The sequence below is a fragment of the Nelumbo lutea genome, chromosome 1 (assembly GCF_056320005.1).
Source record: "Nelumbo lutea isolate HS-2025 chromosome 1, American lotus-T2T, whole genome shotgun sequence".
Classification (NCBI taxonomy): domain Eukaryota; kingdom Viridiplantae; phylum Streptophyta; class Magnoliopsida; order Proteales; family Nelumbonaceae; genus Nelumbo; species Nelumbo lutea.
In genome coordinates, this window is record NC_142684.1 from 28,012,845 (window position 1) to 28,084,933 (window position 72,089).

At 32.9% G+C, this 72,089-nt stretch overlaps 2 protein-coding genes across 8 annotated transcripts; one reads left to right on the top strand and one right to left on the bottom strand.

The window, feature by feature from the left end:
- The first annotated feature begins 22,783 nt into the window (after positions 1-22,783).
- Positions 22,784-40,751, top strand: SDH6 (succinate dehydrogenase subunit). Its single transcript, XM_088964954.1, has 3 exons — positions 22,784-23,176; positions 26,781-26,883; positions 40,322-40,751. Exons 1-3 carry the CDS (start codon positions 22,970-22,972, stop codon positions 40,468-40,470), a joined length of 459 nt encoding a protein of 152 aa, XP_088821080.1. The 5' UTR covers positions 22,784-22,969; the 3' UTR covers positions 40,471-40,751.
- Positions 40,752-53,411: 12,660 nt separating this feature from the next.
- LOC148874092 (L10-interacting MYB domain-containing protein-like) lies at positions 53,412-63,667 on the bottom strand. Of its 7 annotated transcripts, none has more exons than XM_088940977.1 (6): positions 63,066-63,665; positions 62,607-62,648; positions 55,093-55,433; positions 54,881-55,013; positions 54,237-54,583; positions 53,412-54,151 (listed from the first exon to the last, which is right to left on the bottom strand). In XM_088940977.1, the coding sequence occupies exons 3-6, from the start codon at positions 55,423-55,425 to the stop codon at positions 53,594-53,596; spliced, it is 1,371 nt and encodes a 456-aa protein (XP_088797103.1). In that variant the 5' UTR covers positions 55,426-55,433; positions 62,607-62,648; positions 63,066-63,665; the 3' UTR covers positions 53,412-53,593. The 7 variants fall into 7 exon arrangements, with proteins under 7 accessions (XP_088797103.1, XP_088797137.1, XP_088797096.1 ...); XM_088941011.1 differs by having other exon boundaries at positions 54,237-54,577; positions 62,607-62,645; positions 63,066-63,648; XM_088940970.1 differs by having other exon boundaries at positions 62,607-62,645; positions 63,066-63,648.
- Positions 63,668-72,089: the final 8,422 nt, after the last annotated feature.

Here is a 72,089-nt window from a genome sequence, read left to right on the forward strand (position 1 = left end):
TAGGTTATGTATTGTCTAATAAATTAAAAAATAAAAAATCTAAAGGGATTATGACGAGAAAGAGTTACTATTTTATTAAGATGAACTAAAAACCTTATTGATTTTAATTAAATTATGTTTTATATATCAATTTTAACTAAATAATAATAATTTTTGCTAAGTCTATTAACATTTTTTGTTGTTTTCAATTATGTTAATTTTTTATTAATTATTTAAATTTTAATTTTGTTTAATATAACTTATAAATCAAGTTGATGATAGTTGAATCGATCAAACCAAATTGGTCCAGTTCAGTATGAACTTCTAATGGAAGCTAATTGGTCGAATAGTTTGTAAGTATTCAGATAACTAGATTCATGAACTTCATCTTCTTGATGCATAGTGATTTTTGGGCCCTTCGTTCATTTCTTCTTCTTCAACTTTCTTCTTGTCCTATGAAATTGACAAAGCTAGGGAAACAACCTAATCCATTTGATCCACCACTCAATGCTTCCAACACTTGTATTCACCGTAATGAAGCTATAAGACAAAAGAGATAATTCATGTCACAGAAAATATTTTTTAAAAAAACCAATAGTAAAATTTTCACATAGTTTATAGAAAAAAAAAACTTTTAGTGAATTTTTAATAGATGTTTTTGAAAATATAATAGAAAAATATTTTATTTAAAATTTAATTAATATTGAAATTAATGTTTAAACAAAAACATATTAATTAATAGTGTTTCTAATATTTATTTTCAAGACAAATTGGATCAATCGTAGAGATGGTAATTTAACCCATTAAACTAGGGTCCTGCCCCACCCCACTCCAAATGAGGTGGATTTTCCCTGATCTTAGATGGGGATAGGGAAAACATTTTTGCCCAAGGTTAGTTGGCATATAACTCCTAGAACCCGCTACAAGCTTGGTTGTAAATTATTAAATTACCCCTAGGCTTGTTATCAATTTCTAAAATGTACCTAAGTTTCCCTCAAATTTCCAAATCCTTGGATCCCATAATCCTATCTCTAAAATACCCTTAAATTCTCAGTCTCTTTTCTAAAATATCCTAAAATGTTTATCATCCCATTACTAAAATTTCCCTAAATTTGATGTATTTTTAGGTGGTTACCTTAGGATTAGGAAAATTTGGGGATTCCCCATCCCCAACAAGGAATGGGAGCCCTACCTCGAACTCACCTCCCCACTAGGGATAGGGTAGGGAATTTTATCTATGGGGCTAGGACACGGAGGGGGTGCCCTACCCAAAACCCACACCATTGTCATTCCTAATCAATCAAGATTTCTTCAAATTGGTAATTGAAAATTTATATTTTCTTGACCCATCCTCTTGCTATAGTGTTTGCCAAATTTCAGCATCAATACAAGCAATGATGTGTGGGGTCCAAAGTGTCCCATGGAGAGAGATAAATTTTATAATAACATTAAAATAGTAATTATAATTATGATAAAGTTTTAATTAATTATTAAATTTTATTATTTGTCTTGTTATACTATCTATTTTTTCTCTTATTAGTATTATAGATACTTTTTACTCATCTTATTTCAATATGCAAGTTTTAAATTAAACTATTTTTCAAAAAAAAAGTTTTAACTTAAACATTAATATTTTAATACATTGATGAAAAATAAAATGTATGCACTGAGAAGATGGAGAAAGAGATAAAGACAGAAACAGAGAGAGGAAAGGGGAGGGAAAGAATCTCTACAATTATATGGTATATTAGGAGATTGTTTAGAAGAAAGTTTTAGGTGAGGGAGACAGTTTAGGAGAATTTTAGGAGAAAAGATGATTTAGGTGACTAGGAACCTAAGAGAGATTTTAGGAAGATATATTTTTAATATTTGAATAGTTGAGATGAAGGATGACATAGCCTAATAAGATAGGCTAAACCCCTAATGACATGGCTCAATGGGAGGGTTTGGAGGGGGGGATAGAGGAAAGAGAGAAAGTTAAGGAGAGCAGGTAAGAGGTTTGGAGAAAGGAGAGGCATGCTGACCTGGTCTGCTTTACTTTATATATAATATATATGTTATTATATATATAGAGTGGCATGCTGACTTAATAAATGAGACATTGAATCTTCTTGTCCTTGTCCATTATAGTCAATAGCAGACCCTATTCCCTTGGAGGGCATCATCACAACTTGTCACACAACCATCAACAACGTCGACCAATCTGGTTGCATCAAAGAATTCTAAATTTAGGTATTGACAAGTATCTTTGAGAACCAAGACTACCTTTCTATAATTGATTTGACATTGTAGATGCAAATTTTACAACAAAAAAAAATAGATCTAAGAGAAAGAGATACCAAGAGAGAGGACTTTGTAAGGGAAAAGGTAAGAATATAAGAGGGAATGCCTGTGAGTAATGTGATTTAATCAAATGTTGAATATGGGCTTCAAAACAAAATATGTATTCATATATGGTTTCTGGGAGGGAAGCAAAACCAATCCAATGAGGTTTGGTAGAAGAGCACTATGAATGATGGTGACGATGGCAGTGGTGATGTCACTGATGATATCAAGTCATGACACCTATGGCTTTAATTAGAGATATAACCAAAGTAGAATCAAATCTTAGAGCTCTAAAACAATGTGGATTAAGAATCTTATGTAACTTACGGAAAATTTGTTAAAAGGGGACAAGTTGATGTAAAAGATCGATCCATCACACTCCTATGAGAACACCAAGGGTTGTACCTTCATTATAATGCTTCCCTAAAAATCAAAACTTCAAGTACAAATTCTAATGTAAGCCAATGGATTTGGCATTCATGGTCCAAGTCTGAAAGTTTGAGGAAGATGGCGGTAGAGGTATGTTGGTGGTTATAAAGAGGGAATTCAAAGAGATAAATGGGTATGTTGGAGCCCCTACTTATAGTATTCTCTCACAAATGTCCTAGAATTTTCATATTAATGATCTTTCTAGAATTTTGAGAATTAGGTTAAGTAAACATTAGTGTCTAACTATTGAGCCACTGGTCAAGGTTTAGTCTGTGATTCTATGTTGGACCAATTTAGCTCAATTTGAGTTCAAGTTGGGTCAACCATGTTATTTGCCTTTTATAAATGCATTGCCTTAATCCATGAATGCTTAAAAATTTATCAATTAACTCACTAATGGATGGATTACTTATTCAACACATTTGAGACTTTTAAGCCATCAACAATTAAAGATATCATAGATGGACTCTCTACATCTAATGCCATATAGTGATACCATCTAAAATTTTCTCATTAATGATCTTTCTAGAATTTTAAGAATTAGGTTAAATAAACATAAGTGTCTAACTATTGAGCCATTGATCAATGTTTAGTTTGTGATTCTGTGTTGGACCAATTTAGCTCAGTTTGGGTTCAAATTGGGTCAACCATGTTTATTGTCTTTTACAAATCCATTGCTTAAACCATAAATACTTAAAATTTTATCAATTAATTCACTAATAGATGGACTATTTATTCAACACGTTTGAGTCCCTTAAACCATCAACTATTAAAGACATCATAAAAAGGGCTCTCTACATCTGGTTCTCTTACATAGTGATATCATCTATTTTTTGCATTGGGTCATTATTATCTAAACCTCATTACAAAACAATGAGGTTAAAACTGGGTTTAATCAGATGTATTTTGATACAATCTAGTTTACTAGGTGACTATATCTAATTAATTATATTTACTTAAGCATTAATTAAATATTAAAATAACTAAGTATATAAATTCATTAATAATTAACTAGCGAGGGGAACCCGCGCTAAGCACGGGCGAATAATACTGAATAATTAGGAGAGTAAAAATGAAGAAAATTGATAGCAATTACATTAGTCGTCCCAGTTCTTGATTTTTCATAATAGAAACAATATAGAATAAAGAAAAAATTAGTTTATATATAAAGATGTGTTCCTTTAATAAGATCAATACAAATTTCTAAAGGATAAAGAAGATTATTCATTGGAAAAAGAAAGAATAGTAGCCTAATATTTCCATTTGTGTAGGTCTCATCTTCACCCCTATGACATTGAAACAACTGCAACCTAAAATTTCCAGAAAAGAAGATATTAACTATATAACTTACAAAAATTCCAAAATGGTTCTCAAAGAGGGTAAAAAACACAACAATCTAAAATATGTTTACTTGTCATTTGAACCTTTCAATCAAATATCCTCATGTTTCCATGATTCAAAAGAGAAGTGAATCTTTATATAATTTCTATAGGACAATGTGCATTTTTTGAGATATGGAATACCAACCATAGTTTCACCAATCAGTTGCTAGCAACAATTGCCTCCTATGTACAAAAAATGGTCCAAATAGTTAAATTAACAAATGGCAACTAAATTCAGAGAACCGATATTCACATAGACACTCATAATATATTTATCAAAAAAAAAAAAAACAGACACTCATAATATATGAATGTATATAAATCACCTATTATTTGAATAAACAATTAGTTATATGGGTGTCGTGGTGTTTATCTGAAGATGGAGTTGATTGTAGGAGGTAACTTAGCCACTGCAGTTTTAAATAGAAGGCTTGGAGAGTATGGCCTATTACAAAGTTTCTTATTGCTATTAAGATCCATAGTTTAAAAACATGTTACCTATATTTATTTTGTATTTGAGTATGCCCAAAAGTCTCTCTCTCTCTCTCTCTCTCTCTCTCTCTCTCTCTCTCTCTCTCTCTCTCTCTCTCTCTCTCTCTCTCTCTCTCTCTCTCTCTCTCTCTATCTATCTATCTATCTATCTATCTATCTATTTATCTATCTGTCTATCTATCTCTCTCATATGCATAGAAGGCATTCCCTATCTCTCTTCCTCAACCCTATTATAAAGATAAAAGTCTTCTTCAAAGGAAACAACATGAGTCTTTTGCAAATAAACTCCCAATACCTAAGAGACAATTTTATTGATACTAGTGAATGCATTTGGTCTCCTCTTTGTTTACCTCATTCAACAAAAGATCCGCTTCATTGATATTGTGCCCGCTTGTCCAAGTTATAGTCATCTAAGTGTCAATTATAAAATATATACATCATTAGCGGTCCATCACATTCTTATCAAATTAATAGGACTCAAAGAAAGAAAAGAAAATGAAACAATGAATAAAAGAAAAAAAAAGTTGTCAATATCAAGGAAAAATAGTCCTATTTTCTCCTTTTATTAGTGGGAGAATTAGCGTAAGTTTATTCAAAAACTTTTATAACAAAAAAAAAATGCCCATGAATGCCATGAGAGAAAATCTAGTTTGTTTATGATTGAATAATCTCAAGTTCAGGTAGTAAATAAGAAATAGGAACTAGCATACTTCGTTCCATGCTTTGCCTTAGGCCAAGCGTGGGTAAACTGGTGCCTTTGAATTTGCAAAAGTTACTACATTTGAAACTGCCAACAACTTCAGTTATTTCATCAACAACAATACATTTAAAAACCAGTTAGAATTGAACCTATTGAGAAAGAAAATGTTACCAAATAATTAGTCTATAGAGGAAGCAAACAAAACTCTTAAATTGATAAATAGAGGAATGCATTGATTTAAGAGGATTGCAACATTATTTTTTGTGTGAGTTTAGATAGTATCATACACAGGAGAATCCACTAGTGAATTGTGCAAAAAAAAAAGTCAAATCTCAGGTTTATCAATTGCAGCTTCAAATCCCTTTCCGATGCCTGTGTACTCTCCATTTGGGTAGTTTGCAAATTGGTACTGCATGCATCATCACATAAAACTATAAAAGTTACAAAAACATCATTCTTATATAATATAGGTTGGCTTATTTTATAGATGAAGGGCTTCATAAACTTGCAAATTTAGGCCCAAGAAAGCTAAGCCTAGCTCGTCAATGAATTATTCTTAAGAACTAGGAGGCCTAGGACCATCTACATGCAACCCAGACAACATGATCTTGAATTGAGCTTAGAAAAGAATGATTGAGCTCAACTCCTTGAAAACCTAAGTTTTGCATTAGAAATGCATGGTAATAGTAAGACAAATCAAGGCATGACCTACCTTAATAGATGCAGTACACAATAATGGAGGAGAAACTCTATTGTTTTTAGTAGGACAAAGAGAGAACTGAAACAATTTAGAATTGCAATACCCTTTTATTAGAATGAGCATTAGAGATAATGAAAGCATAATAATCAAACTATGTAGCACCTTTAAGTCATTAAAAAACATTTTTCATGCCCAATAAAATTAGATTAGTCTTTTTATGTGAAAAATAACTACCATGCAATCTATTCACTTGAAATTTATAGGAGAAAAAACTCAAATCTAGTCATCGTTTGTTGGGCTTGGAGTACCATACTATACAATCACCCATTCTATATTCCCCCCTATAACAAAGGTGAAACACCGCATCAGTCCAAGAAGCTATTATGGATGCTTTACAAGTGAAAGAAAGAAGGAGAGAGAGATGGGAAGAGAGAGAGAGAGAGAGAGAGAGAGAAAGAGAGAGAGAAAGGATTTCAAAGTGAAGATGGGGTGAAGCCCCTCTTCCTCAACCTGCTGCTCTAAAGAGTTTAGTCGAGTTCTTCTTAATAGAAGCTCCTTTGGTTGATTGTTCTTACGCTCAAACCTTAGCCAAATCAAATCGTAGACAAAAAATTGTTGTCATAGATAAAGAAACCCCATGCATTAGAAAACAGTCAATATAACTATTCATTCCCTTCTAACTCCTACTTTTTAGGTGCAAGGTTTCCTTGGCCTGCAGATTTTGCTTCCTCATCTAACTTCACACTTTCTACAAGTCATCCCGTTCGCTTATTGCTAAATTGGAGAGTGAGAGAGGAAAAGAGAAACAAAGAGAGGTGGAAGATGGATAGCAAGAACGGAAAGATAGATAAGGAGAGTGGGAAGAAGGGTCAAAGAAGGAAAAACCAAAAAAGAGAAGTGGTCAAAGGAGAGAGAGATAGACACATGTCTCTGATGCAATGAAAAAACATATATTTTTTTCACTGGAATTGTTTACATGTGCAAGGAATTGATTTAAAGCAAACTTCATTGTAAACAATAGTAAGATTCCAAATAGTGAAAGGGGAAAACACCCCTTTTGCTTTAATATATATATATATATTAAAGATTAGCTAATAACTAATTAATTACAATAATAAATTATTTAATAGTTTCATGAATAATAAAATAAATATTACTAGATAATAAAATAATTATAATAATAATAATTATAATAATAATTATTATTATTATTATTATTATATAGGGTTTTCAAATTATAATATATGTAAAACGAAAAAAGCTTTTGGGGGTAATTTTTTAAAAACAAAAAGCGAAATTAATGGAAAACAAGGGGTGATGTGACATTTAATATTGAAGTAAAAAAAATGATAATAAATGCACTTATTTCCTCTCAAAATGCATGAATACTTTCAATATTCAACATTAAAAGGACAATGAAGAGTAGAGAAGGCCCTTAAAAATTCAAGTTATTATAATAATATAATTAATTAAATTTAATTAATAACATTTGATAAAACATATATAAAATCTCAAAGTACTCATATATTATCTTCATAAAATTGTTTTAAAAGCCTTTAGATTGAGAGCTTTCCTTTAGACATATGGAAATCTATATTTTTACGAAACATTATATAAAAAATAGATTTTTCACTATATAAAAAATATCTACTTTAAAAGATGTTAGACATTAGTCGATATTTCTTATTTAATTTCATAATTCAAATGATTTATTATAAAAAAAATTCAATGGTATGGGTCTCATTTTTTAAATAAATAGATTATCAATTATAAATTAATTTAATTTTTTAAATTAAATTTAATAAATAAATAGTTTATCTTAAACAAAATGATACATATGAATAGTTGTCACATACTTAGTATAACGTCATTTTTTACTTATATAGTATTTTAAAAGACAATTGTTAAATATGCTTTCATAAATTTTATATATCAAAATATAAAAATGGTAAGTCTCTATTTAAATTTAATAAGAAATGAAAAATATAGTATAAATAAATAAATATAATCTACTAATTTGTAAGGAATGTATACTTATATATTTAAAAATCTTTCTAAATATCCGCTCTTATGTAAAATTCAAATATAATATTATTTATTTTTTATATCAAAAGATAGTATTTCCCTTTTCTTTAAAATGATCTTATTAAATAAAATAACTTAATTGAAAATAAAGAATAAAATAACATATCTAAAAAGAGTATAAATCTCTTATAAACAAAAACTTCAAGAATAGAACATCCAGCTACACATTAGGAATATTTCCTATACATATGTATTAAACTTATAAAAAGATATTCATAATGTATAATTATATATTCATACTTTCAAAGTATTCATAGTGTATTTTCTTTTAAAATTTTTTATTACACATTTCATTTATCTTGTAATTATTTTATAATTTATAATATTTTATAAATAAATGATTATTAAAAATTTTATAAAGTAAATATCTTTTGTTTATCTTTTTGCTTTTTTTTAGTAAAAAAAGACCCAATAAAAACATCACAGGAACATTTGAGTCCCTTATCTATAATTTTCCAAAAAAAAAATATTGAGCTAAGTTCACAGGGATGTGAATACTATTTACAAAAGAGTTTTTGAGTCTATTTTGCTTTATTAGATCATGAGTTGGCTTTACTATCTCCCTGTTTACATACAGAACTTTAATAATATCAAAAAAATAAGAGTAATTCATATATGTATTAGCCTGCACATAATGTTTTTCTCAATTCCTTTAAGCTTCTTAAGAACCTTCTTGGCATTTGATGGCAAAAAACCTGCTTTAACACCTATATAAAAAAAAAAAAAAAAAAAAAAAGCTTGTATAAGCCTCTTATTATTGCCTAAAGTTCAACTACTATTGGTGATTCTTTTTGTTTTAATCAAATGTTCTTTTAAATTGTAATTTTATAAATAAATAATGAAATAACAAAAAGTAATTAAAAACAACTTTATAGGAATAAGAGATTATACATTCATTCTTTTTTATATATAACTAGTTATTTATATCACTTCTTATTATTTTATTTATTCTTAAAATATATTATACTTTAAATTTTAAGGTTGAATATAAGGATAAATACACAAGTATACAAAATCTTTTTATTATTTACATATTATGTCATAAATAACAATTATGCATTTATATAGAAGTATAGTTAAATGAGGTAAAAAAATTATTTGTAAACAAAAATATTATATTTTTCATTCTTAAAAAAACATAATTGGTTTGATAATAAAAATCTTTTTACATCAAATTTTTAAATATTATATATTTATATAATATAATGATTATTTCTTAGATAATTGATACATGTGATAGGCTATTGATGCAAAAAAATAAAAGATTAATTTTATTATATTGTAGTAATACACAAGAAAGTATATTATATATTTTTTTCTTTAATAGAAAATTTTATTAAATTGTTGATTTATTTTAATTATATTACTTAATTATAAGCTTTTATCGATATAAAAATTAATAAAGTATTAACATTTTTTAAAATGTTTGTAAAGAATTCTCAAATATAAATAAAAGTATATGTAGTCTTCTTCATAATTCAATACACTTTCATATAATTCTCGATATAGTTAAACTATGAAAATGATAAATTTAAAATATATAATTTTTATTGGTAAGAATAATTTTTATTAATTTACATGAAAATCGATTATTATTAAAAAGTAAGACAACCACCTTTACAAGTTTAATATTCAATATCAACTACCTTATAAACTTCCATCTTTCATTACTATAATGAATGTCATTTTTAAGATCATTATTTTTTTTAAATGATTTAAATTTAAATTTCAATTATAATGCATTCATTAATATAGTACAATGAATCTATTGTGTAAATTAAAGAACAAATAAAAATTATGATAAAGGAAACAAATTTGATAATAATATATGACATTTCATAGTGATGAAAAATGTTTTAAAACAAATAAAAAAAAGTGATAGCATATTTTTTCTCATATTATTATTATTGCACGGTACAACTAATGTATCATGTAAACTGAACAAATGATAAAAATTTTAGAAAATAAAATAAATTTGATGATAAAAAATTACATCCCAATGTGATAAATAAAGTTTTAAATAAAAAAGGGATAACATTTTTTTTCAAATTGTTATATTTATTTTATGTAAAAGCATTTATTAAGTGCATAATATTTTCTTATATATTTCATTGTAACAAGAATAATTATAAATTATCTTTTAAAATAAATTTTGTTTTTAATTAAATGTGATAACAATTTTATAATTTTTATTATTTATATTAACATTTATTTTATATTATGTTTATTAATACAATGAACCAATTTCATTGATATATAAATTTGATAATAAAATATTTTTATACAAACTTTATATAAGGTTGGAGTAAATTATTTTAGTATATTTTTTCATTATGGCCATTTAATTATATTTATTAATTATATTATTTAGTTATTTTTTTAATATTTAATTCTAAATTATTTATTATTTACTAAATAATACTTACCATCACATTCAATCAATCATATCTTTTATGTTTCGCAAAATATATTTTTAAATTTAAAAAAATATATATATTTATCTTTATATTTAATTAATCATGCCTTTTGTAATGCATTATATATATTAAAAGAATTATATAAAGATTTAAACAAATAAAAACAATACTAATGCTGATAAATGGCATTTCAATATGATTAAGGATTCTCTAAAATAAGAAAATTGAATACACAATATTTTTTTATACAATATATAACATTATTATAATAATGATTAAAAAGTATTTGTCATAGCACATTATATTTATTGTTTATACTATATGTTTGATTTTAGTTTTATTTATTACTTATAATACACAAGTATTTTTATATTAAATGTTAATTTTTATATATATATAAAATATTATTTTTAAGTTTTATTTTAACATATTAATAATTATTTACGAGTTGATACATGTATTATTAACAATTTAGTCAATTCTAGTATAAAATAAATTGTATCTGCACATTAAATAAAGAGTTTTCATTTGGGCAATGCGTCTTTCTATACATGAAATAAATGGTATTCGCACATGAATTCTTTTTGTTTCATACGAATAGACCACAAATGAGAGTGTAGTTTCTCATTTAAATGTTTAACTTTTTTGTATCTTTCGTTTACCATTTCAATCTCTATCAATGTGTTTTGTATGGCTTACGTTTATTTGATAAGTGGTGCAAAGACATTGTTGTGTGAGCAATTGTCTCATCATGTTATTTCATATGCCTATTTATCTTATAAATGTTTGTTTACTTGGTTTATGTGCAAACCAATCATTAAGGGAAGCTTCATTTTAATGTTTCCCCTAACATAAAGGTGTTTATTTACTATTTTGCTTATGTGGCACCTAATGGCATCTAATTATCAATAATGTTTATTTAATAAATTGAAGTCATACCAAACATATATTATATCTTTGCAAATATTTGTCAATGAATTTGTGATATTTTGATGTTTAAAACAGAGTAAGAGTAAAAATGTGAGGTGTCACTTTTCTATGGATTTGATCAGATTTTTTTGATCTATAGAAGCTATTCCCTTAGCTATATGTGAATAGTCATCCCAATTCTTGGCATTTTAAAGCAATTTAAAGCAATTTTTTTAATCAGAGTAAGAGTAAATATGTGTCTCTTTAGCATTTTAAAGCAATTTTTTTTATTTTATTATCTCCTTAGCTATATGTGAATAGTCATCCCAATTCTTGGCAATGCTACTTAAAAATAAACACATTAAATGCTTGAAGCATTCTTATTATTCAGTATAGAGTAATAGAATTCAGATAAGTATACTTAAGTTTGATTTATTCTTTGCAATATTCTAAAAATGCTATGATTCTCATTGATATTATTAAGAGTAGACTTTCTACTTTCTTGTGAAATCTTCATACGTTGATGACGGACTTGAGCCTGTATTGGGACCAAAACTTCAATGCAGTAAAAATTCATCTTCACCTTCCTTGGAACGTTATATCTTCTTACTAAAGCTTGTCGTGGCAATCACAATTAAATCAGTCAATGTTTATTTCACCTGATAATGCTAGAATTATAACCAGATGTTAAGTGTTTGATATTTATTCATTTTATTTTTCTTGATCATCAAAAAATTCAAGCAAAATTCTTTAAAATTTTGTAGGTAATGAGATTCTACAAGCAATAGTTTCATATACCCCTTTTGGGATCCTAAATCAAATGGGCTCTTAGCATCAGTGATGATAAACAAGTGGTTATTGTCAATATATGTACAATACTTTAGTTATTACCAACCTAATCTAATTTTCATGCTTTAAAAATATTTCTGATGTTTCTAAAGTAATTAATAAGTTATTTTACTATTTTCAAAAGAAATGGGGATAAAATAATTTTTCTTTATCATTTAGTGTATGACATAATAAAAGAATTATTATGTCAATTTATTCTATGTAAAGCTTTTGGCTACAAGATAAGTTTCTAAAAAATTTCATTTTATTCAATTGACAATTTCTTTTTATGTAAATTTTTATGCTTTCAATAAAGTCTTCGATTTTTTTGTGCAACACTTTCCCTTTAGAAAAATTTGTATGCTACTATAAAAAATGACACGCGCATATACATATGCTCCTACTATTAGTTGGTTGTGCTAACATATTCCAAATCCCACATTGTTCAAGAAATGAAATGAATATCTTGGCTTCATTTATAAAAGAATAGGTACATCAAGCCAAATTAAATCTATTAATTAAATGAGATTCATGCTTTATTTTTTGTTCTATAAGTCTACAACCTAGTGAAGCCCAATTTAACTTTGGTTTATGCAATAATTTTTTACATGCATTACATGTTTTTTAATTTAAAACTTTAAATAATTAAATTACTTATTAAGCCTAAAAGTCAACATAGGCCTAAAATTACAATCTAAGTGGAGGTGTAGACTGGGTTGAATTTAAGCCTAGGTTAAAGACCTTATAATTGGTGCCAAACCTAACCCAAGCTTGGCCCTACTCAACCCCATAATCACCCCTACTTTCAGGTCTAACTTTCTATAAACAACATATGTTTTGTCAATTGTTATTTTCCCTCTTTTAAAAAACTATTTGAATCCTTATTCCTTTTTTTATAATTTTTAATAGGTTTCATATTTTCTTTTCTTTTGGGATTGATCAGTAATTTCCTTAAACGATTTTTTTTCTTTCTCATTTTTTTCACAACTTAAATAATTTTTATAGCATTTATATCTAACTTTTATAACCAAATGTCATTTTTTAAAACTTGTTTCATGCCAAATTTAACTATTTTTCTAATATGTGAATCTATGTTTATAAAATAATTTGTCAAAACATACCATTTTAAACATTTAAAAAGTGGTAATGTTATACAATACATCTAAAAGTATCTAATTGCTATCATATTTGATATTAGTACACTAGGCATGTATAAGTATTTGAGTAATATAAGTTCAAGTAGCCCAAAACAAATTGCACTCCAAAATAAGATAATAATGGATTAGCTGATAATTATTACATAATTACTCTATATTATAGGCCCCATTTGGTGTGTCTTTCCATATAGGCTGTTAGTTGTTTAGAATCTCGATGGTCCACATTTTGGTCTTTTCTTGTTTGGTTGAAAAAAGATCTAGTTGCCAAAAGATGGCGTCTTGAAAAGACGCATAAAACCCATTTTGGGTTATTTTCAGGAATCTCCAAATGAAGATTTTTTACTCTTTTCATTGTGCCTTCGTGCGAAAAGACACGGAAAAACACATCTTAACCAAATAGCCATCGGGCTGCTAAGATCCTAATGCAAAAGCTCACATAATTTTTTGGTTGTTAGATCTGTCAAAAGATTTTTTAAAAAAGACTTGCCAAATGGGACCTATATTTATGAAACCATATTAACACTCTAAACGTAAACAACTACTCAATTTATTGATAAGACAATCTATACATCTAAAATATCTAGTCTTAAACACATACTACATGCAAAATAGTGATTATAAAATTTCAAGTTTTTGCACATGCACTAATTGAAACCTATAGGCAAGAAAGATGATTTCTTACTACTTTTCCACCCATAAAATACCTCTAAAATCAATGCTTTTTGAGTTTCTAATTTATTGATTTAAATAAGTCATGTTAAGGGTTAAAATAAGCTTCCTCCAAATTTTCAAATCAATGAAACATAGCTCTAAATCTAGCTTTTCAACTATATGGTGCCAACTAATTAGTTGATAAGTTCTCCTGCTAATCGTAGCGAAGACTTGGGTTATTCGTTGGCGGATGGGCTATCCCCATTGTGTAGCCTTTCAAGAAAAAAAAACGATCTACCTTTTCAACTACAAACAAATAAGTTAAAATGAATTATAACATGCATACTTATATTTTTATGTGAAAAGAAAAATATATTTAGTATTTTCCTATAATAAAAGGTAAAAGGTGAATAATATAACTTAGAAATACTTAAGCTTATGTATAAGATAATAATATAATAGCAATTCAAGTATTTAATCACTAATTAAATTGATTAATCATCAGCGTTTAATAGAATGTATTGCAACATCAACTATAACTAACGACAAAGTATATGAACCTCAATAAGCTAATACAATATTAGAGAAGGCAATTAATTTAAAAATGATGTTAATTGATAAAGTGACTCAAAGAAGTTGTGAATTTATTTTTCTATAAAATTTCATAGTTGAAGCCCCAGTAAAACATAAACTCTATTGATCATCATATATAACATTCTAGTTCTTATGATGATTATTGGAAAATCAAGTTAAATCAAAGAGATTTTATTAAACAAATCAAGATTGTTGACCATTGGCTTTTAATCATTTGGACTATCTTATTTATTTAGCTCCCCACCTCAAGAAAATGATGTACCTATACTAACATTGGTAGTAAAGTTTGAAAATGGCCTGTGAGATTTTTAACAAATTTTATGAGATGATTAAAACCAATGTTTTGAAATGACACATCAATGCCACGTTGGCATTTTAAGTTTTAAAGATACATTATTTGTTTGGTTGATTTTTTTTTTTTTGGAAAACATTGAAAAAATTACCATGCTTGGAAAATTAGGAAAGCATGGCCTAGGAAAACCTCAAAATGGTGTTTTCTCTTTATCATGCCATTGCTAGCAACGGTTATCTGATATAGCAATGAAATGGCTTAGGTGAAAAAAATAGAACTAAACAAAAACAACACACCATTGCATCACCATTTTCTTAGAAAATAACAATTGAAAAACAACAATGAAAACAAATACTATTTTAGTTAACCCATCAAAGTGAAGGGGGGGGGACACTAAATTACATCAATCGCCAACCGACTTTACAAAGGAGATGCATATACACTTTGCATATTTATTGATTCATATAATCAAAATTTACCTTTATTTTGCTCAATTATAAAACATATTATCTAGACCACTCAAAATAAATAGCAATTTAAATATGGAGTTAGGGATGCATGTGATTTTGAATGAATGTGAAATAATAGGTTTCTTTCTATCAAAAAAAAAATTAATAGGTTCCTCATGCAGATTTCTCCATACTCAATTCCTCATTTAAATTTGATGAGGATAAAGATTCCAACATCACATATATTTATTAACTCCATGACCAAGACATCAAATGGGAGATTGTAAATATTTTCACCATTCTTCTAAAGATTCAATGCAATCCACAACCATTATTTTTCTAACTAAAAATTATGAAAATCCTTCCAAAATATTTTTGCTAAAAATTGAGATCTCCAAATAGTAATAAATTATCTCATAAGGAGTTATGGGTTTTCCTTAGCATTAGTTTCATCAAAGGTAGTATTTATGCTTCAAATAATAACCTTAAGGAAATGTCACTTCACAAACAATCTCATAACAATTGTAATGGACATCTTAACCAACTATAATAAATCTTACTACCTTATGCATGTATAAGTTGGGAAAAAAATCATTTGTTCTGGAATTTTAGTTTAGGCTCTAATAGTAGAGAATTCAAAGAATTTGCAAAGAAGAAAAAGAAAACATGATTGGAAAAAAAGAAAAAGAAGAAAATGTAATGGTCGAAAGGATGAAGAGGTAGGGGAAAGGGAAAATAGGAAAAAGGAAAAAAAAAGAAATTAATAGGAAAAATGTTAATGTGCAAGGGGGTTTGAGCGGGTTAAAAGTAGGAATGGCAATGGGTAGGGTACCTGTAAAAATTGCCCCCTTCCATTCTTGACCTTGTTTAGGTACCCTTGATCCCAAACTTGTTAATTTTTCCTCCTAATTTCTGAAACCTATTGAACCAATCCCAACTTAATTCACAATTATTATTTGATATATCTTATTATTGCTATCATTTTTAAATTTGCAATTCAAATTTAGTTACCTTAATTAATTGCCATTAAACTAACCATGATTGGCTCTATTGAACACTCCATTCATCATAGTTTATTCTATAACCTACCTCATTTGATAACATTAATTAGTTCCATTAATTATATTTATTTCATAATTAACTCAATTAATTCCATTTAAGTATATGTAACTTAAGTTGTTTACTTAAAACATATGTATTCTAGCCACTAAATCACTTAATGATATCTTATTAAACTAGTATTTATAAGCACCATATTATATCCATGAATATTAGAGTAAAGAAAATATGCATTTACAACTACCTTACTCTCAAGCCATAAACAAACCACCTCTGAATGATTTTGCCTTTATAATATCAATTATCCATTTTAAAAGAGGTTTTTTTTTGGATTTCCAATTTAATAAGAAAAGATAGTTTTTATACCGTGACATATTTATTAAAAAATTATTTATTTTAAATTTTATAACCTTTTACATGATCATTAATGAGATTTATCGTATTAGTTTGTCAAACTATACATATGTGTGTATCAATGTTTATTTGGGATATTCCAATAGTTTATGTATCCCATTTTTATGGTGAAATTACATTTCATATAAAGTCATAAATTATTAAAATACGCTTCTTATGTATAGAGTTATTAGAGATGTAGAATATATAAAATTTATATATTTTTAATATATATTTATGTTTCTATGACATATCCATGTTTATCTTAATTTTCCTTCATATCCATGCATATCTAGAATCGAGATACATTTCTTTTAATTGTCCTTTCAATATTCTTTGCATCTTTTGATAATTTGAATCTTGTACTGGATCTTACATCATATAAGTAAAATGTGATGCCCCTCTTAAAAAATGGTGGGATAAGCTAGTGCTAAAAATTTATAATAAAGATGGCCATGTTAGATGCCTCTCCTTTTTCCCCTTTTCCAACCAAGGCTTCTTCTTACTCCTCAAAATACCATTCTTTTCTTAAAACTTTTTTTTTTAATATTTTAAATTAAAACTTAAATTAATATTGAAAAAAGATGAGTAAAAATTATCTAAAATAATAATAAGAGAAAAAATAGATAATATAATAAGACAAATAATAAAAGTAAAGTAAAATTTTAATAAATAATTAAAAATGTTATTAAGTAGATTTAATTACTCTCAAATTACTATTATTATTATTATTATTATTATTATTAATTCAATACTTAAATAATTATAGTTAATTAATTATCAAACTTTTCAATAAAGTAATTTAATATTAAATTACCATATTTAATGAATCACTTAAGTTATAATTATTGTTATTTTAATTACTGTAAAATTATTTTATAGTAATTAAAATAATGATAATGATAATTAATAATTATTGATAGTTACTTAAATTATTAAGTAAAAATGTAACTAATAATTATGGTAAGTATTATTAAAAATTACCATAGTTTATGTAAAATAATGGCCATGTTAGATGTCTCTCCTTTTTCCTCTTATCCATGCAAGGCTTCTTCTTACTCCTCAAAATACCATTCTTTTCTTAAAACTTTTTTTAGAATATTTTAAATTAAAACTTAAATTAATATTGAAAAAAGATGAGTAAAAAATATCTAAAATAATAATAAGATAAAAAATAGATAATATAATAAGACTAATAATAAAAGTAAAGTAAAATTTTAATAATTAATTAAAAATGTTATTAAGTAGATTTAATTACTCTCAAATTATTATTATTATTATTATTATTATTATTATTATTATTAATTCAATACTTAAATAATTTTAGTTAATTAATTATCGAACTTTTCAATAAAGTAATTTAATATTAAATTACCATATTTAATGAATCACTTAAATAATAATTTATAGTAATTAAAATAATGATAATGATAATTACTTAAATTATTAAGTAAAAATATAATTAATAATTATAGTAGTTATTATTAAAAATTACCATATTTTATGTAAAATATGTTACTTAAGTAGTTATTTGAACTATTTAAAAAAGTAATTTAATACTAAATTACCATATATAATGAATTATTCAAGTAAAATATGAATAATTAAAATAATAGAAATTCAATAGTAAATTACTGTTAAATTAGTGAATTTACCATAATTTTGTTAAGTAAAATATCATAGTAATCAAAATACTTTCACATTTATTTACTTAATTAGGTAAAATAATTCCTTAGTAATTAAAATAACAGTAATTAAGATCAACCTAGGTCTAACCCTTAGAATTGGGCTTAAGGCCCAAGTTTGAGGTCAAGTTGGATCTGTCCAAGTTGAGCCTATCTTGCACTAAAATTTGATGCGCTCAGGTTAGGCTTGGGCCTACACCATCGGACTTGGTTTAGTCAACAAGCACATACTAAAATTTAACCTATGTATGTATGTATGTATGCATGCATGCAAATAATGCATCTATATGTGCATGTATTACGTGTATAATTCAGTTGGGCTCAAGTTGGGATAAGTTTGGGTTGGGCTCACATTTCACAAGGGCTAGGCTTGGGCCCAACCCCAAAAATTAAGAAAGCCCAAACATTTACATCCAATCCCAACCTGAAGATCAAAAATCCAAGCTCAACCCATGTAAATTTGGGGGCCAGTTTAATCTTAACTTGGGCTGGGCTTGCCCAAGTTGCACCCTTAGATATGGGTCCTTTTTGAATTTAGACACTATATATGAGTTAATTAGTTTGATGCCAATATGGCTCCATATGTTATACAACAGTTGTAAGTACAAATTATTTGACAAGCCCATGCTTTAAGTTACCTATTTAATTAGCCAACCTATTTGTGTGGTTAAACAACCCTAATTAACTTAATCAAGTAGCATAATTATTAATTGTTATTACTAATAAAACTATAAATGTTATAATTTTAATCCATTTAAATCATATTTAAAAATTATAAACATTTTTAAAACTAATTCAAATTTGTTAATAAAATAACAACAACAACAACAACAACAACAACAATTTTTATTAATTTAAAGTCCAATTAAATTACTAATATTATAAATAAATTAATTTATAATGAAATTAGCTTTATAAATAAAACTAATAAAAAATAATAATCTTATAAAACTAATTTTGCTATGATAAATTTATAAATTTTAAAACTAATTTTGCTATGATAAATTTATAAATTTAAAAACTAATTTTTGTTAATCTAAAATATGTTTAAAATAGTTACATTAATAAAGCTTCATAATAGGCTTATAGCTTAACTTGGCCCATGATCACACCTAATTAAGAATGTCATAGGGATCTTTTTACTTCACTTACATAATGAAAATAGAGCATAGAGGAATAAAGATGTTAACCCAATAATTCATAAACTAATTACCAACTTAAATTAATGACTCTTGAGTTTTCAAAATGTGTTGCAAAAAATATAATTGAAAGACTACAACACGGGTTGAATTGGTATCGGGTTGAACCCTGTAAGGTTGTGTGGATTGGAACGGGTTTGATTCAACCCTTAATTGACCCCCCCATGCATGCTTCCTCTCAAATTTAACCCAATCTGACTCAATACCTGCAATTTCTAAATCTTCCTTGGCTTATTGGGTTCAACTCAATACCGATCTAACTTGTCCCATAGTCTTTCAATTGCATTTTTTTTTTTTTGAAATACTTTTTGAAAACTCAAGAGCCATTAACTTAAGCTATAAAATTGGTTTATGGGTTCCAAGGTATCATTTCTCCAAAGTGAAAGAAAAAAAAAGCAAAAGAAAATAGTGAAATAAATCATATGCTTTAAGGTTAGAGGTCAAAAGGTAGGTCAAATTACAAGAATACCCTTTATATCTATAGGGGTAGTATGACCCGATGGGTGAGACTAGCTAAACCTAAACCTGATTTGCATTAAATAATCAAAATTCTAACCTAACCCTACATTTGATCTAAGTTAAAACATTGATAGAAATCATAAACTTTAAGGTTACAGAAGTCAAACCAAATTACATGAATACCCTTATATTATGACCTAATGGGCCAGGTTAGCCAAACTTACACCCGATTTGAGTTAAATAATGAAAACACTAACTTGAACCTACACCCTAATAAGTTTGATCGCAACCTGACCATGTAGGGGTGAGTCAAGTTGAATTTTCCATTTAACTTAACCCATTGACATCCCTAACAAAGTTTGTGCATCACACAAGTACTAGGTTAATCAGGTATCAAGAATGATTTCTTACATTAAGATATAGAATTTTAATCTAAAATCCCAAATTTGTCTCAAACCCTATTATATGGCTTTGGTAAGCAGGCCCTTAAGGGGTATTATTATGATAAAAATATGCTATATTGGTAAAACGGGATATTTTTTCTTGGTAAAATATAGGGTAAAAGACTTAAACCTCCCTTCATATTTCTTCTAAATACTAAAACCTCCCCTCACTATTTAAATTGGACTACTACTTCCCTTGTCTTAGTTATATCCTATGGAATCATTAAAAAGTCTCTTTTATCGCTAATAAATAATTAAATTTTAAAATAGTGGAATCATTTCAAAAAAATAAAAAAGGAAGCATCCCTTTCACTTCAAATTTCCATCCTAGCAACAATAATTGAAACTAGTTAACTCCACCCACCTACTCACATTGGTTTTAGGTACATATTGTGATATCTTGCACTTTTTTTAGCACTTTCACGGATGGCTTATCTTGGTTACTAAAATTTTGATCTATTTAGATTATTTGTTCATTTATTTGTTTTTTACATTTCAAATAGTGATTGTAAAGAAAGTTTGGCTCCGCCACTTCCTTTATTGAGAAGATAAAGGAAAGGTAATTTACTAGGGTTTTCATTCTTGGTATAATTCAATTTGGCTTTAAACCATTGAGATCAAATTGTCAAATGTACTCTTTCAATTGATTTTCTCAGTCTTTTGACAGATCATGATGGGCTTGGCATTAACAATCTAATATTTGTTTTCTTATATTCATAAAAAATGTTATAATCATATATTGTGCAATGATCTTTACAAGTTTAAAGAACCATTTGTAAAACACCCAAATTTCAGTTTTTGCAAAGTTTCAAAGATTGAATCTTGTTTGTATTGCCAAATCTAGCTTGTGTTTGGAATTGTGGGCATTTATTCACTAAACATTTATATTTGATTTGTTTGCAAAACCCAAAAAAGCAATAATGAATCCATTTATTGGCACTTAAGCGCCACTAGGCGTCACTTCAGCAAAATAGTGAATAAATGCCTACCTGTTGGGAGAAGCGCTAAAATGAACCTTCCCCCAACGGTAGGCGCACACATAAATCAATGGATTGCGCATAATGGGGAAATGCTGAAGTGGTGCCTATGTGGCTAGGAATGGCAATGGGGTGGGATCATATTCCCTGTCCCCACTCCCGATTCTGAAATTAACCCCCATCCCCATCCCCGATCCCCATTAGGGATAAAATTTGTCCTCGATCTTTGACCCGATGGGGATGGGTTCCCTATGGGGACCTGAATCCCCAACGAGTATGGCTTCCTTGCGAGGATCCGAATCCCTGAATTTTTTTTAGATAATAGTACTTTTTTGAAAAATAAATTTACTTAAAATAAATAAAAAAATAAAATTATAAATAATATTTTAAATATGTTTTGATATATATATATATATATATATATATATATATAATATGTTTAATATAAATAACACACACATATATCTGTATATATATGTATGTATGTATGTATATAATCGGGGTCGGGGTGAGGCAAGGACCTCAATTCCCATCCTCACCCCCGACATTAATAAGGGATTCCTATTAATCCCTATCTCTGCCCCGTCAGGGATGGGAAAAACTGCCATCCCTATATGTGGTGGTGTTTATTCAATAAATGCCCATGGTTCCAAGCACATGCCTAATCTTGTAATGGTTTCAACACCCATAGAATTATAGAAATATGAAAAAAATAAATACATCAGATTTGTTTTGATATCTTTTTCTTGCTTCACTATGAAAGGGCAAAAATGATTTTTTGAAAAATATTTACATCACATGTAACCAAATCATAACACAACTTACCATGGTTTTTAAAATTGACCTGGAGACTGAACCAATCAGTGGTCTGATTATCAGGTTGAATGGTCTGACCATTCGAACTGAATGATCGGCCCGTTCTAACAAAAAATAAAAAACAATCAAAATCATTCGAACAATTAATTGCCTGAATCAACTGTTTGCTGACCAAAATTAATGATTTTTGAAGAAAATCTAGTTTTGGGGAAAACTGAAACCGGTCACCTGACTGGTTCTCGATTTTTCCAGTCCGGTCCGATTTTGAAAACCATGCAACTTACAAACCGTAGGTTTTAGTCATTTTTTAGATAGAAGGGAGGTTTTAGTATTTATGCGAAAATTCAAAGGAGGTTTAAGTCTTTTACCTTACCATATTGGCCCCACACGGGTCTTAGACTGTTATGCAGGCTTGTGTACAGCACATCCCCCTCTCGTACAAAAGATCAACATCAGTGACAAGGGTTAGCTCGAGCTGTTGTTCCATTTTCATCAGCATCTGAAAAATAAAAGAGAGAGCGAAGGAAGGAGAGAAAAGCGTTCGATTCGATGGCGGAAAGCATGACTCCATCTGCAGGTTCATCATCGCATTCGTTCTTTCGGAGGCATTGGGAAGGTTGGAAAGAGTATTGGGGTGAGAGATTTGCTTTCCTCGATAACTACAGCCAGTTCGTCAAGCGCGATAAGCCCATACCCTCATGGTCTGACTCGGACGTTGAGGCATTCATCGCTTTGGATCCAGTCCACGGCCCTGTTGTAAATTTCTTCATCGATTCTCTTGATTTGGGTTTTATTCTTTGTCTTCTGCAGCTTTCGTTGAAAATTCTTGGTTTTGTCACTTTCTGCTTCGATTGGTTTATTTTGCTTTTAATCAGAGAATATCTACATGGGATTTTTTTTTTCCTTCTTGTGCTGGAAATGATTTTGTTTGTTTATTTGTTTACTCTTTTAGAGTTACAGGCTTGATCTGGTCTGGGCATCTAAATGGTTATTGTCTTGTTCTCTTGACGTGCTTTTATTGACGTATGGAATTCGATGTTTGAGATGTATGTTTTATCTTGCGCATCTAATCAACAGAGCTTACAGTTAACAAGGCTAATGGTAATCTAAAAGAACTTGATTTGGACTTTCTTGGATTAACTTCCACGACATAGATGGTCGCTATATGTTGACTGAACTGAACTACTGGCGATATAATTTTGGGATTCTTTTATAGGTAATCTAAAAGAACAAAATAACTTCATAATTAGCTTTGTACCTGGGTTCGGTATTTGAGTTCTTGGTTCTTGGGCTTGAATAAGTTTCAAAATGTATTTCAAAATTTTATGCTTTATGACTTTATGTAAAGAAATTATTTTCCTATTCAATGCAGTAAATGTTCAATATGGAAATTCAGAGGGGTTCCCCACAGGGCGCACCCGACAGCACATCCCCTCCGTGTATTGGGAACATCTCCTGTACTTGTCATGAGGAGATGTTTCCAATGTGCGGAGAGGATGTGCTTGTGGGGCGCCCTTGTGGGGAGCCCATCAGAACTCTCAATATGGCCCATTCTATCTTTTCCCTTGGTTTAGTCGTTGGCCTTTTCTGTAATTGTGTAGCGAAGAGTGTATTAATGTATGAAATATCTATGCCTTCGTATATGTATGTAACCTATATTTTTCATCCCTTTGAAACTTGTTATGTTTTACGTTGCATTTTTAACATTTAACCATTTTTTGGGTGATGTTTCCCTCTTCCACTTATTACATATGGAATTAGTAATTACTAATATTTTCTTGATGTTGGTGGCTTCACTTTGTACAGCTTCTACTTGTACTTTTCTCTTTAATGAATTGATGCTTTACTTCTCAAGAAAAAAAAATGTTGGTGGCTTCACTTCCTTTCTATTAGCATGGTTGGAAGGTTAAGTAGGGTTCTTCACTCAAACCCAAATAGAAGTTAAGTTTTGTGGTACAAAATGTTTGTGATACTCTGGTTAATCAACTCAATATTCTTTGTTCTTTCATGGAATACGAAATTCTACAATATAAGTAGCTTCTTGATTATCACAAGATTACTTTTAGTTTTTCTCTTAGAAGACTCTTCAATCATGTCAACTCACACACACTATATGAGCTATCATCTGATACTCAGCATCAAACAATTATGGTTGCTGATTGGCGGGGTTGGGATTGGAGGCTAAGTATATATAGCCATTAATGTAGTTGTAGAAAGAGAAGTATATTTGATAGGTAGTCTCATTATAGTAGAGGGATGTGGATACTGTGCCCTCTCTGCTTTTGATTTGGTGATTTGTGCCCCTAGACTTCGGAGTTATGGATTGAGTTGACTATGGTTCTAGTATTTAGTTTATAATAGACATTTCTGATGTTAAGATTGTATCATTTCTTGTGCACTGTGTTCTATTTTGTTGTTATTTTAACTAAATTTTACTTTTATTATCCAAATAACAAGTTAAATAAGTAAATAAAATCTCAAGGGTTATGGGTTTAGATGGGACTTGAGGGAAGTGGAAATCCCCATGAGTGTTCAACTTCTAGAACTGGTTGAGGAAGTCTTGCTGGATCCTCTAAGGCCTGACTCTAGAGTGTGGTTACCGTGCTCCTCTGGATCTTTCTACTTTGATTCTGTCTACTCTCTGACCCTTCCCCTGGGTTTCTAGTTAACGAAATTTGGAGTGGGCTGGTCCCACCCAAAGTGAGGGCGTTTTCTCACTTTCTGGGAGGTCTTTCATGCTAAAATTAATGCTTGTGAGACCCTTAAAAAGAAGAGACCAAATTGATGCTTATCCCCCCATGTCTGCCTTATCTGCAAAATGCAAGTGGGGAAATTTTTTCCCATCTACTCTAATATCTTGTTCTCTGTGACTAGTATTTGGGAGTGGATTTTTTATCTATTTGGGTGCAGTTGGACTCCTCCACAGGATTTGCAATCTATATTGCTATGGCATTGCTGAAGAGCTGCCTTGTTGTGGACTCATTGGGAGGAAAGAAATGGAAGACTCTTCAAGGAAAAGACTCAAGATAGAAGAGTCCTTATTGATCTTATTATGGTGAGAGTGGCACAATGGGAGAAATCAGTAAGATTTTTCAGTCCTTTCACTACTGATGATATCATTAGATTGGGGGCTAATAGAAAACTCTTCCATTACTAGAGTGACTGTTCAACCATTGTGGGATCTGCCTCCACATCTAATATTGATGATTGCAGAAGAGGCAATCCTGGACCTTTTGGCATTGGGTGAGTCTTTGGAAATGAGAGGACAGTATTCTCAGCTTATATTCAGGTCCTGCTGGCCATGGAAATGTAGTTAGATTAGAGCTGCTTGCAGTTCTGCATGGGTTAAAGTTGACAAAAATAAGTAACTATACTAATATCATTGTTGAAGGGGACTCAAAAGTGGCTGTGGATTGGATCAGAAATGAAGGGAAGTGTCCTTGGCAGTTTAGATACATCTTAAGAGAAATCAAAGAGCTCTAAAGGGACAGAGTAGCAGCAGTCCACTGGGTGTGTATAGATCTGCAAATGGATTGGCAGATGGGTTAGCAAAACAAGGAATTGGAAAGAGAAAATCTGTTTTTTGGGGGGGAGGGGAGGGGGAGGGCAGGGCTTTAGTTTGTTGTATTGTAATTTTGGGAAGGGGCGGTACTCCTTTTAGTGTTTTCTTTTGGGTATTGGTTATCTTAATCGCTGGGATGACTGATTTGTTCATTGGGATGACTAATACTTTCTCCTTCATTCTAATCAAATTTGTTCTGCTATCCATAAAAGAAAAAAGAAAAAAAAAACTCAAAAGGTTTTGGGGTTGATACTGATGAGATGAAATGATATTGGTTGTAGCTTACTCTCTTCTTGAGGATCCCTAGTTTTGATTTCAGATGACATTTTGCTAGTGAAGATAAAAAAAATGTTATTTTGGCAAATAAATTAGTATATAAATAAAAGCTCAACTGATGAGATGAATGATTTTGGTTGTATCTTGCTCTCTTGTTGAGGATCTCTGGTTTTGATTTCAATCAACATTTCACTAGTAAAGATGATTGAATGCTTTCTTGGCAATTCCTAACTTGGAGTGACTGAACAACATATTAATTAGTCAATATTCTTTCTCTCTCTCTCTCTCTCTCTCATCTGTTTGTGTTCTTTTTCTCTTCTTAAATATGCATTTTATTGCTCTATTAGTTAGAAGCTAAAAAGGTTGTGTTGAGCAATTGCAATGATTGGATTGATTAACATTCCTGATATTTAGTTGCCATCAGATGTAATTATACTTGATTCTGCAGATTTGTTTACATCTTATTTATTTGAAATATATTTTAACAGTGAAAGTTATTTGCTTTTCTCTTCTTTTTTTCAGCTGAAGACAGCTAGGGAAGCAGTGAAATTTGCTGCTACAGGAAGCATTATCGGAGCAGTTTCAACAGCAGGTTTTGCTTGGAAATATTCAAGGAGTCCTCATGGTAAAATCGGAGCTTAGCTTTCCATATGATTTTATGGATTCACTTAGGAGTTTTACACTCTCAAAATAGAATGTATTTGGTTGGGCATTCCTAGAAGACTTCTAATTTAAGGTATCTGTTTCAATGGTTTAAATGAGGAAAATACATGATACTATAAAATGTTAAGTGAGGAAATGGAAATGTCGAGGGGAAATATTGTAAAAATTAGAGACATTGTGGAAATATTATGAAATATGTGGAAATATGCAAAGATATTTTGTAAAATGATAAAATAAGCATTAATACATATTTCTAGACTATTATCTTATTCCCAACCATTATATAAAGCTAAGAAACTAAGATCAATAACAAATTAGTAAATGACGACTTACTGATTTATTATGCATTTTGATGTTTTTACAAGGTTATCTGATATTTTCTTTTCTTATTTTTAATTCTGATTTATTATAAATTCTAATATATTTATTTCACACTAGTAAACAGAAATACATTTATTCTGATTTTTTAAATATTAAAGTTATAATACATTATGTTTTATTATAAATTTAATAAACTGATTCTCCTTTTTGTAGTATTAAGATTATGATAAATTCTGATTTCTTATAAAACTTAATGAATTTATTATGATTTTTAATACTAAATTTATAATAAATTATGATTTAGTATAGAATTCATTAAATTTATTCTGATTTTTTATATTCAATGTAGAATATGATTTATTATAAAATTTAATAAACATTTTCTGATTCTGATTTTAAAAAATACTAACTAGTTAATATTTTATTATTTGAAAAATATTTTATGTTTTATATTATAAAGTAATTAATTTATTCTTTTGTTTTTATATTTTGTTAATTATTTTTTATAAATTTTTTATTTGAAATATTAAATAGAAATTATTAATGGAATAATCTATATTAATATACTGTATTATATTAATATAATGTATTATATTAATATAATATACTAATATATTATATTTTTAATGTACATTAGTTGACATCCTGTCGACATCTTGTTGACATAATAGGAAAAACTGTATTTTTTTGGTTATTTGTACCGATTTGGTCGACATTTCTGAAATATAGGAAATGTCGGCCGACATAATGTAATTTTTATATTACCATCCATTTTCATGTCGGTGAGCCTCGACATCGACATATGTCAGGCGACATCAGTGACATTTGGCGACATTTGAAACCATGCTATTAGGCAAATAAACAACAATGGGGAAAATGGGTCCCCATGCCTGATTACCCCTATAACTATGGAACCTTTCTCTAGTCTGCCATTTATCAAAACTGAGAAGCTTGCTGTTGTGACACACACCTTGACCCAATTTCTCCACTTCTTTCCAAAGTTGAACCTCTTCAGCATGTAGTCCATAAAACTCCATTTTGCACGATCATAGGCCTTTTCATGTCAACTCTTAATGACACCCCTGCTTTAGTGCTTCCCCACTTCTCGAGTCAATCAACTCATTAGCCACCAATACCCCATCAAGAATATGCCTCCTATCTACCAAAGCACTCTGAGATTCAGATATTATTTGGCCCATCATCCTTCTTGTTAGAGTTAGCCGAATAAGGGTAGATTAGTCATCTCACCTTGGTTAAGTTGAGCTTATGTGGCAGTCTTATTAGAGGTTCTCTGTCCCATACTTAAGTAGGGGCAGTTTAGTCCTTGTACATTTAATTAGAAGCCTAATCACTATTAAGAGGTCGATTGATAGGGTTTAGCTATCAAGTTTGATATTTCTTTCATCTTCTTCTTCTCCTCTTCTCTTTCTTCTTCTCCTTACTGGTTCGGACTACTGTAGCTACAGTAGCTACAGTAAAAACATGGTATCAGAGCGTGACAACTTCAGTTCGTGACCTGTTTCAGTTCGTGACAACTTCAGTTCGTGCTTCAGTTCTCTCCTTTTCTTCTTTGGGCTGTCAATGGAGAAAAGTGATTCGTCCCAGGCCTGAAACATCACAGTTTTTTTTTTTTTTTTTTTTTTTCTGGTGCACAGAACCTTCTTTCCTAAGAAAACAACTTCAGCAGTGAATGGTTGGCTGAAGCTCTCAAACGAAGGTTGGTTATCTCTCCTCTGTGTGCTGTTGGTATTTCTGGGTTGAAAATCTTCAAGAACTTGAAAGGACTGATCAGAACCTAGAAAACTAAGTTGGTTGTTTCCCTGGTTCTTGAAAAAAAATTCCAAGAACAGGTTGTGTTTACAGTGACCAAATGGTGTAAGGGCTGCTATTGTAGGTGGCCGAATGGTGCAAGGTGTAATGCAATGGTACTAGTTGAGTTTTTTTGTTGGTCTTGTGGTGCCCTCTTAAAAGCGTTAAAGCAGGTCTGTATTGTGTGTGACAGCTATGGCTGTGTGGTGGTGCTTGTAATACACGAACTCTTGATAGCAGTAGTGGTGTGACAGCTAGTTGAGTTTTTTGTTGAGTAGTTGTGGTGGTGCTATGCACAAACTCTTGACAGCAGTAGTGGTGTGACAGCTAGTTGAGTAGTTGTAAATGAGCTTGCATGTGGTTAGTAAGTGCTGAGTTAATGTCGGTGTAGTCTGTGTTTTTTTTTTTTTGTGAAATCAGTAGTGGTGTGGATAAGAACAAAGGCGTGTGTATCTATCATTGTGTTTAGGGACTGCTGTAGGTTCTGGAACATCAAACTCTTGACAGCAGCACTTAGTTGGTGATTGGGAATTCAGATTAGAGGTAGCATTGAAAGAGTATCATGGCAGCAATGGGAGATGGGTGTAGTGATCAGAAACCTAGTGTGGTGGTTTCCTCTGACTATCTAGGTGTACAGATGACCTCAATTAAACTGAATGGTGAGAACTATGTTCCATGGACCAAGTCGGTGGAAGTTTTTCTCAGGGCAAAGAGAAAAGTGAAGCATGTGAAAGAAGATAAACCACCGGCTGACTCTCCAGGGTTTGATGATTGGGAACAGGAGGATGCTCAAATCATGACATGGCTATGGAACAGTATAGAACCCAAAATAAGTGCCAACCTCATGTTCTTAGATACAGCTAAGGACATATGGGAACATGCCAAGAAGCTGTATTCTGGGCAAGATAATACTACAAGGGTATATCAGCTCTATCAGGAGTACTTTGGTCTGCAACAAGGAAATAAAACCCTAGAAGAGTACTATGCCAGTATGAAGAACCTCAGAAATGAACTCAATGTCTATCATCTTCTCACTCCAGATGTTAAGGTTCAGCAACAACAGAGGGAACAACTAGATGTCACAAGGTTTTTAGTGGGGTTGAAATCAGAGTATGAACCAGTTAGAGCCCAAATATTGGGGGGCTCTACCCTTCCTACACTTGAGGAAGTGTTTGCTCGGCTCCGCAGGATTTCTTTGGGACAGATAGAGAATTCCACACAGTCTGATAGATCAGCTTTTGTAACAGCCAGAGGAAGTGGACGTGGTACGAAAGGGGGAGGACATGCCTCCCGAGGAGGTCGTGGTGGTTCCATATTTGGCCGTGGTGGTGGTCGTGACTCAGGGGGAGGCTGTGGCAAAGAAAAAGGCAGCTCTACAAGGAAATGTACCCATTGTGGCAGGGAAGGACATTCCGTAAATTTCTGTTATGATCTTCATGGCCGCCCTCCCTCTAAATGGGCCAATCATGCTATTGCTGGTGGGGTTGATGTCAGTGATAATCAACAGGCAGACCTAACTCCTTCCACATCTACATCTGTTTCTGGAAGGGAGATGGTGAGTGCACCGCGTGATGAGTATGAGCGGTTCCTTCAGTCCACTTCACAGCACACTACTGCTACTCTTGCCCACTCAGGTATAGCTTGCCTGTCATCTAAAACCTCTCATTGGATTATTGACTCTGGAGCCTCTGATCACATGACCGGGACTCCATGTGTGTTCTCTTCTCTCTCTAAAACTTCCACATCTCAAACTGTTACCCTTGCCAATGGTTCCTCCTCTCCCATCTGTGGTGTTGGCAATGTTGACATGGCTTCTCTTTCTTTATCATCTGTTCTATATGTTCCTAAGTTTCCATTCAATCTTATGTCTGTTAGTAAATTAACCAAAACTCTTAACTGCTTAGTTACTTTTTTCCCTTCCTCTTGTGTTTTTCAGGATCTCAGGACGGGGAAGAAGATTGGTGGGGGGCATGAGGCTGGTGGATTGTATTACCTTGACGGTGGTGGATCGTCAGTTGCACTTCAGACTTCACTCACTCCTCTACAGTGGCATTGTCGACTGGGACATCCTTCTCTCAAGGCACTCAAGATACTAGTTCCGTCTTTGAGTCATTTGTCAGTGTTACAGTGTGAGTCGTGTCAGTTTGGGAAACATTGTCGTGTTTCCTTCAGTCCTAGAGTTGAAAGTCGTATGTTGAGTCCTTTTGCTTTGGTTCATTCAGATGTTTGGGGCCCGATTAAAATAGAGTCTTATAACGGTTACAAGTATTTTGTCACTTTTATTGATGATTGTTCAAGGATGACATGGATTTATTTAATGAAAGAAATGAGTGAATTATTTTCCATGCTGAAATACGTACACAATTTGGTGTTCCAATCAAAGTTCTTCGTTCAGATAATGGTTGTGAATATTTTCTAACTTCCTTTCAACAGTATTTAGAACAGCATGGCATCATTCATCAAACTTCTTGTGCATCCACTACTCAACAAAACGGGGTGGCTGAACGGAAGAACCGTCATCTCCTTGAAACAGCTCGTTCTATTCTTCATCATACGAGTGTTCCTAAACGGTTTTGGAGTGATGCTGTACTTACTACGTGTTTCCTCATTAATCGGATGCCCTCCTTTATTCTTCATGGTCGGTCTCCCTTCTCTATCTTGTTTCTCACCTTGTTTCCCTTTCCATTAACACCTCGTATCTTTGTCTGTGTGTGCTTTGTTCACAATTTGAGTCCTGGAATAGACAAGTTGGATGCACGCTCCATTAAGTGTGTCTTTCTTGGCTACTCTCGGACTCAAAAAAGGGTACAAGTGTTACAATCCCATTACTCGGAAGTGCTATGTCTGTCCCGATGTCACTTTTTTTGAGTTGTTCCCTTCTTCTCAGGAACTGAGGCATCTTCGTCTCCACCTTTACTTCCTCTTCCTCTTCCGGTCAGTGATCCTGTTCCGGGTGTTCCTGTTGGAGTTGACTCGTCGTCTCATCCAGTGTAGATCCCTACTGAACGACCACCAATTCGGCAAGTGTATACACGTCAAACGACACCGGCCCCTCCTCCAGCTTCTACCTTGTCCGCGGATCCTGTTGTTGGTCCTGTTGCTGAACCTTCAGGACTTGACCTACCCATTGCCTTACGGAAAGGTAAACGTAATTCTACTCTCCATCCCATTTCCAATTTTGTTTTAGTATCTCGCCTTTCCGCCTCACATCGCCAGTTTGTTTCACTATTGTCATCTATTTCCATACCTAACAATGTCCAAGAGGCTCTTAGTTCACTTGGGTGAAGGCAGGCAATGGAGGAGGAACTCTCTGCTCTTCAACATACTTACACGTGGGAGCTCACTACTCTTCCCCTTGGTAAGCATGTTGTGGGTTGTAAATGGGTGTATACTGTTAAGTACTTGCCAGATGGTAGTGTGGAGCGTTTGAAAGCCAGACTTGTTGCTAAAGGGTATTCACAGTTGTATAGAGTGGACTATATGGAGACCTTCTCTCCAGTGGCTAAGATTAGCTCTGTCTGTGTGTTAATTTCCCTGGCAGTTATGTATGATTGGCCCTTATTTCAACTTGACATAAAAAATGCCTTCCTTCATGGTGACCTTATAGAGGAGGTATATATGGAGCAACCACCTGGGTTTGTTGCTCAGGGGGAGGCTGGTAAGGTGTGTAGACTGAAAAAGGCAATTTATGGGTTGAAACAATCGCCTCGTGCTTGGTTCGGGAAGTTTAGTGAAGTGGTGAAGAATTTTGGAATATAACAATGCCAGGTTGATCACTCAGTGTTCAGCTATGACTCAGAAGCTGGAAAGATTTTATTAGTGGTTTATGTGGATGATATTGTCATAACTGGCAGTGACAAATTGGGGATCGACAAACTCAAGGTCTTTCTGCAAAATCATTTTCAAACAAAAGACCTTGGGACATTGAAGTATTTCTTGGGTATAGAAGTTGCTAGATCAAGACAAGGTGTAAACCTGTGCCAAAGAAAATATGTTCTCGATCTATTGGACGAAACAGGACTGTTAGGTGCAAAACCGGCTGAGACTCCTATGGAACCAAATATTAAGTTGAGCGGTGATACAGGGGGAATATTTGATGATCCTGGAAGGTATAGACGACTAGTGGGGAAGTTGAACTATTTGACTATCGCGAGACCAGACATCTCCTTTGCAGTCAGTGTGGTGAGCCAATTTATGCAGAACTCTCGTATATCTCACTGGGATGCAGTTCTTAGAATTGTAAGATATTTGAAGGGAGCTCCAGGTCGTGGGCTATTGTATAAACTAGGAGGAAAACTTGAAGTAGTTGGGTACACAGATGCAGGTTGGGCGGGCTCTATGTCTGATAGAAGATCTACTACAAGTTACTGCACATTTCTTGGAGGAAATCTTGTGACGTGGAAGAGTAAAAAGCAGACGGTTGTGGCTAGAAGCAGTGCTGAAGCCGAGTACAGAGCCATGGCACACACTACATGTGAATTAGTGTGGTTGAGGAATCTCCTACAAGAAATCGAGTTCCACATGGATAAACCTATGAAGTTGTACTGTGACAATGAAGTTGCGCTCCATATCTCATCCAACCCTGTTTTTCATGAGAGAACAAAGCACATAGAGATTGATTGCCACTTTGTGAGGGAGAAGGTTCTTACTAGAGAGATAAGCACAGAACATGTAAGCTCAGGTGATCACTGGGCAGATTTGTTTACAAAAGCCTTAAGCTCAGGGAGAGTGAACTATATATGTAACAAGCTGGGATTATATGATATATATTCTCCAGCTTGAGGGGGAGTGTTAGAGTTAGCCGAATAAGGGTAGATTAGTCATCTCACCTTGGTTAAGTTATGAGCTTATGTGGCAGTCTTATTAGAGGTTCTCTGTCCCATACTTAAGTAGGGGCATTTTAGTCATTGTACATTTAATTAGAAGCCTAATCACTATTAAGAGGTCGACTGATAGGGTTTAGCTATCAAGTTCGACAGTTCTTTCATCTTCTTCTTCTCTTCTCTTTCTTCTTCTCCTTACTGGTTACTACTGTATACCCTACAAATCAAACTAATGGGTCTGAAATCTCTTAAACCTGCTGCAATCAATTTTGAAAACATAATACAAGCAATTTAAGATTTGTATACCTGGGCTATGCTACCAAGATACAGATGGATATGGTAGCAGTCTAGCAGATATGAATACACTAAAAATTGAAGTATCTCACATGATATAGCACCCTTGTACGGGTATATGGTATCACAGATCCCTGAGCCTGGAGGCCTTCAATCTTAGATTATTCTTCCTACACCCTGCCTTACAAGTGAATCAGCTAGTTGTCCATTCATTAATCTAGGGGGGCACATGAATGAACTATTGAACCTATTAACAAAAGTTTTAGCTTCTATAAGCATGCCTTCTAGGGACCTAGGACTTCAGAACTTGGGGACTCCATACAATTACAACTTGGTAGTTCCCTTCAATGATTAGACCCTTCCAAACCAATGAGAAAGCCAGCTTTAGATTTTGAGACAAGCAAGAAGCTTTTTTTCCTTTTTTTTCCAATAATAATTGGTAAACAGGGCATGAAGCTCATCTCTTTAACAGTTTCCTTTCTCCATCTGGTCGTTTAGGTTAAGACCATCTGGTCTGATGTGATCTCTATAAACTCTTATTTCTGAATGGCCTTTATTTCTTTTGGAACATCCACAAAATTTCATCTTTATTTTTCCATGATCCAGGGCTACCCATGCTTGTAAGATTTGGTCTCTTTGAGGAATGTGGCCTGCCACCACATAGCAGCCTCTTAGAATTGAGTCCATATAAATACATTTGATTAATTGAACTCCTCTCTTATGAGAATTAATGGGCCACTCTCACTGTGTTCAGATCAATGATTATATTAACTTATTTCTGACTGTTGGAAATTCCAGAATTCCTTTCATTCAATGTGCACCATATCAAAAAGAGAAAAACAATGACTCCATATGTATGTTATGAATGCTGTGTTTGGTTGCAGTGCAATTTTATTTGCACTAGTACAAATGCATGGGAATGCAATGAAACAAATGCAAGTTCTCGTTTAATTTTATCTTGGGTTTTATTTTATTCTGCTTTATGTCTTACTTCATTTGCACTACAGTCAAACAAAATAATCTAAATTTTGAAATAAAAATAAATCAGAATTTACACTTAAATAATTTGCACTGCTATAATTTTGTATCAGTGCAAATTTATTTGCATTGCAACCAAACACAGCTGAAGGAGCAAGAAAGTAATAGGTGACTAGCATTCTCATCATTCTTCCAGCATCACATGTGGGGAGAAGTTCCAAAATTCATTCTCTATTGAAGCGTCTCATTGGTATTGAATATATTCAATGTGGCTTACTGGAAAAAAGATTTGATCTTTGGTAGAAACCATAGAATGAAATTTTTGACTAGGACAAGGAGAAGGATATTAGCAGATTCAATCAAGCATTTAGAAAATCTAAGAGCAACGTAAAACAGTCCAAAGGTCAATGGACCGCACACTTTAATCTTGCCCTCAATTGGATAAAGACCTCTTTAAGAGACTTTAAGGAGTTTATTACCCCTTCAATCTCAAATCTCTAGAGCCACGTCTAAACCCAAAATCTCAGGAATACCTCTTGGAGAATGGAATACCATATCAAAGATGCATTAGTTCTTATATAGAGAGATGGAGAAAAAGCCTTGAATATTCTCTACTGTCCCTCATTGAGTATCCTCCCAAATTTGACCTTGTGACTTGAAAGCAGGTATACCTGATAGTAGAAAGAATGGATAAATGGTCTAGATGGATTTTCAAAGGCAACATAGTGTTCCCTATTATTTAGTCTGGAGTCCCAATTTATTATTTATGTGTTAAAGTCCATATTTTCTTTTGATTATGGGAGGCCACCGAGTTTGAAATGGGGCATTTAGAGCCATTTGCTTAGCCAAAGCCATGGTTTTATCTTTTACACTCCTCAACTCTAGCTTCCCGTCCTCTATTCTGCACACACTCATATAGGGTTTGTATGATCTAAGGATGGGTTTAGGACAACAGTGAGTTAGGAAGGGATTTGAGGACTAGAAAAAAAGGTTAAGAGGTGTTAGAAAAGTACTAGGTCAATTTGCTAGCACTGTGAATTCTTCATGGGACTTGGGGAAGAATAGAAAATCAAAACACTAAGTGTAGGGAATAAGTTTTTTAATGATGCCTTGCGGAGATGTGTAGATTGATGCATTCTATGGGGTTATTTGCTTTGTAGCAATTCTAAGCAAGTTTTCTACGAAGGACAAAAAATTCCCTTGTTGAGAAAAATTAATAAAATTCTGGAAACTTGGGTTTTAAATGGATTTTTGGGATAAAATTTGGTAGGATAAAAGGTAATTGAGGATTATTGTGGGTGGCATTATCTGAGAGCATTTGGAGATTGTTTGGCACAGACAGACAAAACTTGTCAAAATGGAAATATTTTGCATCTTGATGTAAACTTGAGGGAAAATGCACTTTTAGACCATTTTCTGCCCTTGAGAGATATTCTGTGGACTTCTTTGATAAAGTGGGCTATTGATGGCAGGTGGCTATAATATTAATGACTTACTGAAGAATTAGAGAGAAGATAGAGATAAATAAGAGAAAATCTGTAATCACTCAATGGACACCTATTACTTTAGGGTTTATGGAAATTACTAGACTTACAGGATGACTATCCTATCTTGGAAATCTAGTTATATCTTCTAGGCTAGTCATCCCTAGCACTCTGGGTTTATGGGAGTCGACATCTAGAACTTTGATTTCAAGTTTTCAATTCTGGTGCGCCTCCAGATAATTCTCTCTCCTGGTGTGGGGTGAAAGGAAAATATCCCCAAAAGACTCAAGATGCCAACAGGTGGTTGCTAGCTCATGCCAAAGAGAGGCATAAACATAAAGTATTAGTAATCCTAAATACTGGTAGCAAATTTACAATGGATGAGCAGACGATTGACATATACGAAAACTTACTACAGAAAACACGTGAGGAGAAAGCTTTTGAATCCTTTTGCTTGCATTGAAGCATCTCAAATATATTGATCTTCATTTACAGCCTTTCAACAAAAACATGCGAGTTTTTTTTTGAGTGTTAAAAAATTATCTAATTCTTGGAAAAGTAGGACCTGATTATACATCTTTGTGTAGAGACTAAGGGATTGATGGCATTAGCATTAAGAATCTTTAGACAGGGAGAAGGAGAAATGCAAATATCTTCGGTTCACATTCATCAAAAAAAAAAAAAAAACTTTGGTTAAGCTTGATTTGGTTTTGCATTAATAAAATTTCTATTATGTTTGGTTGTGGTGGGTACGAGCATGTTCAAGGTTGGTAATCCAGGGCCTTCAGGCATTGGAGGAGTTTTCAGAGATGAGGAAGGGGAAGCTATTGCTCCATATTCCGGTTCTATTAATGGAGGTGATTCACTTAGAGCTGAGGTCTTGGTGGCAATTGAAGCTATAAAAAAGGCTAAGGAAATGAATATTTGAAAGCTGGTTGTCAAAGGTGATTCAAAATTGGTTATGGGTTGGTTGCAAAAGGAGAGTGGGTTATGGAATGTTGTTGATGAAAAAAAGGAAGTTTAAATGGTTGACCCAGGGCATGGGGATAAAATTGCAGTGGGTAAAGAGAAGTGTTGACTCCTTTGCTGATACACTTGCTAAAAAAGGGTGGGAAGGGATCGGTTGTTCTGGACTTTGTTCTAATCTTGAATTTGCTTCTCTAATTCTCTTTTAGGGGAGGGTTAAGAGAGTTTCTCTCTCCCCCTAACTTTACTGTATATGCTCTTTAATTTTCCTTAATAAAGTTTCTGTTATTGATACAAAAACTTTGAGTGCAAAAGTTTGCTTCCATTTTGAATGCAATTTTTTTTGTCAATAACAGAATTTCATTAATTTAGAGGGAGAATTACACAACAGAGGAGAGGTAATTACCTCTCCTCACTAGAATTATAAGTATAGTACAGATTACAATTGTGCCCAAAACATTTGATTTCTTCCCACATTTTGCTAGTACATCTGCAAAAGCATTGGCAGTCCTTTTTTACCCAGCTAAATTGCACTTCCATGTTTTGTGTCAACCACTTGAATTTCTTACTCTCATCATTGAAGATCCGGAAGCCACTTCCTCCCTTTTCCAACCAATCCACTACCAGCTTTGAATCTCCTTCTATAATCAGCTTGCTTACATTCATATCCTTTGCATTTTGCACACCTTCCAAGACAGCCAGAATCTCAGCTCTTAATGAGTCTTCCACACCAATTGGACCTGAGAGTAACCCAACAACCCTTCCATCCTTCCTAAACACACCACCAATACCAAAAGGACCTGGGTTACCTGCGCTACTCCCATCAACATTTAACTTGATAAAATCAGTATCTGGTGGAGTCCAAAGAGGTCTTACATCGGTCTTGTGACAATTTGAGCTAGCCACTACCTTCCAGTTATTCATAATATCAACTGAAGAGAAATCAGCAAAAAGCTCCAAAGTCTTCACCAAGTGAACTACTCTAATCAGAATGGTCTCAATAATTCCTCCCTCTTTGCTTCTTTCCTTGTCAGAATTCTGGAGTTTTTTCTTCCCAAATGATCAGCTCACTGCAGCTCTTACACATCTCCACAACACTCTTAAGCCACCTAAAAAAATTAGAGGTAAACAGGCTTTACGCATTAGATTGGGGGGGGGGGTGTTCCACCTACACCCAAACAAAGAAAAATACCACCCCCAAACATTTTTAACAAAGGGGCGGGAGATTAATAAGTGGAAGCAAGTTTCTCCATTAGCCTTATAGAGATTTTGAATGCAAAAATGCCAGGAAAAAAAAGCAAATTGACTTTTGTTTTCAGTACAAAAACATCTTACCAAATGCCTATAAAACTAAACTCGAGTGCAAATTTGCTTTGGTTGAGCATTTTTGCACTCATACCAAATGCAGTCCTAGTATCAACTATTAAGGTGGCTGCATCCTACAATCAACACCATAAGAGCACGTTCTTGTGAAGAGGTACTAATGAAATGACATTCCCAACCATAAATCATCCCAAAGTCATGCCCTTTTACCTGAAACATTATATCTGATGAAATTTCCAGGTGCTGACTAAGAAGAGCTTGTTAATCTATGCAGTTTTGCAACTATTGTCCTGAGAGTCATATTTGCTACTTTGCTACTAATAACTGAATGCCCATAGACATAGAAACTCCTTTTGGAAAAGCCCACAACCATTTACCCAGAGACAAGTTCCTATCCCTCTCTTATTGTCTAGTCCCTCGTTCTCCTTCCCTTTATTAACAAATTTCCTATATAATAAGTGAGGCTTTTCTACCATCACTAGGCTCCTGGAAAGAAGTGTTTGATTTTTTTTTTCTTTTTCTATCCCTTTTTTCGTGCATCTCTTTGTTATCTTGATAGGGGTCCTAAAACTCAACAACTTGATAGGTTCTCATCTCAATCATATGGTGTTTGGTTGACAGGGATCCCTGAAAGGGAGCACAGAAACATTAGAAAAAGCAAATTTGATCAGAGTGATTTAACCTCCCACGAAATCGAGTTTTTCCCTGCAACTAATTTCAGAGAACCTCTGGTTACTGTGTGACTTTTATGAGATTCCATTTCACTTGGATATTTCATTACCCACCTTAGCCACAAATCCTTCTACTTGGCTCTCCTTAAGGTTGATATCTGTGGTGGTATTTCTGACTTTCAGTTAGGTTCACTTTTTGGCTTCATGTCCATTGAAAGCAATTTAACAATTTGCTTTCATGTTAATTTCCAATTGAAGCTTCCATCTTCCAAAATATGTTCAGGTTATGATCTGTGATTTCCTTCACAAATTAATATTTCCCCCTCATTCACTGTTATTTAAAAGTTACTGGAGAATGAAGCTTGTCAAATTGTGCAGCTTTTGTATTTTTTTCATGGCCGGACCATGTTTCCATCTGTTCTGTTCCTACCATAGATCTACTGGATGACTCCACAACGTTGGAGCTTAATCATCCCTGTAGAATTTTTGCACGTTGTGTGTCTATATGAATAATAATGGAGTTGAACTATCTACGTTATTAGTTAGACATTTAGACTTGCAAGCTTGTGCAGATTCGTATGATCTGCTGCCATGAGGGCCATTAGTTAGACATTTAGACTATTTTCTTTTATTTTTGTTGGCTGTTGTTGGTATATGGGAAAATATTTTAATAAATGGTAACTTGATTAGTCCTTGGGAATATAGACTTGATATTCATTTTAACGTGGCAGGTGCTGTCTTGTCCTTTGGAGCTGGAGCTGTGTTTGGTTGGACTTTTGGGCAAGAAATTGCAAACCACTGGTACCAACTATACAGGATGGATACCATGGCTGCGCAGGTGAAGTTCTTGGACTGGTGGGTGAACAAAACCAACAGTTGATCTTGGGTTACATCTGTCATGAGGGACAAAACCTCACCTGGTATTGATTGCTTTCAATAAGAATAACAAATGGTGATGGGAAACAGAAGTTATGAAGTTGGCCTCTTTTGGATTTCCGCTTTCTGATTTAGTGAAGTGAAAAAGCCCTGAGTTCTGATCTATTGGCTTTGACTTGATAATATACATTATTGTGGAATCTTCATTTCCATGCTAAACGCTGAATTTGGTAGATTTGAAGACTCTTTAGTTCAGTTGAAACAACTGCCATATATTTTTCTGAATCTCTAGTAAATTGGAAGCTCATAAAGGCATAAGGGAATCCAGCCATGTCTCTGTGTTGTCTTGTTTGACCCACAAGATTTTGTCTTGATTTCGTTTACCGAGGTGCTTGTGGGTTCAAGCATTGCAATCCAAATATTCTGATGACCAAAGGTCAATTGATGTAAATTAAAAATTACTGCATTTGCGCTTTGTTTGTAGTACTTTCTTGCGAGACGTAACCATCCATTATTGTGCAAGTAGGTTGTTTATTCAGACAATTTTTTGTTTGGTGCGAAGATAAAAGGGCAATTACCCAATTGCCAATATTATGTCATTTGGCATTGTTCCCCCCTAAACCTGGAATTTGAGAAAGAAACATAGACTTGCTAAAAAGTCTGGCCCAGATGGTCAAACTACTAAATTGATCGAACCGTTGTCATGGTTCACCAAAAAGTAAGTTGAAACCCTACTTAAATGTTGTTTTCTTTCCTCTTCATCTTCCGTTTCTTCCTACGCTAGCCTGCCGTTCTTTTAGCTTGGAGTTCAAACAGATCTTTTTTCCCATTTATAATAACCAGACCAACCCACCACTGTTCACTTTCTTTCCACCTTCATTGCTTTGATGCTGAAGATCTGTCCAGCGTTACTGCTGTTGCTATGCAACCACAACATATCTGTTGCCACTGAGGTGGTTTGAACCGCTGACATGGATGGTCGAACCATTAATCGATGACCTGGAAGAAAAAAAAAACGGATTGATTTTCAGTTCGGTTTTAAAACACTGCTGGGAGTTTGAAGCCTTATTCATTTTTTTGTCCTTTTACCACTTTGTAAAGCAGAGTGACTAGGGTGTTATATATTTATCCTGTGACAACTGAAACTAGATATATATAATTCTGTAGACATCTTTATGCGTGTTTCAGCAATGTAAAAATACCAAGCCTTGATGATAAAATTATTGGTAGTAGGGTTGCTATTGGTTTGGAATGACTAGGTGCGGGTTAGGTTCAGCCCAGTTGGTTCTGTTAGATGATCCTGGCTACCAGGTTTAAATTATGTCATAAAAGCGTTTGAAATAGGCACTTCGGCACAGTGAGCACACAAAGTGAAATACAAGATACGCATGGATGCATTAGAGAAAATCATATTAGGTGCCATTTGACGAATGTTTTTTCAAAGATCTTGTGGAAGATCTGACGGTCAAAAGACGATGTGGGCTTTTGCATAAAGATTTTGGCAGCCCAGAGACTGTTTGGTGGAGGCACGTCTTTCCATGCAAAGACGAGGTGAAAAAAGTGAAAAGTTCCGTTTGAAACTTCTCAAAATGAGCTTTTCATGTCTTTCGATGATTAGATCCTCAGCCAAACAGGAAAAGACAAAAACGTGGGCTGCCATGCTCCTAAAAAGCTGACAGCCCATGTGAGAATATGTGCCGCCTTAATCTTATATATCCTTTGCAAATACCACTTAGGATAATAAGGTTTAATTTGTAATCAAATGGAAAACCATATTTAAAAGAATGTAACCCACTCCAATTTATGTTTTGAAAGCCTTTGTGTCAGGTTTTTTATTGTTAAGAAATTTAAGTGTTTTGTTAAATATTAATAAATTTAAAATTTAATAAATTTTAATTTGATTTTGTCCTGGGCTAGTGCCTAGTGGTATGAGGTATGGTTTTTAAAACCGACCCGACGATCGAACCGATCAGGGGTCCAATTATCGGGTCGAACCGTTTGACCCGAACGATTGGCCCGCTCTAACAAAAAAATTTAAAAAATTTAAAAATTTGAAAAATGGTCAAAATCATCCAAACGGTTCGAACGGTCCGTTCAATGGTTTGCTGATCAAAATCAACGGTTTTGGGGAAAAATGGAACCAGTCAGGTGACTGGTTCTCGGTTTTTCCGGTCCGGTCCAATTTTGAAAACCATGGTATGAGGTTGTCGTGGTTACAGTGTATCAATACCAATCACACCGTATCGTATGATAGTATTAGTTTTCAGGTCAATGATATGTTAAATGCAAAGAGTTAGAGCATTTTAATAGGTTATATCTTAGTAAATTATTAAACAAAAAAAAGGAATATCTAACTATAAAATATAAATATGAGTATTGATACTTTTAGCCATGCAACAAATCTATATCTATATATATAAAACAAGGTTGCCCGAATTCAGATTAGCTGAACGCTTTAGCTGTTCAACATGCTGTGGGACCAATGATGAGGTTCTACGCCAGTAATAAATTCATGGGCCCCATTGTAAAAGATGTGGGGCCCCATGTATTTAATAATGGCGTGGAACCAATTGGTTCCACGGTCCACTGAACAGCTAAAGCATTCAGCTAAACCTTGTGCAAGTTGTCCACGTCACTATTCCTCTTCTTACTCCAAATCCCTCTTCCAAAATTTAGTTTTTTTTTTCATTTTTTAAATTTCAAGTAATTACCCACTAAACCAAAAGGAAATAACATAGGCTAAATTATCTCTAACAACCAAAAGATAAAGAAAGAGAGATTTGATTTTCTAATGTCAAGCCAAGTGGCACCACTATCCCACACTTTCTCCTAAATTATCTCTAATTCCTATTTATCATCTCCCCCACTTTTTATCTATATCTATGTTAAGAAAGTTTGAATTAAAAAAGTTAAGAATTGTATAAATATTATAACAAATTATATACTAGCATCAAAATATTTATTAAAAACACAAAACATAATTATAATAGACATAATAATATTCATATCATTAATAATTTGGTATTTTTACAAAATTCATGATGAAATTACAAACAATATAAATTATAATTTTACAGATTATTCAATTTAATTGTTACTTAAATAATAAAAAATTAACATTAAAAATAAAATATTATTTAAATATTTCAATAAGTAAATATATTAAAAAAATATTAAAAATAAATAAATAATATATTTAAGAAAATATTTAATATTACATAATAACATTAAAATAAATAATATTCAAATAACAAAAAATTTTAAAAATTTTACATATTATTTAAATATTTAAATAACTAGATATTTTAAATAACAAAAAAATTAACATCACTAAATTTTAAATAGTTAAAATAACAAAATTATGTAATAAATTTAAAAAATTATTAAAAGTAGAAAAATAATTATAATATATTTCATATATTCAAATTAATAATAATTTAATATTTACAAAATTAATAACGAAATTAAGTAATAATAGTATAAATTATTAAATTCAAAAAATAATTAACATTTTAAAAATTGGCATAATGATATTATTTAAATAAATAAATAATATTGTAAATAACTAATATCACTTATATCAATTAATAATTCTACAAAATAACTTTTAAAATTTGATATTTATAGTTAATAATTTTACAATCTTAATCTATATTTATTATATATTTATATATACTAATTAATATTTATTATATTTTCAGTAATTATTCATTATACTTTTTATAAATTTATTTTTAGTAATTATGTCTTTTTATTATAATTTATTGATTAATATTTATTAGAGATTAAACTATTATTTGGGATTACACTATTTATTGATTAATTTAATATGTTTATTGTATTTTTGTTAGTTATTTATTGTATTTTATTTGTTATTTATCTTCAATAATTCTGTATTTTTGCTATAAATTTTCAATAATTATTGGAGATTAAACAATTGCTATTTATTAGAGATTAGACTATTAATTTAGCTGAAATTATGAGTGTTCACAAGTTGGTTTAGTTCTGTCGTAGGCTATTTGGCCAACCAAATCGACGTAGTTAGGTTGAGGAGTTGGTGACCCAAAACCGACTGACCACTAGTGAAATTGACCAACTCACGTTGTATCGATTTGGGTCAACTTTCGGTTTGGACAGTTGGTTCCAAATATTTAAACTTAAAAAATTAAATTTAAATTAAAAAATTACAATTATATTATTAAAAATAAATTAAAAAATAAAAATCTAATATACAATATTCTAGATTAAGAAATATTAGAATTTTTCCACTTTCCTGCATTAACAATATTATACTTAAAATATAAATATTAATATATATATCTATGGTCGAGTTGGTTCATTTTTTGGTCGATTTACAAATAGCCAAACCGAAACTAACCCAACCTAGTCAAGTTGGAAAATTGATGAACCAAAGTTAATAAAATTATTTTTATTGTTATTTTTGTATTGTAAAAAATTATTAAAAGTAGTGTATAAAAATAAATAATTATTAATTATTTAAAATTTTAAAATATAAAACAATTGTATACTCTTATATATATATATATATATATATATATATACTAAAGTAGATTGATGCCACATCATGGCCTGAGCTTTCTCTATTACCCCAACGAGGAACTCTCAGTTCCTCTCATTTTATCCTTCCTTGCTCCCTCATGAAGCCACCTCATCACTCCCTTCTCCCTCTCTCATAATGACACCTCACCATGCCTGGCCCACCTCTCTTTCCTTTATTTTATCCCTTTGGATATCCCTTCCTAAAACTATTCCTAAAATCTCTCTACAAAAATCCAATCTAATATAGCCAAATGGCACCACTATCCCCCACTTTCTCCTAAATTATCTATAATTCCTATTTATCTCCTAAATTATCTCTAAATCCTATTTATGCTCTCCCCCACTTTTCATCTATATCTATCAAAAGAAAGTTTGAATTAAAAAATTTAAGAACTATTTAAATAATATAATAAAATAATGTAATAACTTTAAAATGTTTATTAAAAACACAAAAAGATATCATAGATTTAATAATATTCATATTATTAATAATTTTATACTTTTATGAAATTCATAACAAAATTGTGTACTAACAATGTAAGTTATATATAATGATTTTTTTTTAAATAACAAAATTCTGTAATAAACTTATTTTTTTTATAGAACCAAAAGGGGCTACACGGAACGGGGTGTAGTACATCCCCAAAAGTCGCAACAACAAATATCAATTAAATCCTTAGGAATGGAACTATTGCAGACTTCATTAGAATGCATGTGATTAGCAAGCCAATCTACAGCCATATTCCCCTCTCTAAAGACATGTTAGTAATCCACCATTCCTTGAAGTGTCTCAAACAACAACTTGCAACCATCAATAATCAGCTTCACTCTCCATAGGGGGTTGGTAGAACCCTTTAGACATTCGATCACCAGCTTAGAATTACCCTCGATGATAATGGACCTATTAGGAAAATTAAGAGCAACATTGTGGGCTTTCCATGAAGCCCATGCCTCTACCACATTGGTAGTAGACATGCCTAATTTATAAGCCTTTAAGTCTAAAATTCTGCCCATAGTGTAGAAAATCATTATTATATATTTCATAATAGTTGAATTAATAATAATTTTATATTTTACAAAATTAATAACAAAATTATGTAATAATAGTATAACGTATAATTTTATGGATTATGAAATTTAATAAATATGTAATATTGAAATAACTAAATAGTGATATTGTTTAAATAGATCAATAACATTGTAAATAAACTAATTTTAAATATTTTAGATATTAAAAAAATAATAACTAAATCATATTTTAAATAGTATTTAAAAATAAATAATAGATTAAATAAAGAAATTATGTAATAACCTTAAAAATTTTATCAAAAACACAAAAATTTTAATGATATACAATAATAATATTCTAAAATATAAATGGTTTATTTTTTTTAAATATTATTGAAATAATGAAAAATAGATTAAATAATTTAGAGGTATCGAAGCTTCCAAATAAGAAAAATAGATAATAACTTTCAAAAAATGTTTTTAGTGGATATTAAAAAATACAATAATATTGCAATTATTAATGTACTAATAATAAAAAATTATTTAACTTATATCAATTAATAATTCTAGAAAATAACTTTCGAAAAATTGATATTTATTTATAATAATTTAAAACTTTTAATCTATATTTATTATATATTTATATATACACAAATTTTTATTTATTGTGTTTTTAGTGATTATTTATTGTATTTTGTAATAAATATATTATGTATAAATCTATTTTTGTTTTATTATTTAATAGAAACCTTTTTATCTATCTATCTATCTATCGTTCCACGTCATATCTCTATATATTTAACATTCGCTTGACAAAGTTTGTGTATCGAGGTCAGGTGACGATTTGATTTGTTCAACTGGTCGGGTCAATGGCGGGTTGAAAACAGTGGTATCGATTTGGGTCAATTTTCAATTTGGTTTGTCAATTCAAAAGATTTAAACTTAAAAAATTAAATTAAATTTAAAATATTGCAATTATTAAAAGAATAAATTTTAAATTTATAATATAAAATATTTTAAACTAAGAAATATGAGAATTTGCCCACTTTCCTGTATTAAAAATTTATATTTGAAATATAATATTGGTGTGCATATATCTATGATTGGGTCAATTTGATTTTGTTTGGTTTACAAATGGCCAAACCAAAACTAACCCAACTTGGTCAGGTTGGGAAATTGCTAAGCCGAAGCTGACCGGAAATACTAGAAAGTGAACAACTTGAGTCAAATTGGGTTATTTTAGTTAGTTTCATCCGTTTGATGAACAACCCTAGCTGGAATTAATTATTGTTATTTTTTTATTACAAAAAAATTATTAAAAGTAGTATATAAAATATAAATAATTATTAATTATTTAAAAATTAAAATATAAAACAATTGCCTACTCTTATGTATTTCTTTTATTTAACTTTTGCTTAATAAAGTCTGTACATTGCACGGGTCCCCATTAGTATAATCCAAAAGAGTGCAGAATTATATTCAAAATTAGTGTTGTAACAACATTTCTCGATTGATCTAAACCGTCTCCACACATGAAATGTGTGATTTACCTGCAGTGGGTTGGATTTTGAAAATCTAAACCGTCTCCACACATGAAATGTAAAACTCTTGTTGACCCTAGCCTAGCTCTCTGCATTTGAGGTGGGGTGGGTCAGGATTGGAAGGTCGGGTCCAAAGCCAAATCTAATTTACCATTATATAAGCAATAATATAAGCATATTAAATAACATGAACAAACATCAAAATTTCAATTATCATTCGCATAAGATTCAAAATATTATTAAATTCGACACATATAAGTTCATATGTATACCTTACAATAACAAAGTTCAGGTCAAGGAGGGTTGAATTTAGCCTAACACCATACCCTACTCCTATGGGTTGTAATCCCATTCCCATTCCTAATGGAATGACATTCCCCCATTTGAGGGTATGGCTAAACCTGGCAATCAGGTTGGGTCGGTCGGGTTTGGGTTGGGTCAATGCATTTCCGGGTTGATTTCGGGTCGGGTTGGTAAATGCTAGACCTTGTCCCTAAAGATTCGGGTTAGGGTTGACCCACGGGTCAATTTGGCTCAACTCTATCAATTATTGAAAATTTAAAAAGTGAAACATGAAGAGTTGAAGATGTCAAATAAACTATTAAGTGAATTAATCTAAAATTCTAATCTTGAAAAGAAAGTTTGCATTCAATTTGATCTTTATGAAAGGGAAGATTGACTCTTCCTCCAACAAATTTACCAACAACTACAAAAAACTATAAAATTAAAAAAGTCAACGATAAAAGTAAAGATTAAATACCAAAGAATAAAACTAACCTAAATAGATGATTACTGATTAGGTGGCCAAAAGATATATATGCAAATGTTCTAAGCATTCTTGAAGCTTCCGATGATGATCCTTCAAGAATGCTTAACTTAGAAAAGTGCACCTCCAATCTCGTCATTTCCTTGGTCTCATTATCATCAACTACATTAAGTCAAAGAAGATAAAATATTAAAGCATTAATAATGTAAGAAATATATTTGATAATTAAATAAAAATATATATTATCATCTAAATAAATTGTAATGTTTGAAACAAATCAAAATAAAAATTTAACTGACCATGATATCCAAATAACCAATTACAAGTAGTGATCGAAGCTTGGGCATTTTCTGGCAAAAGAGAAGCTCTCCATTTGGTTAGAACTCTATTTCCCATACTAAAAGCTGACTTTGAAGTAACTGTAGTTATAGGAATACTTAATAAATCAATTGCCATAAGAGATAGATTAGGAAACCGATACTGGTTATCTTTCCACCAAGAAAGAACATTCAATTGTTGCTTATGATCAAGTCCATGTTCATCCAAATATACATCCAGTTTTGACTTATTTGAATTTAATTGTTTTTTCTCAAAGTAATTAAATTCCTACATAAAAAATCAACAATCATAAGTCTTAAAAATTATAAATATAATGAAATATAAAGGAATTAAATTACATTATACACACTAAACTTTTGGAATGTCGTCATCTTCATCTAAATCAGTTATAACATTATTATTCTCTACTGAACGTGTAATTGATGATGATGCATTAGAGTTCTTGTTTGCATATTCATTAAAGAGTCTACACAACTGATTATAAAGATAGGTTGATTTTGCATTTGCAGTTTCCTCATTTAATTTTTTATAACAAAATTTCACAAGTCCCATTTTGTAACGAGGATTAAGTATTATAGCAAATGCAAGCACCACACTATAAGAATCCCAATACTTATCAAATTTACTCTTCATTGTTTGTGCCATATCACTTATAAAGAGATCTTGATTCTCCATTTCTTCAAGTAAATACAACTCAATCTTTCAAATATTTTTAAAGTATAAATTCGTTATTGGGTATTCAATTCCCGAATTTGTGATATCATAAAAAAGCTTCAAAAGATTATTAATCTTTTCAACCCTTGACCACTCTTCATCCGTTGGACACCAAATATAATTTTTGTCTACACTTTGCAAATTAACAAAGGCACGACGATAAGCGGGTGCCCTTTCAAGCATCATATAAGTGGAATTCCATATTGTTGGACAATCCAACCATAAACCCTTGAAACAAATACAACCCCCACGCTTTGCACAATCTTCAAACTTTATTTTCCTTGCCTCCGATCCTATCACATATTTCACTCCCTCTCTTATTTTATATATAGAATCATCAATCATCTTCAAACTTTCTTGTACAATAAGGTTCAAAATATGAGCACCACATCGAATATGAAAAAAATCACCATTACAAGACAAACAAGATTTAAGTTGATCACACAAAATATCTTGCATATTATTATTGCACCTTGCATTGTCTAAGGTGATTGTGAATATTTTGTGCTCAATTCCCCATTCTTTCAATAAATCATACAATTTTCCATATAAAGCAAATGCATTGTGTGGAGGAGGAACATGACAAAAGTTCAAAATTTTGCTATTCAACTTCCAATTATGATCCACATAATGTGTAGTGAGACAAAGGTACCCCTAAGTAAATGAAAAAGTCCATATATCACATGTCAAACAAATCCTAATAGGAACATTATTTAAAGCAAGTTTAAGTCTTTCTTTCTCTCTCTTATAGATTTTCAAACAATATGCTTTAGTAGCGTTCCTAGTCAATGTTTTGACATCTTCATTTAGATAACACCAAACATTTCTTGCCCTTTCATATTCAACATATGAAAATGGATATCCATGTCGTATAATAGATAATGCTATCAATTCTTTATAAACTTCAAGATTAATTTTTCTAGTCAATTTCCCCTCTTTAGATATCATCAATTGACCCACATCCTTACAATTACGTCTAGGACAAATTTCAATGTGACGTCTGAAATTAGAAGTGCCATGTGAAGAGTCTGCGATGTATACTTTAGAACAATGTTTGTACTTTGCTCTTAATTTTTTATCTTCAAATTTATCTCCTCCAATAATTTCAAATTCTTTCCAAACCTCAAAAGATGTTCATCATTTTTTTTTTTGAAGCATTTAAGGAATCCTCCACGATATTACAATCATCACCACTATCAATCACGTGCACAGAAGACATGATTTACTCTTGAGAACTAAAATACAAACAAAACAAAGACAATGAGTTAGTAAGCAAATGACATTTTTATGAGTTTTATTTTTGAATGAATTATTCATTAGCTAAAAAAAGCAACAAAAACATTTTGGACCAATAAAATTTAAAAAGAAGATTAAAGAAAATTCGAATTTAAAAGGAAAATGTACAAGATTAGGAAAAAATCAAAAAAAAAAAAAAAAAAACAAATCCTATTTTTCATTCCTTAAATCATATTTTTAGAGAAAAATAAAAAGAAAGAATTTATAAAAATTTGTGTTCATTCATCATTAGGAACATATAACTTAAATCATTAAAAACCATTAAAAATAATTAAATAGAAAAGAAAAGATTAATTATACCATTCATCATTCTATGCAAAATAAACCATTAAAAATAATTAAAATCTTTAATAAAAATTAAAAGGTGAAAATTAAATACATTAAATAAAAAAAAGGGTAAGAAAAAAAAACAAGAAAACGTAAAAGTGAGAATGGAGAAGACTGGAGAGACTTTTAAAAAACAAGAAAATTAATAAAGGAAAGACACGGACGAGACTAAAAACTAGTTTCTTGGTTTGACTCTAATCCTAGATAAACTCTTAGCCTCCTAGGCTCCTAGCTAGGCTTATTGTTAGGATCCTATTCCTAGTCCTATTGGTAATATGACTCATTTATAACTATAATTATAAAAAATACCCCACCCCACCCCACCCCATCCCATCCGAGCTTTAAGTTTTACTTTTACAAACCTTGTTTTAGGCTGACCCAATGGGTGACCCGTGAACCAACCCGACCTAGACAGAATCAGGTCGGGTCGGGTTCGGGTCAAGCACACTTTCAGGTCAGGACATGAGGACCCTAACCCTATTTTTTTTGGGTGGGTTAGGGTCGGATTCACAGGTTGGGTCAACTTTTTGTTGGATCTAGGTATGGTCGTTCCCTCCCCCTCCCTTGGGAATGAAATCCACATTGCAGCTGATTTTAATTCTCATTCAAATTCCTGTCTGAACATTCAAATTGTGGATCAATCCATTCTGGTTCTAACCGATTTTGATTTAGATTCCAATAGTGGAATATCATATAAAATTTGAAATTTATAAGATGAAATAAATTATCTACACTTTCTTTTTTTTCCTAGTTTTTTTAATTTATTTTGTTTTGATTTTTAACCCCAAAATTTATTCTAGATGGAGGGGCAGCCACCTAAGGATTTTATTGATCAACTATTATCAAAAGGAGAGTGAATTAGATGGGAGGATGTAGCCTGTCTTGCCCCAAAACCCAAGCGAAAAATGCACTTCCTTCCACTCTCAACCCTGCCCAAGAGTATTGCAAAAAACAGAACAAAGAAAAAGTCACAAATCAAATAAAGCATTAGTCTAACCGAAGGACCGGGAGCCACATATAGTCTGCATGAAGTTCAAGAGATCCCGAGGAAGATCCTGAGAAGAGTGAAACACATGTCTACTTCTTTCCATAATTCCCTAATTAACAAGGAAATCTGTACATATATTCCCTTCCCAAAGCATGTGAGCAAATTTGTTTCTCATTGAACTAAATACACTTCTAATCTTTATGAAGAAGTAGATATGCATTCATAACAAAGCTTTTACACCATATTTATAAAAAAAAAAATAAACAAAGCTTTTATACCATTTTCATAACAAAGCTTAAGCCCTTCATGGATAGCCATGCATTTAACTCTAAAAGAGGTGCCATGACCAGCAAAGTAGAAAATACCATTGCCATGACATGCTCCATCAACATTTATTATGAACCGGAATTGAGAAGCCAATAGACCCACCGACTTCTCTTTCTTGAATAGCAAAATAATATTTAAAACTTGTAAATTTAAAGGATTTCTCTTTGGATATGGAAGTCTATCATAAGCCAAATTAATTTCCATCACGCACCTCTCAAACCTACGAGAGCATCATTCCTTCCAAATCATCCACAATAATATAGAAGGGGTGATTTTAATAAGCTGGTGAGATTGAGATTATACTATAGCAGCACTCCACCAAAGATTAATTCTATCCTTTCTCGTTTTTTTTCTTAGTTATTTTCATCGTTTGCAGGTTCAGCCGTTCAGGTAGTCAAGAGCCACATGAGCCAAACCCAAGCCTGAACCCAGTAAGACCTACAACCAATGCATATAAAAGGATTTGGGTTTGGACATGGTTCAAACTTCAAAGCATCGGTATGTATCATATAATACAGTATAATAAGTATTGGTTTTCAAGGTCACTGAAATGTTAAATATAAAGATTTAGGAAGCTTTTATGGCTTAAATGTCAGAAGCCCTCCTGATAAATCTATCCTTAAAACTATTGAAACTGAAAAAAATCAATAAAAAATTAAGTATCCAATAGTTTTGTTTTTTCGTAGGCGAATCAATGCATTAAATCATTAGCCACTGAAATGTTTACAAAGATTTAGGAAGTTTTTATGGGTTTAAATGTTAGAAGCCCTCCTGATCAATCTATCTTTAAAGTAATAACTTAAATCAAATTAAAAAAAACATAAATTAATAATAGATTTCAAATAAAATAGGTTTTACCAATTACAAAGATGCAAGACCCATATTACATTTTTTTTAATTTAATTTTTGACAACTGAATGGTAAAATTCAAACTAAATTATACACATTTGGAAGGAGTACAAATACAAAGATGTACAGTACAAATCCATACAAAATAATACAAAATACAAGGTTTTGCACTCTACAAATTTGTATTTGTACACCTTCCAAACTGAGCCTATATTGAAAATAACCCCCAGTTAAACTAGTCATGAGAATTAATCCTACTCAACAGTTCAACATAGTACACAGAAATTGAAGAATCCCAAAGATCTAAATACTTCAATGCCGACGCATGTAGTTACCATAACATAGTGATGAATTAAACATGTCCCACCACACCAAAAGATGGAAAACATCTAAAATGGGATACATAATGAGACTACCATGAACGAAGCTTCCTTATTAACCACTTCTTTCGTAGTGTGGCATCCAAGGCTAAAAATATCTTTGCATTTGTTTCATCCTCCAGAAAGTCACAGGCATCTAATAGAAGCTCTTCATCCATGTCTGGTACAGCCTGAAGAACACCAATCACATTTTCTGTTGAGAAAGAGTAGTCAATCTCCTTTTTATTTGTCAATGATGTAATGGCCATTGCCATCTTATGAAGAGCCTCCATCATATCATTATGTAAGCACCTCCGTGATTTTCTAGAATGTTGATATGCTGACGGAATTTCAGACCTACGCTTGCTCTGTTGATCCAATGTGTCGAAGTTCCTAGATGAATGCATTAGCCCCCCTTGTGCAACAGGCATGGCCTGAGAGTGTTGACCTCCTGGTGTCACAACGCTCTGCACATTAACGATATTGTCAAGCTCACCGTCTTGATCCAAGTGACTGAATTTTATATCAGTAGTTGTGTCACCATATATCATGCACAGATCACTATAATATGGAATTACTCTGTTTCTGAACACTCGAGCATTGGGATGTGCCTGCATTTATCAATTTAGCATATCTAAGCTTCTTGTAGTTGACATGTGACAAACTAGTAAGATTGAATGAACACAGTGTACCTACCTTGATATAATCATCCCAAACACAATCATCTGCTATCACCATTTGTTGTGTTTCATCCAAACTAAACCCACTTTGGCCAAGAAGAATCTTAATATTATTGTATTGCCTTCTCAAATTTTTGTACCGATTCTTCAAAACATCCTTTTCATATTGAAATCCAAAATTTTTATTGAATGATGCAATCATCTGAACCCATGCTTTTTTCTTGAATATATGGCCAATTTTATTTCCCTTGTGCACCTGATCCTTCATAAGTTCAACAAAGTAATGGTCCATTGTCATTGTCCAATCAATTTTTGAACAATCACCACTGATGGTGAGTTGGGTATCCGTTCTTTTCCCTGCAACTTTTTCAGCAAAGTAATCCATTCAGTCAGCAAAACACATTCTTTTTGTACATATGCATCAAAGAAAATAACATACTTGCTACTAAGGCACAGCAATCAATTAGTGACAAGAATAAAGCTCATAGTAGTCCCTGCAACATATAAAAAGCTGGATGCTTATTTTGCAGTCCAGAATCTTAATCCACCAGATAATACAACTTGGGCTAGGAATAGAAACTCTATAGTTCAATTCCAATCCCAAGAAACAAACGCACCTTTAAATTGATCCAAGGTTCATGCATTTCCCCCAGTACCCACCTTCACTGCCAAGGTCCATGTCATGACTTGAAAGACTGTATCTTCCATCAGCAATTGCATGTCCATATATTATGCACAAATCATTGTAGTACGGCACAATTTTTGTTTTGTACAATCGTGAATCTGGGTGTGCCTGCAAGTATTGTATATAAGCTCCTTGCAAGTTGCAACAATAAATGCCATAGGTTACATGTCATAAAAAAATTATGTACCTTTAAGTAATCATCCCATACATAATCATTAGCTGCCACTGTTTGGCGCCTTTCATCCCAAGTGAACCCACTCTGACCAAGAAGGGTTACAATGTCATCGTATTGCTTCCTCAAACTATTGTGCTGATTCTTCAAAACATCTTCATCATACTGAGGCCCAAATTTGGCATTGAACAACCCAACCATGTCTGTCCATGCTTGTTTGTTGAACAAATGACCAATCTTATTTCCTCTACGCACTTGATCTAGCAAAAGGTCAATGAGATAACGGTCCATTGGTGGTGTCCAACTAGTCCTTGAATGATCACTGGTGCTTTGGGTTTCACCATCCATTACTTCACCTACAAATTGGCTAGACTAGTGTCACAAATCATTAGAAGTAAAATATGTTTGCCAAAATACATCCATGCATACATGAAGAACACTTTCTCATGCTATCAAAATGTAAGCCATCTCTTATTAGCTATAAGAAACATCTACAACTCTATCATAAAGCCAATCTCTCCATGCATCATATTGCATTTGTTCTGGATAATTTTCATGCATCTTAATTTTCAAGATAATATCAGTTTTCTGATTCACTAAAATGCATGCCATTGTAAAGGTTTATATATTATTCACCATACTCTATATCATCTTACATCCATGAATTTTTAATTCATAGATAGAAGTCTTTCCTATAAGATGTACCCATTGATGTGGGCATGAAGGTGACCCCAAAGTTTAGTACAGGGATTTTCTGTTTTTCATATTTTCTAAATTTTAATTCATAGGGCAACTTGGTCATTTGAAATCATTTTATGTGGCGTCTGATCAGTAACTCAGTCTAAATGGCATTCATAAATCTAAAATCTGATCTCTGAAAAGCAAAAACGTTCTAAGAGAAGCTCTGAGCTTTTTTTTTTATCAATAGAAAATTGGTTATATTGATTACTTGTATGTAAAAACAGTACAACTTGATGACCATGACATCATCCCCACTAATATAGCTATATTACAAAGATGCCCAAAGCAAATGTTGCCATGTTAACCCATTTGCACTTCTTCTAACCCACTTGAATTCATCAATCAATTCTCTTGCAATCCTTTCAACTTCCCTGAAGCATTCTTGAAAGTCCAAGGAATATTTCTACATCTTGCCAATGAAATAATTACTTTTTGAGTCCCCCTCCAACTGTTTGAATCCCAATTGTTTAGCCAACCTGAGACCATGTAGTAAAGCCATAGATTCAGCCTTTATGGAATTAGCCACACCAATTGCCCCAGAATAAAGAGCCATTAATATGCCCTCTGAGTTTCTAATTTCCCCACCTATCCTGCCATACCCGGGTTACCCAAGGAGCTTCCATCAAAGTTCAACTTCACTTTAATTCCTTGTGGGGGTTTCCGCTCTATTCTTACTCTTTGTCTCTATAGGACTGTGCTACCTCCTTCCAAGCCCTTAAGAATGTCATTAACTATGAAGCTCTGAAAGCAAACCCAAAGTTTTAATCCATATTGCTACTTCGCTTTTATAATCTCTATTATCTCCTCCACAGTTCTACTCTTTCCATTAAAAATTCTGCTATTCCTTTCCTCCCAAACCACCCAAATGGTTGCAGCCTTAGTAACTCTCCACATCAATCTCCCTCTTTCTTTGGTTGTCTTAGGAAATTTGGGTTGAAAATGTCTGCCACCTCTTAAGGAGGGTCCCACCTGCACCCAAAGAGAGAACAGAAAAACTCACAAATACAAAGAACAAAGGAACAGGAGATTAATAAGTGGAGTAGGGTTTCTCCACTTTTCCTATGAGGAGAGAGGCACGAAAAAGGCCTCCTTTTCTGCAACACATCACAAGTATTTACCTTTCAAAGGAAAGATTCCCAACAAAAAGCTTGAACTTTTGGTGGGATAGGCTTAGTCCACACTTCTTTTACTGGGAAGTCCACCCCTTGTGAAGCAGGTAGGTCTAGATGCTTGAAAAAAGAGGAACAAGAGCCCATCAGGTGAGGAAACTCAGATTGTAGAGTCATCCAAGGTAGGATCCAAAAAAGCTTCCTCCAGGATGTCGAGAAGGTTAATCATGGAAAAGCACTCACTCTCCCTTAGACCTCTTCTAAAACCAAGGTCCTAGTTGATGCCTGAGGGAGAAGTTCCCACTTTGGACAAAGATTCACCTTTGAAGTTAGAGACGGCAAAACGATCAAGAAACTGGTCTTGAAAGGAGTTTCCCCTAACCAAAGGGCTTCCCAGAACCAGGTTTTGTCACCCCTTTCCAAATCATAGCAGATAAAACTAAAGAACGGAGGGTATACCTCGCGAATTGCTTTCCAAAGGAAAGCTGAAGTTGAGTGAGGACTGAGTTTAGCATCCCATCCATTACCCTCTAGGCCATGAATGCTTGCTAATACCTTGTGCCAGATCTTGTCTATTTCAAAGGGGAATCTCCATAACCATTTACCTAATAAAGTAGTGTTTCTGTCAGTAATGTTACATAACCCTAGGCCCCCTAATTCCTTTGGTTTGCAAACCAATTCCCACTTAACCTAATGATCCTTCTTTTTCTCACCTGGATCCTACAAAAACGTTCCTCATATACTTGTCAAGTTGTCTCGCAATCCTTGCTGGTACACGAAAAGTGGATAGGAAATGGATGGGCAGATTTGCTTAAGTATAATTTCTTTTCCAAAGAGCTAGTTTCTTAGCAAACCTCTCTATTACTAGCTTCTAGAAACCATTAGACATCGGGTTTCCCTCCAAAGGTAATCCTAGGTAGGTTACATGCCAACTCCTCACCTCACACCCCACACCTTAGCAAAACTTGAGAGTTCCCCTTCTTCTAGGTTGATTCCAACAATCCCACTTTTATTCCAATTGATCCTCAACTTTGAAAATCGCACAAAGTTGTCAATCAGTAACTTCAAATTCCACACCATTGTTAAATTGACATCCTCACTAAACAAAATTGTATCACCAGTAAATTGAAGGTGGGAAACAACTACTTGATTCCTATCAATCTTCCAACCCTAAGCAGACCCTATGCATTTGCAACCACAATCATACTACTCAACACCTCTGCCACTAGGGTGAATAGAAAAGGGGTAAAGGGTCTCCTTGTCTTATTCCTCTCTTAGCCAAAAAGAAATCTTTTGCTACCCCATTTATAAGAATTGAGTAGTGGACTAAGCTAACACAACCCTTTATCCAAGACCTCCACCTAACTCCAAGACCTAGTTTCTTTAGGACTTCTAGCAAAAAATTCCTGTCAACAAAATCATAAGCCTTTTCTAGATCCAATTCACACACCAACTCCTTCACTCTACTTTTCCTTTTCTCAACAACACATTCATTAATTACTAGGATTTTTTCCACAATTTGCCTTCCTTCCACAAAGACCCCTTGGAGTGGTGATATGACTGAAGGCAAAGCTTGCTTAATCTCCTCAGCCAAAACCTTTGATATGATCTTAAAGACTCCCAATCAAACCTATAGGTCTAAAATCCTTTGGAGAGATTATCTCCTTGTTTTTAGGGATCAAGGAGATAAAGGTGGCATTTGCTCAAAAGGGATTTCCCCTTTAAAGTAAAATTCATTAAAGACATCCAAAAGCTCATAAAATTCATTGGAAAAAATATACAATTTTTCTTATATTTTTTATATTTTAAGCTTATTATATTATGGTGAGTATGATGCACTGAATCATTCTATTTATTTCTTTAATAAAATAATATTTTTTATTAGTTTCTTATGTAACTAGGGTTTTGATAGCTATTCAAAGACTGAACAAACAGGGAGAGTTATTCGAACTTCCTAAGTCTTTGAATAAACAAGGAAAATCAACATGGATTCCTCTTTTTTTCCGTTTTGGAATAAAAATAGGGTCTTTGCCCCTTCTTTTTCTTCTTCTTTTGGAATAAAAAACAGGGGTGCAGCCCCTTGTTCTCCATTTCTGAAGTTTTTATTCATGCTTTCTTTTTTTATGACAAGAATAAGGGCTCTACCCCTTCTTTTACTCATATTTCTACAACAAACACAGGGGCTCAGCCCCTTTTGTTCCATCCTTTTTAAACATTAAATGATGCCTAGGCACCTGTCTAGGCGACTAAGTGACTAAGCACTCCCTTGTCGCCTAGGTTCGACTTGGCGCCTTGAAAACTATGGTCCTTGCTCCACAGGGATTCTATTCCAATCCAACTCCAGTAGACCTGGACTAAGACCTACTGATTTTGAGAAGAATGACTTAAAATGATTCACAAAGATCCTTACTATTTCCTGGCTTTCTCATACCTCTTGACCATCAACCACCACACCATGAATGGTATTTTTCTTTCTTCTACCATTTGCTAGTGAGTGAAAGAACTTAGTGTTGTCATGTCCTTCCATTATCCATTTGCTCTTTGATTTCTGTCTCTAATAAATTTCCTCTTTTCTTAAAATCTCCTCCAACTCTACCATCTTTTTCCATCTTTCCTCCCTTTCCTCCTCTGACAATGTTCTAAGAGCCTCTTTTTTGTTCAAGTCTTCAATCCTAGAAGAAATTGTCACTTTGATCTCTTCAACTCTTCCAAAATGCTCTTTGTTCTAAGCCTTTATTTTCTCTTTTAGATTTTAGCTTCTTACAAAATCTCCCTATTTTCTTTCTCCCTGGGACTCTGATTTCTTCCCACCATGTCTTTAACCCTTCGTTAAAGGATGAATCCTCAAATTACATATTTTCAAAACAGAAAGGTGTAGGCCCTCCAAATGGAGCTTCTTTTTCAATTCATAGAGGACAATGATTTAATGTAACTCTAGACCAAGATTTTAAAACTAAAGTCCCCCACATTTCTTCAAAAATCACGAGAAAATAGGAACCTATCCAATTTAGAGTAGGTAGGGGGAATTGAAAATTTGATCAAGTATACTCAATTTGCAAAAGAGGGAGCTCTTTCAGCTCCAAGGTATCAATGGGATTGTTAAAATTCCTCAAGCTTGTAGTAAAACCTTGTTTGTAATTTGAATATTGTAACGTCTATGAAATGTCTATTTAATAGTTTTCACCCTTTTAAATTTAAAATATATTATATTATAATTATATTTTTCTATACATTTTCTATTTTATAATTGTGGTATTTTCTGATTAAGCATTCATGGACTTCTAGACAATGGCTGAGATCTTGACCTAGATTCTAGCACCACTCTTGAGGCGCCTTGGAAAGCTTTACACTCCATTCTATCTTTATTTCTCCCTCACATAAAGATCAATGCATCTTTGAGTGAAAAAGGAAATTTTGGGAAGGAACTTTAGGTAGGGGAATCATTGTTGACAGACAAATATCCTACCATTTATTCCCCCTCACAACAAAAACAAAACAATTTCACAATGTGCTAGCTTCTTAGCTATTGGTATGTCTTGGGATTTGGGCTTGAGATGGGGCCTCAAGGATGGTGAAGTTTCATTTACCATCAAGGGTGCTTTCTTAGATTCATCTATATGTGGAGTCCTAATTCCAATGGTTTTTCTTCTCGACAGCTTCCTTTTTCCATGTGCTTTCTAGATCCCCTTCTCCCCTCAATTTTCTGGCTAGTTTTATTTGGAAAGGATCTGTCCAACCCAAACTTAACCGAGTGGTAAAACTATTTCTGGCTTGCTAATCTCCTATCCTTTTACATCCAATATACTCCTTCCCGTAACTCCTTACCCTTATCTTCAACTTTCTAAGTTGCTATATTTCCCTTTAATCTTATGTAAGTAAATTAACTAACTTCCTTAATTACTCCATTACATTCTTTCTCTATTCTTGTGTTATTTAGGATCTTACAACGAGGATGAAAATTGGTGGAGGGTGTGAAGCTGTTGAATCATATTATCTCAATGATGGTAGATCAAAAATAGCAGTCTAGTCCTCTCTTACCCCCCAACTACAATGGCATTGTCAGCTTGGTCACCCTTTACTTCAAACGCTTAAGTTGCATGTTCCATTAGTGCAACATATCTCTTCGTTGGATTGTGAGTCACATCAATTTGCAAAACATCATCATGTGTCTTTTAGTCCTAGAGTTGATTGTCAAGTATAAAATCCTTTTTCTTCAAGTCATTCAAACATTTGGGATCCTAGTAGAGTCAAACCCATAGTTGTAGAGGCATCGCCTAGGCGACTAAGTACTCTTGGTTGGGTGCCTCAACCAAATGCCTTGACTTATAGCAACTAGGCACCCTTCTAGGCGACTAGGTGCTTGATATATACATCAATATACATCATTTGTATTGGTGTATCTTATTAATATGTGTGTTAATATGTTTTATTATATGCTATATATATAGCATATATATACACATGTTCTTTCAATGTTTACTATTGAAATTTAAAAGATCAAAGGGCTTTGAAGAGAGAAAAAGAAAGAAAGAAAGAAAGAAAGAAAGAAAGAAAAAATAAAGAAAAAATAAAAGTATAAAGAGTTTCTTTTTTCTCTATCTCTAATTAAATAAAACAGAAACTCCATCATTGTTTTTTTTCTATTTTACTTTCCATCTTGAATATTTATCATATGAAGTTAATAACCTTATTTAGCTAATAATTGATATGAAATTGCTCTATTAAATAGTTATTATAGTAGTATTATTTTTGAAAATAATGAAATTAATATATGTAAAAGATTTTTATCATTTAGGTGTGATGATTTGCCACATTTTTAAAGGAAATTTAATGTTCATAATAAAGAGAATTGCTATTTTCAATTAATATACATGCTGAGTGGTATATAAAACTTGGGAACAAGCCAAAAGTTGGTTATTTATATTATAAAATTCTGATTGCCTAGGCGCCACTTAGGCAACTAGGCGACTAGGTGCCCTAGTGTTGCCCAGAATTGACAAGACGCTTCAAAAACTATGGCTGAATCTTATAATGGTTTCAAGTACTTTGTAATTTTCATTGATGACTACTCTCGTATGATATGGCGTATCTTATGAAAGAAAGATCAGAATTGTTCTCTATTTTTCAAGATTTTGTTGCTAAAATTCACAGTCAATTTAGACTTCCACTTAAAATTCTTTGTTTCAATAATGACAAAGAATATTTTCTAACTTCCTTTTAGCAATATTTGAACCAACATGGCATAATACATCAAACTTCTTGCATTTATACCCCTCAACAAAATGGGGTAGCTAAACTGTAAGCGTCCGAAAATGGCTCACTTGGGCTGAAATGGAGCCGCCACCCATCAGATTAGGAGGTGGAGGTGATGGGACCTCCGTAAAGGGTATCAAAAAACATTTTTATCAAATAGTGACTCCAAAGCCCGAGGCAACAGATACATCAGTCCATGTAAGACTTGGATGGGAGAGGGAAGGGGTTAGGCACCCCTCTCTCGGGTCCAATAGGTGAGACCCACATGGGACATCAACGAACACAAATACAAATAATAATTATTCAATTGGCTAAGAGAATAATAAAACAAAAGAGAGACAAAACATCACAAAGGGTTTCATAACAGAATCCAATATTAAACCAAACATTCACGATTAAGAGAACATAAACACATGCTGTACACACCTTAAACATAGCGGTGATTATAGACATCAGTTGATAAAGCTACTGAGAATAGATGGAACCGAATTATCTACTAGTATTCAGCATCTTTCAATTACTCTACTTGAAAGGATTTTGAAATTCAATAAACAGAGTAGAGCCAGAGAGTATGAATAGTATTGACGATGACCACTAATGACCGGGAAAACTGGATACGATAGATCCAGCTAATAGATTCGGTTAAAACAATCATCGCGAGATATTGAAAACATTAGCAATCAGAAAACCAAAATAAACCAATGGGTTCGAACCAAATCCGCATATCTATCACAGTGGAAGAAAAAAGAGGAATCGAACAAGCCAATCAGGGCTGGTACCGAGAGTTACCGGAGTTAAATCTCTCCTCCCAGCCTCAGATGCGGAGAAACCAACGAGTAAACAGTAAAACGATTAAAATCAGGCACAGACAGGAATGAGAATCACCTAATTAAAATATGGCCTGGAAATGATCGGCGACTGGGAATTTGAGTCTGCTCTTAGTCTTATTCCACTTCGAACGGCAAGGATTTGGAGATGGTGTTGATGAGGAGAGAGACGTCCGAATCCAATGGGATCTGCTACGGTTGGTTCAGAGGAGATGGTGTTGATGAGGGGAGCGACGTCCGAATCCAATGGGATCTGCCACGGTTGGTTCAGAAAAAAATGAAGGAGCAATCGATTGCCAGTGGTAGGGAGTATCTTTCGTAACTGGGTAGCCGAGGTGGACGACGCGCTGTATACGACATCAATGAAAGGGGACGGAGAAAAAGGAAGGGAGGAAAAGAAAAATAAAGAGAGAAAAGAGTCCGGGGCACAGAAGGGAAGATTAATAAAATAAAACCGGTAGAAAAGAAGGAAGAGAGTGGAATCTGAGACAGAAATATGGCTCCGGTGCCGCCGCTCTGCGTGCTCTTGACGAAGACGATTATCGACAATGACCTCTAGTTCTCGGGAAGGAAGATGGAGACGAACAAGGAGGGAATGTGGAGAAAAAACAGGGAGAATGAGAGAGGGAAGAGGCTTCCAGTTGCCGCTGAAAAGAAGAGACTGCCGCTAAACATTCGGTCACTTTTTCATTGAGCGCTAGGGGTATTTTGGGAAATCTCGGGAAATTCAGGAGTATCTTTGTAATTTTGAAATTTGGATCAAACACGGTCTAGGAAACCGGGGTCTTGATTCAACGATGGGGGGGGGGAGGGTTGAGAAGGGTTTTTGGACACAAAGAAGGGGTATGAGCTAACGGTATTAACCAAAATGGAATCCTTTTGTATAAAGGGGTAATTCAACGATGGCGTGGGTGGGTGGGGGGGGGGGGGGGTTTGGGTCAATGATAAAAGGGTTGAGAAGGGTTTTTGGACACAAAGAAGGGGTATGAGCTAACGGTATTAACCAAAATGGAATCCTTTTGGATAAAGGGGTAAATTAGGGTGCTTTTGGTTGAAATTTGGTAGGGTGGAATTTTTGGATGTTTTGTGTTGATTGGTAGGGTGGAATAAGCCCAACTGGGCCCCAAATCGAGCAGATCTGGAAGGGTACTAGTTCAGTCAATATAGGGCTTCGACATGGAATCCAAATGCGATGGAAGGACAAACAAATGTATTTTGGGATAAAATTTTATAGGTGAATATTTTAGAGTATCTAGGACCTGGTGGTAATGTTTGCTTGGTTTAGGGGGGCCGAGATCATAAGAATTTCGGTTAATGAGGGGATCCGAAATGCACTCTTGGTTTGATGGAGGGAAATGGGAGAATCTTGGGTTGACACTTTATGGGCAGGTGTTTCGGTGTGTTTAGAGTTTAATAGTGTGGTCTAATCGATTTTGATGTGTTAGGACCGAGGAGGATCTAGGTTGTGGGTGTTTAGGCCATTGAGATGGATCGAAATGGAATCTTTGCTTGATGTGAGGTAAATGGAGGAATATTGAGCTGAAACTTTGTGGGTGAGTATTTTGGTCTGTCAGGGGTTTAATGGTGGTATCTGATGTGAGAATTGAGGTGCAGGTGGGTGTTGATCGGAACCATCGGATTGGTATGGGGCGGATTTAGCGATGGATTTGATGGCTTTGGGGCTGAAAGTCGGGTTTTTTGGGTTTTTAGGTGTTTTGGAAGGGTCTGATCACACATTTGGGATAAATTGAAGGTCCAAGTGGTGGACCGAGCCAAAATGGCAGTGTAAAATGACTTAAAGTACATTTGGTTACAAACGAGTATGCATAGATGTATGGGGTAGACTAAGAGATTTATTGCTTGAGTATGGTAAGATGTTTATATTGAGTTGGTAAAGAATTTTGGGATGAACCATAATATTGATCATTTAATGTTTAGCTATGATTTTTTTGATAAATAAGTGGTATTTTATTAAGCATAGAATAGAAAAAGTGTACATCAACCTAAAAGGAGGCACGAGATGTTACCTCCCCTTAGAACTAAGCAATTAAGGACATTTTATCTTAAATTACAATTATAAGGTAGCCTAAAACAAGTCACCCCTTGATACCTTTTTTTTAGCTAAAGAATCAGCCATGGCATTTGCCAATCTATGAACCCATTAAAAATTAACATATTCCTTGTAAGCAAATGAACTTTCTTCAGAAGATACTTGTAACCCCAATAGACTATTTCTGTGTTTGACATCCAGCCCACTACCACCTTCGAGTCCCCTTCAACTATCAAGTTCTCCACTCCAAGTTGACTAGCAACTTGTATTCCTTGTACCACACTAGTATCTCAACCCTTGTAAAGTCACCCATTCCCATTGGTCCTAGGAATAAAGAGATGATGCTATTGTCCTTATTCCTCATAATCCCTCCTATACCTGAGATCCTAGATTACCTTGATTGCTTCTGTCAAAGTTTAGTTTTACCACTCCTTCTGAGGGAGGTTTCCATTATACTTGTATAGTATTCTTTGTGGAAGCTATGGATGCCACTACTGCTCAATTTCTCCTTAGATCATCAAAGGAATAATTCACCAACAAATCTGAAGTCTTTAGCTAGGAAAATGTCCTTGTCATGATACACTCCTTTACTTCATCAAGGCTTCTTTCCTTTTCCTAGAATACTCTAGCATTTTGCTCTTTCCAAGCTACTCTCATACACTTCCACACTAAATTCCCTATTTTTGTCAACTACCCTAAGGCATGCAGTTCAAAAAATAGCTTTACTTCAAAGGGCAAGTTTCACCTGCACCCAAATAGTATTAAAACCTAATTCCAAAAATTAACAGCAAAAAAACTGGATATCAACAAATGGTAATAGTCCTCATTCTTCACTTTACATAAGATACATTAGTTTGGGGATCAACACAAATAAGGTCTCTTCTTTTGCATGTTTTCCAAAGTATTGATCTTACCATAAAAGGCTTCCCAATAGAAAATAGTTATTTTAGGAAGAATTGGCCTTGACTAGATTTCTATAACTAGGAACACCCAAGAGGAAGGGATGAAACAAAGAGATTCAAAGAAAGAGGCATAAGTAAAGGAGCCATTTGGAGTTAGGGTCCAAATCCTTTTATCAAGTTTGTGGGGGGGGGGGTTTCCAAACATACAAATTCTAGAAGAAACAAAGCTCAAAAACACAAGCAGATTCATCATCCCTTAAACCCATAAGGGGAGGGTGGAGAGGAACCTTGAGACATGTTTACTTTTAAACAGGGAAGTTGAATAGAGGAAGGGGAACAGTCTTTTAGTGGTTGAGAGCCACCCAAACATCTTCCCAAAAGAGGATGGAATTTCCAAAGCATACATCACATCATATCTTACAAACTTGAGGAATTTAGGGAGAGTACTAGAAATTTCTTTCCAATGTGTAATAAGTAAAGACCTTCGGGATACCCTAACATTCCAACCGGATTCTGAACAACCATAGATACTTTTCACTACTTTATGCCATAACCTCTCTCTTTAAGGGCCACCTCCAAAGCCATTTGCATAGAAAAGCTTCATTCTTACTCACTACATTCCCTAACCCTAAGCCCCTTCTTTTTTACATTGGCTCACCATTTCTCACTTAATCAAATGATCTTTTTTTCTCTTCACAGGATTTTATATGGAGTCTCTAATCAACTTTTCTAACCTTTTAGCTTCCTTATTAGGAATCCTAATGACTGATAGAAAATAAATTGGCAAGTTAGCTAGCATTGCTTTAGTCAAGATTACCCCCCCCCAAGGATATATAGTTTACCTTCCAAGTTGCCAATCTTTTTCAAACTTTTCCATCATAGGGTTCCAAAATCTGCTTTCCTTTGGGTTAGCACATAAGGGGAATCCTAAATAGGATAAAGGCCACTGCGACCAAGTGCAATCTAGACAAGTTGCAATAGACTCCATCTCCCCTCTATTCAGGTTTATCCCCACCACACAACTCTTCTCAAAATTGATTTTCAAGTCTAAGACCCTCTAAAAGAGAGTTATAAAAATCTTCAAATTTCTCACCTTCATCAAATCACAACCCTTACGAAATATTATAATGTCATCTGCAAACTAATTATGAGTACCTGAAACTCTATCTCTACCTACTCTCCACCCTCTTATTGACCAAGTCCTATCTACCTCCGATACGAGTCTATTGAAAGCATTAGCAACTAGTGTGAATAAGAAATGAGGTACTGGATCACTTTGTCTTAGGCTCCTACAAGCTAGGAAAAAAGTCATTGACAACCCCATTGATTAAGATAAAGTAATGATAGGAGGTAAGGCAACCGTTTATCCATTTACACCATCTATGATCTATCCCCAAACCTATACTTCCTTAGCACCTCTAACAAAAAGCTCCAATCCAATAGATCATAGGCCTTTTCAATGTCTAGTTTACAAACAAAACCTACATTACCTGATTTCTTTAACTCCTCTACATATTCATTTGCTATTAGAATCTAATTAATTATTTGTCTCCCTTAGTCAAAAATTTCTTGGGCTTAACTGATGATGAAGGGAAGAACCTTTTGAATGAGCAAATATAGGACCTTAGCCAAAATTTCATACACACTTGTCACCAAACTAATAAGTTTAAAATCATTCGGTTGTTTAGCTTTTTTCTTATTTGGAGTCAATGTTAGAAAGGTAGCATTGACTCTGCAACTTATAACTGAATTATCCTAAATTCTTTGAAAACCGCAAACAAATTTTACAGGCAGTTTGATATGTATCGCTAAAAGTTCTAGCAATAGTTTTAGTGACTATTGATAAAACATGATTACTACCGACAGTTGCAACTGCTGCTAGTAATCAGATTTTTAGCAGCAGTTGCAACTACCGCTGTAAACCTATAGTGGAAATCATTATTTTGTACCTTCCAAAATAACCTATAATTTAATTATAATTGGTTACAAATCTCAATTATTAAATAAACTTGTAATTTTATTTATCCATTCATCCAAATTTAATTAAAGACAAAACAACTTGTTTTCTCTCCGCTCATCCAAATTAAAATTAAATACGAAGTAACTTATGTTCTACCTTTCACAACTTGTTTTCTCTCTTCCTCTTCTCATCTTCGGATTCAGATGGCTGCAAAAGAAATGAAAAGCTTCCATAAGACCATATATAATTTCCAAAAGGACAAGAAGAAGAAAAGCAATGGAAGAATAGATACTCATGATCTTGACATCCATGAGAGATTGCATCATTTATTAGTTTCCTTTAGTGAAGACCCATGATTGAAGCAGCTGAACCTGAAGGTTAATTGATAGCTTGAACAGATTATATCAACTTTTCACTTTAGTGGAGCTCCATAAAAGACAAAATAAGTAAATTAATAAATAAATAAAATGAAAGAAAGTGAAGGGGAAGATGAAATTATATTTATTAATAAATAAATACCCATCCACATCCATGTTGGGTATCATTTCTTTGGGCATGGAAATTGTTCTAGGAAAGCATCTAATGTTTAGAAAAGAGTGTTAGGAAGGTTATTGGAATCTCAAGTTTCTAGAAATAGGAATTTCTTGAAGACTGATGTGTGGCTCATTGTGACACTAGCAAGTGCACTAGCCGTTCAAGTAATAAAGTAGTGAGTGAAGTATCGTTCCCACGAGGATTTAGGAAACAAGTATCAGTACTAAATTGAGTACTTCTTATATGATTAACAAATAAATCAAAACTTTAATGAAAGCTAAAAAAATCCTAAATTAAAATCTATCTAAATCATTGGTCTAATTGCCTTCAAATCAGGTTAGAAGAGTAATCAGTAAATGTCAATCTCAGAATTCAGCAATCTATCAATTTGGATCATTCGAATAAATCATAATTGAGCCTTGGTTTGGTGAAACCCCAAGGTCATGAACAACATCTCTCAAACGCATGTTCATCCTATGCATGAGTGACAATTCTTCTATCTCTAACAAGAATCTAATCCCCAAGCATGCATTTCTTCAAACACTTCTAAGGCATCAATTCAAAACTGAATTGATCACCAACTGGATTGTGCAGGTTATCTCTAATCTTGCATCCAATTTAGTTCTTGAATAGTAGATCTGAATTCCTAGAGTCTCTCTCAAGCACTCTAGGAATTCCAAGCTTTAGATCCATTCGGCCAATCTGAAAATTCCAGATCTGAATTCTCTTTCAAGCAATTCAGATCTTACAATCTCAGATCTGAGAATTCAGATCTGAGTTTTGAAGGTTAGTTGGCCGAATTAATCTACAATAACACCCTTATTCAAGAAACTCCAAGTACAATTCATGACCATTCGAATGAATCAAAAAGAATTAGATTGCTGAACTGAAATTTTACAAGCTGAAATACATCAAGGAAGAATGGAAGAAGGAGAAAGAGGAAAGAAAATATAACAAAGAAATAGAATTCAAATTAAAGGAGAATGAAACTACAATTGAGTTATTACAAATGATCTTTGAATCACAAACCCCCAATTTCAAACTCACCTTCTCTTCTAGCTTGCTTGTCTTGAACTTCCTTCAGCACTTCTTCTTCTTCTTCCTTGTGCCTAACCTTCTTCTCTTCTCTTCTCTCAAGGTGGCCGAACCTCTAAGAGTGGGAGAGTCTTCTTCTCAAGCAATTGAATACCTTTCTCACTTCCTAGAGGCCTCCTTATATAGTTTTTCAAGGGGGCTCTTGCCCCTTCTTGAAGCCTCTAGAATGGGGTGTATTACACCCCTTTCTTGAACTTTCTAGAGCTCTCTTGAAAGCCTTTAAAGGCTGCTATGGGTTGCACTTAGGCTCTCTCTTAGCACATGATAGCTATACATTAAGCTACTCTTTTGGGCTGAGAATGGGCCTTCCTTGCTGGGCCGAATTCTATTATTAGCTAGGCTTTCTTTTCTTGGGTTTTTTCAAGGAATCCACTTGCTCTTCTTGAGCCGAAGTGCTCTATCTTGCTTCCATAACTGGGCTGGGCCGAATTTGGTCTTTTTGAACCTTCTTTTCTTGCCTTTTTCCTTCATTTTCTTGGATTAATTACCCATGAAACTTATTCTTAGCATTAAGCTAAATTAAGGCAAAATTTAATAAAACCGGCATAAAAATCCATGCTAAAGTCCTCAAAAATTATAGATAAATTGTAGGTTCATCAAAGACTTTTTTTAACTTATTAGGTTGGATAAAAAAATTATGTAGTGAACTATGGTTAATGAAATTATATTTGAATTAAAATATTCTGAGCTCTTCTGTAATTGCATGGTGTTGTTTTAAACTCTTGAAGGTCTAAATTTTTGAAAGTTGGTTTTTATCTCTTGATCTTGCTTTACGGGTGTGGATCAATATTCATTTGCTTGATAATTCCTTATTTGAAATCATATGAATCAATCCTATCACCATCTTCTCTTCTTCTTGGTATCCTACATTAAAACCCTTCCAATATTCTAGATATGTAATCTACTTTCATTCCTAAAAGATTAGGAGAGTATCCTCAAATAATCACAATGTAACAAATATGTTACTTATACTTCAATATGCAAGTTTTGCAATTTAGGATCCATAAATGTACACTCAAAATATCTAGGTTTCTTTGGGAGTACTTATGTTTTTCTTTGATAAATAGGTTTCTGTGGGACTTTATTATTATCATTCTCATTTTAATTTTTCCTGAGAAAGCTTGCTTCTATGCACTTCCAAAATCAGAAATGATATGTTGTTCAAAGTAATATGCAAGTCAGGTATCCATTTGAATTATGATAGTCAAGATTTTTGATATTTTTTTTTATTTTAACAAATCACTCAGACTAATATTTGTTGTTGTCACCAAAAAGTAAAATAAACATTAAGTGGATTTAGATTGAACTTGCACTTTTCACTAAATAAGCATCAATCCAAAAGTTGATGCCTATTTAGTCCTTATTAGGCAAATGTATCAACCAAATTTGCAAATTCGTTAATTCGGTCAAAGATAGCATTTTTCTTCCTTTTCTGATATTTAAACTTCTCCAAGATCTGCCTTCGGCATCAACACCCTTGTTCTTGGTCTTTTAACATTACCCACCCCATCTTAACATCTCCTTTTGCCTACAAGTTGTTATAGTTCAAAGATTTAGCCAATCTTAGGCCTTGCAACAGTGCCATGAGTTATGGCCTTAATGAATTTCCCGTACCTATTAGCTAGAGTACTTTGCTAATGTATTCCTGCCTTCATTTTTTAAAACTCCCCATTTTCACACTTACCTAATATACAAATATTCCTACCTTCACACTTGCCTAAATAAAAATTGATCCCTTGAGGAGGTGAATATATACTTCAATCTCTGTACTTTAACTTGTAGTTTGAAACACTGCCATGGAATTATTAATTTTATCAACACTAAATGTTTCTCTAATAAATATTTTAGATTCCATATTATCCCTTTCCTACAAACATGTTAGTAACTCAGCAATAGCATTAAATCTACTTGGAACACTCTATCTCTATCCCCCCTCCAATCTCCCAATCATTGATCTACCTCCTGAAAGTTGCACACCAATACATAGATTTTTTGTTCCACTGAATCTATTCAGCCACTAACACCTCCTTGCTTTCTCTTTCACTTAAGCTTGGAGATTAGACTGGAGTTTATTTGGCTCTTTTCCAGTTGGCATCAATTACTCAAAAACTCACAAAAGATTGGTAGGATTCTCTCCACTGCCATAACCAGATTGTTGAAACACAATTTTGGCAGTTAAAGCAATGACAATGGTTGTATCTCCACTCCATCTATCGAAAAAAAAAAGGATTGTATCTCCACTCCCTAACCAATTTTTTATTTTTTTCACTATTGTCATTATTCTTTTCTTTTTCAACAAAATTTCTTATGAACATAACATAAAAAACTAGATAGTGACCCTTATTTAGTACAGGAAAATTTCAACAAAATTCAAACATAGCTACTATCCAAGTGATAAATTGACTAAACCTAACCTACAGGTTTGTCTTGGTTATAGGCATAATAATTAAGTCTAGTTAAAAGCATGAACCAATCTTGTATGGTCCTAGATGAACCCACTTTGTCCTAGCAATTCTTGAGAAAGTACCATTTTGCTACCTT

Bases quoted from the DNA above. Each gene is read 5' to 3' on its own strand.
- LOC148874092 (XM_088940986.1), bottom strand. From the start codon at position 55,425: ATGGATGGTGAAACCCAAAGCACCAGTGATCATTCAAGGACTAGTTGG. The intron at 55,014-55,092 runs GTACATAATTTT...CAATACTTGCAG, and splicing joins TATGGGATGATTACTTAAAG to GCACACCCAGATTCACGATT. The intron at 54,152-54,236 runs GTAGGTACACTG...TGATAAATGCAG, and splicing joins TTTGGGATGATTATATCAAG to GCACATCCCAATGCTCGAGT.
- SDH6 (XM_088964954.1), top strand. From the start codon at position 22,970: ATGGCGGAAAGCATGACTCCATCTGCAGGTTCATCATCGCATTCGTTC. The intron at 23,177-26,780 runs GTAAATTTCTTC...TCTTTTTTTCAG, and splicing joins ATCCAGTCCACGGCCCTGTT to CTGAAGACAGCTAGGGAAGC. The intron at 26,884-40,321 runs GTAAAATCGGAG...TTAACGTGGCAG, and splicing joins ATATTCAAGGAGTCCTCATG to GTGCTGTCTTGTCCTTTGGA.